At 32.7% G+C, this 72,089-nt stretch overlaps 1 long non-coding RNA gene and 1 other non-coding gene across 4 annotated transcripts; both read left to right on the forward strand.

Annotated features, from left to right (window-relative positions):
- The first annotated feature begins 18,879 nt into the window (after positions 1-18,879).
- Positions 18,880-18,986, forward strand: LOC139865119 (small nucleolar RNA R71). The gene has a single exon (XR_011764645.1). It is a non-coding gene; the product is annotated as a small nucleolar RNA R71 (small nucleolar RNA).
- Positions 18,987-30,800: 11,814 nt separating this feature from the next.
- On the forward strand, positions 30,801-33,977 carry LOC139861816 (uncharacterized). Of its 3 annotated transcripts, none has more exons than XR_011763976.1 (6): positions 30,801-30,939; positions 31,704-31,978; positions 32,061-32,233; positions 32,352-33,005; positions 33,123-33,294; positions 33,387-33,977. It is a non-coding gene; the product is annotated as an uncharacterized lncRNA (long non-coding RNA). The 3 variants fall into 3 exon arrangements; XR_011763977.1 differs by having other exon boundaries at positions 31,704-31,756; positions 31,897-32,233; XR_011763975.1 differs by having other exon boundaries at positions 31,704-32,233.
- Positions 33,978-72,089: the final 38,112 nt, after the last annotated feature.

Below are 72,089 nucleotides of genomic sequence, written 5' to 3' on the forward strand. Positions count from 1 at the left end.
TGAAAAACTGATTATAATAATATATCACATACAAATATTCTTCAAACTTACAACTTCGTATATTACATATAATATGAAATATAGTACACTATGATACAGGACAGTTTTGAAGATAAATCTAGTTAATACGCAAGTTGTTCAGCAAAGGAAAAAGAGACACATAATTCATAAGTCCAGAAACAAGTCATGCATTCTGGTTTTACTAAGACGACTTCCCATCCTTGGTCTTATGGAAAATAACCGTTATGACCATTGGCTAGGCAGCATGTTGTAATGTCGTCAAAAGGACGAGGGTTTCGTAATGTCCAACAGCCCCGTAATAATCTAAAAACCTTGTTTCTCTCCCCAACTACTGAATCCGTCACTTGTGAGAAAGTTTTATTTAAAAGCTGCAATCCGATGTTCTTTTTCTCACTTTGGTAAGAAGCGAACATCACTAACCCGTAAGCATAACATGCTTCTTCATGTTGCATGTTAGAAGCTCTTTCTAATTCACGAAATCCTATGTTGGGATATGTTGAGTCAAAATAGGTTCTTAACCCATAGCGTAAAATTGCATTTGGGTTCCCCGCATTTAATGCTTTAAAGAAAACACGGCGTAACTTAAAGTCTCCCTAATGTGATATACCCCACCTATCAAAGGAAAGCCTTTTATAAACTAAGGTATTTCTGGAAAGTCTTTCAAATGTTTGACAAGTTAATTTCGCCATAACTAAATATGCTGATGAATTCTGACCGACTCTAGACAAGATTTCCTCAATCATATCCTCTGGTAGGTCTTCTAAAATATTCGGTTGTCTACCCTTAACGTCCATTTTGTTTTTATACTGTAAAATAGACAAGGATTAGATTCGTAATAACAAACAATACAAGCAATTTTTACATAGAACATAGAAGTACAAGCATACTACAATACATTTATTACACAACATGCTCACACCCCTCTAATCTGAATCACTGATTTCTTCTTCTTAGGACTTGGTTCTTTTTCCTAATTTTCTAGGGATATATGATGTTCCTCTAATACGAGCCATCATTTTCCACATTGGTTTAGAAAAACCTGGTGGTTTAGAGGTTCCCGGGTTATTGTCACGATATTGAAAATACGGGTGTTGACGGTACATATAAAGTTCATCGGGGTCGGAATCAGATTTCTCTATTTTGATGCCTTTTCCCTTATTATTTTCTTTTTCCTCATTAAATTGGGTCGGGGTAATTTCTATAACATCATCGGAATCCTCATCAGGATCCGATTCATCGGAAAATTACCATTCTCAATATTTTGCTTCCTTAGCGGAAACACCATTGACCATTATTAACTTTGGTCCATTGGTTGAGGATTTTCTTTTATTTGATCGGTTTTTTGTGGTTCCTACTATTCCCCCCTCCGGAACCTCTTCTTCTTCTGGTTCCTCTTCTTCTGGTTCCTCTTCTTCCGGTTCCGTTTCCTCTTCTTCCGGTTCTTCGGGAACTTGTGAATCTTGCCAATATATATTCAACTCTTCGTTATTATTAGGTGAGTCAATGGGATTTGTGCTAGAGGTAGACATCTATCACACAATATCAAACATGTTAAGAGATTAATATATCACATAATATTTACATGTTAATAATATATAGTTTCCAACAAAAATGTTAAGCAATCATTTTTAAAGAAAACACGGTCGAAGTCCAGACTCACTAATGCATCCTAACAAACTCGATAAGACACACTAATGCAAATTTTCTGGTTCTCTAAGATCAATGCTCGGATACCAACTGAAATGTCCCGTTCATATTAATTATAAACGTTCCATATTAATTGATTTCGTTGCGAGGTTTTGACCTCTATATGAGACGTTTTTCAAAGACTGCATTCATTTTTAAAACAACCATAACCTTTATTTTATCAATAAAGGTTTTAAAAGCATTACGTAGATTATCAAATAATGATAATCTAAAATATACTGTTTACACATGACCATTACATAATGGTTTACAATAGAAATATATTACATCGACATATGTTTCTTGAATGCAGTTGTTACACAATATCATACAAACATGGACTCCAAATCTTGTCCTTATTTTAGTATGCAACAGCGGAAGCTCTTAGTATTCACCTGAGAATAAACATGCTTTAAACGTCAACAAAAATGTTGGTGAGTTATAGTTTTAACCTATATATATCAAATCGTAACAATAGACCACAAGATTTCATATTTCAATACACATCCCATACATAGAGATAAAAATCATTCATATGGTGAACACCTGGTAACCGACATTAACAAGATGCATATATAAGAATATCCCCATCATTCTGGGACACCCTTCGGATAGGATATAAATTTCGAAGTACTAAAGCATCCGGTACTTTTGATGGGGTTTGTTAGGCCCAATAGATCTATCTTTAGGATTCGTGTCAATTAGGGTGTCTGTTCCCTAATTCTTAGATTACCAGACTTAATAAAAAGGGGCATATTCGATTTCGATAATTCAACCATAGAATGTAGTTTCACGTACTTGTGTCTATTTTGTAAATCATTTATAAAACCTGCATGTATTCTCATCCCAAAAATATTAGATTTTAAAAGTGGGACTATAACTCACTTTCACAGATATTTCCTTCCTCGAAAATAAGACTTGGCCACGGATCGATTCACAAACCTATACAAATATGTACATATATATCAAAGTATGCTCAAAATATAATTACAACCATTTTTATTATGTTTTAAAGATTTGAGTGTATTAAGTCAGATGTCCTCTTTAATAACCTACAACTAGTTGTCCACAGTTAGATGTACAGAAATAAATTGATATAAATTATCTTGAATCAATCTACAACCCAGTGTATACACGTCTCAGGATAGATCACAACTCAAAGTATATATATTTTTGGAATCAACCTCAATCCTGTATAGCTAACTCCAACATTACTGCATATAAAGTGTCTATGGTTGTTCCAAATAATATATATACATGGGTTGATATGATATGTCAAAACATTTGTATACGTGTCTATGGTATCCCAAGATTACATAATATATTAGAATACATGTATAATACAATATAAATTAGCTAGGATATGATTTGTATAGATTTGTTAAACATTTCCCGTAGCTAAAAAGATCAAAAAATATCCAATCTTGTTTTACCCATAACTTCTTCATTTTAAATCCGTTTTGAGTGAATCAAATTGCTTTGGTTTCATATTGAACTCTAATTTAAGAATCCAAACAGAAAAAGTATAGGTTTATAGTCGGAAATTTAAGTTACATGTCAATTACTAAAGAGGTAGTCATTTCCGTCGAAAGAAAGAAATCTTGATGACCATTTTGAAAAACATACTTTCACTTTGAGTTTAACCAAGATTTTTGGATATAGTTTCATGTTCATATGAAAAATCATTTCCCAGAAGAACAACTTTTAAATCAAAGTTTATCATAGTTTTTAATTATCCAAACCAAAACAGCCCCCGGTTTCACTACGACGGCGTATATCCGATTTTATGGTGTTCATCGTGTTTCCAGGTTTTAAATCATTAAGTTAGCATATCATATAGATATAGAACATGTGTTTAGTTGATTTTAAAAGTCAAGTTAGAAGGATTAACTTTTGTTTGCGAACAAGTTTAGAATTAACTAAACTATGTTCTAGTGATTACAAGTTTAAACCTTCGAATAATATAGCTTTATATGTATGAATCGAATGATGTTATGAACATCATTACTACCTCAAGTTTTCTGGCTAAAACTACTGGAAATGAGAAAAATGGATCTAGCTTCAAAGGATCCTTGGATGGCTTGAAAGTTCTTGAAGCAGAATCATGACACGAAAACAGTTCAAGTAAGATTTTCACTCGAAATAAGATTGTTATAGTTGTAGAAATTGAATCAAAGTTTGAATATGAATATTACCTTGAATTAGAAAGATAACCTACTATAAATAACAAAGGTTCCTTGATCTTAGATGATTACTTGGAATGCATTAGAAAGCTTGGAAGTAGACTTGCAAACTTGGAAGTATTCTTGATTTTTATGAAACTATACTTATGGAATTTATGAAGAACACTTAGAACTTGAAGATGGAACTTGAGAGAGATTAATTAGATGAATAAAATTGAAGAATGAAAGTTTTTATAGGTGTTTTTGGTTGTTGGTATATGGATTAGATATAAAGGATATGTAATTTTGTTTTCGTGTAAATAAGTCATGAATGATTACTATTATTTTTGTAATTTTATGAGATATTTCATGCTAGTTTCCAAATGATGGTTCACACATGTGTTAGTGACTCACATGGGCTGCTAAGAGCTGATCATTAAAGTGTATATACCAATAGTACATACATCTAAAAGCTGTGTATTGTACGAGTACGAATACGGGTACATACGAGTAGAATTGTTGATGAAACTGAACGAGGATGTAATTGTAAGCATTTTTGTTAAGTAGAAGTACTTTGATATGTGTCTTGAAGTCTTTCAAAAGTGTAAGAATACATATCAAAACACAACATGTATATACATTCTAATGGAGTCGTTAAGTCTTCGTTAGTCGTTACATGTAAGTGTTGTTTTGAAACCTTTAAGTTAACGATTTCAATTAATGTTGTTAACCCAATGTTTATTATATCAAATGAGATGTTAAATTATTATGTTATCATGATATTATGATGTATGAATATCTCTTAATATGATATATACATTAAAATATCGTTACAACAATAATCGTTACATATAAGTCTCGTTTCGTAATTCTTGAGTTAGTAGTCTTGTTTTTACATATGTAGTTCATTGTTAACACACTTAATGATATATTTAAATATAATTTTATCATGTTATATATAGTGTATCAATATCTTAATATGATACATATGTATTTAGTAGACGTTATCATAACGATAAGCGTTATATATATCATTTCGAGTTTCTTAACTTATTAATCTCATTTCTTATGTATATCACACATTGTTAATATACTTAGTGAGATACTTACTCATCATAATCTCATTTCAACCATATATATATGTCTATATATACCACAACATGTAGTTTTTACAAATTTGTAACGTTCGTGAATCGCCGGTCAACTTGGGTGATCAATTATCTATATGAAACTTATTTCATTTAATCAAGTCTTAACAAGTTTGATTGCTTAACACGTTGGAAACATTTAGTCATGTAAATATCAATCTCAATTAATATATATAAACATGAAAAAGTTCGGGTCACTACATCGATCATATAACTTGCGTGGAATATCTATCTGCTATTAAGGTGAACTTCATAGCCCCAATTTTTAACTTTCTCTATTACTTATTTTATAACTTTGGGGTGAGACACATGCTTGCTTTTAAACTGTTTTACGCTTAGACACAAGTACCTGAAAACTGTTTAACTGTGCTGACATGCTTTGATTCATGCTAAATCCCTACCATGATATCGTTAATTACTGGAATTTTGGTAGCTTAGTTATTGTGAATAGCGTTATTGAGAGTGACGTCTCTAACCATTTGACCGTTGGTCTTTGGTTACATAATAATGATTAAACGACACTGACAGTTCAAGTTATCCAGGGGTAACTTTGTTTATGTCTCGATATCATAACTTCAGCATTTACTTTTGATAACTAAATCTTGTGGTCTAAAACTATATATATTAAACCTATGTTGTTCACTCAACCTTTTTGGTTGACACTTTAAGCATGTTTTGTCTCAGGTACTTAGATATATTGCTTCCGCTGTAGAACTCTGTTGTTACTTAGAAGTCAAGCCGAGCACTTGGACCAGAGTTAACATCCGCGTCAATGGCGATTTTGGCGAGGTGTTACACCCGTTTTTGGCCAACGGTTTCGGCCCCGGTTTTGGCACCCTGTTTCAGCGCCCAGTTTGGACCCCCGTTTTTGACCCCGTTTTCGACGCCCGGTTTCGGCCCCCGTTTTTGGACCCCGTTTTCGGCGCTCGGTTTCGGCAACCCGTTTTCGGCGCCCGTTTTCAGCGACCGTTTTCGGCCCCCGGTTTCGGCACCTGGTATCGGCACCCGGTTTCGGCCCCCATTTTCGCCCCGGTTTCGGCACCCCATTTTTGGCACCCGTTTTGGGACCCTATTTTCGGCCCTCGGTTTTTGCCCCCGGTTTCGGCACCCTGTTTCGGCGCCCGTTTTTGGCGTCCGGTTTTGGCCTCCGTTTTCGGACCCCATTTTCGACGCCCGGTTTCGGCCCCCCGTTTTCGACGCCCGTTCTCAGCGCCCGGTTTCGGCGCCCAGTTTCGGCTCCGGTTTCAGGCGCCCGGTTTCGAGGCGCGTTTTCGGCCTGCGATTTGGGCGTGCGTTTTTTGGCGCCTGATGTGCGTAGAGGTGTATATGAAATAGCTTATATTTTACTAGGAAAAACTACTAAATACGATACAATTTTACACAAGATATTTATTTATTTATAGAATGGATATACATAAACCTTGCTACAACACTTATAGGCAGTGTACCTAATCGTACAGTAGTGTAGTTTTTAGTAAGTCCGGTTCGTTCCACAGGGAATCTTTTAAACAAAGCTTAACGCTATATTAGTTTTAATTTATAAAAATACAAATATATATATATATATATATATATATATATATATATATATATATATATATATATATATATATATATAAGTAATGTTATTATTATAAAGGGGGGTTTTTACCGTTTAATGACCGGTTTGTCGATTTTAAAAACTTTAGTCGTAGTTAAAACCTAATGTAAAATATTAAATAAATAAAAGACTTAGCGTAAAATAAATAACGATAATGAAATTGCGATAAATAAAAGTGCGATAAAATAAAATTACGATAATTAAAGAGTACGAAAATTAAAAGTGCAATTAAATATGAAAATAAAGAAATTATGCCTATTTAAACTTCCATAATCATGATGTTTGACGCGTTGATTTTAGTTTTATGCCCATGGGTTAATTGTCCTTTGTCCTGGATTATTTAATATGTCCGTCTGGTTTTTTTCCATAACAGTCCATCAGTCATAAATATAAAGTGCGAGTGTCCTCGTCAAATTATCCTTATACCCGAAGTCAAATATTCCAACTAATTGGGGACTTAAACTGTAACAAGGTTTTATTACTTTGTTTAATAATTACACCAGGATATCGACTGCGTGTAACCCAAGGTTTTAATACTTTGTTATCAATTATGCCAAGTGTCCTTGTACATAATTTCACCCTTGTTTTAATAATTTCATAGACTATTAATCCATTCCCGTGTCCGGTTAAATGAACGATTATTCGTACATATAAATACCCCGCCCATTGTGTCCGATCGAGTATATATGGTTATTTATAGGGACGTCCAATTGTAAATCTTTATATTAAAATAACAAACTATCATTTAGTTAAACAAATATAAAGCCCATTAATAGCCCATAGTCTAATTTCCACAAGTGTCGTTCTTTTGTCCAAACCCCAATTATGGTACAAAGCCCAATTACCCAATTTTAATATTTTTAGCCCAACATCATGATTACTTCGGCTTAAATAAGCATAATAATAACTTAGCTACGAGACATTAAATTAAAAAGGTTGAACATAACTTACAATGATTAAAAATAGCGTAGCGTTACACGGACAGAATTTCGACTTACACCCTTACAACATTCGCTAACATACCCTTATTATTAGGATTTAAAATTAAAATTAAAATTAAAATTATAATATATATATATATTTTACGTATGATGAAAAATGAAAAAGGTGTAAAAAATTCGGCCGAATGCTCGGCCTTTTATAGGTGGATTTCTGACTTTCAGGGCTCCGTGAGTGCGGTGGATTTTGCTCTTCAGAGCTCCGCGAGTGCGGAGCTGTGGAATCCAGCTCACACAAGCTTGGCTCCTAGCTTGCCGATGGTTTATATAATATAATATAATATATATATTAATTTCAAGAATTAAATATATATTATATTATATTCATGTGCATAGTTGACTTGTAATTTTTAGTCCGTTGCGTCGAGCGTTGAGAGTTGACTCTGGTCCCGGTTCCGGATTTTCGAACGTCCTTACGTATAATTTAATATCTTGTACTTTGCGTTTCACGTTTTGTACTCTTGTAATTTTGAGACGTTTCTTATCAATAATTGGAACCTCTTTGATTGTACTTTGTACTTTTTAGCTTTTTGGTCATTTGCGTCTTCAATTTGTCGAATCTGTCTTTTGTCTTCACCTTTTATTATTTAAACGAATATCACTTGTAAATAGAACAATTGCAACTAAAAGCTTGTCTTTCTTGAGGGATAATGCTATGAAATATATGTTCGTTTTTAGCATTATCAAATATTCTCACACTTGAGCGTTGCTTGTCCTCAAGCAATATAGTCTTGAAATATACTAGAATCACTTCTTTATTCTTCACACTTTGTACATCAGTGATTTCTATACGGCGGTATGAACAATGGTAGTAACGATGTGGTTTACAGTCCCACATGACTATGAAAATTTAGATCCTTTAAGGAAATTGGATCTTTATGAAAACATTTGATCTTTTGAAAATTAAATCTAGCTTTTACCCTAGATAAGTTTTCCGGAATAACCCTTCACCGATGTTTGCAAAATATTTTTGTGGGTTTGGTGGGTTTCAGATTTGAAAAATTTTAGCTCAAAACTTGTGGTTTTGTGTCACCCACTTGCTAACCTTGTATTGGGAAAGCAACACGTCCAGTATATACTTGCTCTGAATATTACCTTTCGGTAAACTACCGTCCGGTTGTAAAGGAAAGCGTTGAACAAGCAACTGTTAAGGCAATGTCCCCTGACATGCTTTTAATTATGGTCTATAACGTATCGGATGCAATTACTATCCTTGGTAGGAGCAATAGTAAAGCTCACCCTTATAATTTTTCGGTCTGGCACAAGGTCCTGTCTTTGACCATGCTATGCAACCACCGTTCTTACGGTTGACACCCGATTTGGTTCAGGTGACCTAATGAATTCCAGGTGAATTCCTAGGATTTTACGTTTAATGGTAATGAACGCATTGAAAATGGGTTTTCAGAAAACAAATCGGTTTGTAATTTTGATCAAAATATTTTCTCGTTCAAGCTCGAGTTTAGATATCATTGAATTCCATGAGTTTGTAATTCTCAATCTTTAAGGTCAATCTCTAGGATTGAGTAATATCAGTCTTAAAAGCTGATTTTTGATCTTTAAGGAGATTATCCTTTCTGGGGGTCTGATTCATTAGTTTTATCCAGCTAATTTGCACGGCGTCCTCCCCATTTTACAAGACAGATCCTCTCATGGTTAGGATAAGTCTGACCACTTGGCGACCCTGTTTTATGCTGAGGTCCGTGGATTTCCTGCTGATTTTAGTGATGACTTTTCTAGATTTTTCGTCAACCTACAGCTGGTCTGGACGACAACTTCATGACCTAAATCAAGAAGCGCGTTTCTTTTTCGGAAGACTTTACTTCCTTTAAGTGATGGAATTGATTCATCGTGTAGATCCATCTTTCTTACAGTAAATCGGGTAAAAATGTTTAGTTTAGTCCAAAGCAAAAGTATCTTCAACTATTTGTTACAGAAATATGTGACATATGTTTAAGATAACTTGGTAAATTTTCCCACACTTGGCTTTTATTTTCTTTTATTTGCCTTTTTATTGTCCTCTATTCCATTTTAAATGAATTCTAACATTTTGGTTTTTTTCTCAATTTATGTCCTTTCCGAGGTAACAATAATTTCGGTGTTAACACCTAGTTTTATCGTTCATAAATATGTATAAACATGATTTTGAGTTTATTTAATTGAAAATTTTGAAAAATTTTACTAGAAGTGGGTAGTCAGTATATAAGACTAGGGCTGTTCTTTGTTATCAGAGAGCACTAGATTCTAATACAACTACTACGTTACTAGTATTTTCAATGGTAACCAAGTGTTTAAGTTAAAAATTTTAAAAATTCGAAAGAATTTAACCCCTTCCCACACTTAAGATCTTGCAATGCCCTCATTTGCAAGAAATCAGTAACAATTTAAATTATTGAGGGTGATTAGCGTAGAAAAATGATTAAATTTTACCAAAGTTTCCAAACATATTGGCGTTTGTTTGCTGAATAATAAATGGTGCACATCATTGGTTCATTCCGTCTGTTGGTACATCACATTTGTTTTTCGTTTTGTCGCCAAAATTAATAGCTTTTGCTGAACTTAATGCCAGTCTTTGAAAATGCGCTGTTTTACCCTGTTTTGTACATGTGATAAACTACAAACACATATATACATATTTTTGAAGTTGGGTTTTCACACCACATTCAAAAATTATTAAAATCTAATAAAGTTAGAAAATTATAAAAGCTATTATAATAATAAAATAAGAAATAAGAAATAAGAAAATTAAGAATTAGTAACATTACAATAAAATAAACAAAAATAGAAAATTACGGATGAGGAGGATGGTTCCAGTATGGGTTCCAAGCGTATCCATAGATGCTGTAAAATGCTTGGGCCGGGTCATATGTAGGATATGTTGGTCGGCTCTCTATAGTCCAAGGAGCAAATTCGGGCATAACGGTAGGAATGTATTCTCTACCTACGTGTGTACAATGACTTATGATTTGGCTTTGATGATACTGCCAATCTTGAAATGCTTTTTGTCTAGCCATTTCATACTCGTGTCGAGCCATAAAAATTTGCATTTCCGTCATTGGATTACCCCCTCCCGGTTGACCTTGCTGTTGATCTCTCTCAACCTGTGGATGCCTGCCATCATAACGTGCTGCCGCGTTGTTTCGTTTCTTTAAGACCTTAGCACCATGATAAACACGCAAATCTATTCTATCGCGGGGTTCTGGTTCTGGTTCTGCCATTAATAATCCCCCTCGACTTCTATCCACACCGAGATATTCATCAATCAAAGAAATAAATATACCACCTCCTATTATGCTACCACGGCTCATACCCCTAACCATAGTCAATAAATAATAACCCACACAAAAAGGTATACTTACAGCGCTGTGTGGGTCTCGAATACACATGTGGTAAAACAAATCCTGTTCATTTACCTTTTCCTTATTCTTACCTCGTTGTGTAATCGAATTGGCTAAAAACCTATGGATTACTCTTAATTCAGCTCTATCAATATCAAGATAAGAGTATAATCCCCCCTGGAATCAGCGATGGCTAGTCATCCTACTCCATACGTCATTCGTATCAAAATTCTCATCCACCCTCCTACCATAAACTATTAACCTCTGGCAATCATAAGATGCTAGCTCCTATGGCGTATATATACCTAAAGCCCGAGCCATGTCTAGTAAGGACATATGGCGCATCTCCCCTCCTAATAAAAATCTAATAAAACTACGATCGGTTAAAGTATCTACCCGATCATTTATTTCAATAGTACACAATAACTCTATACACCATTCTCTATATACAGGTCTACGCATGTTGAATAAACGTACCCAATCACTAAAAGTAGAATTACCATACCTTTGAGTAAGTAATTCCCTGATTGGCTCGGCCAATTCCACTACCTCTAATGGTGCCCAATCTATAATTCTGGGTACCTCAACATTATTAGACACAAGGTTGTGCAGGTTCTTTTGATATTTTGGATAGTCTATCCAATATCTATCAAATCTCAAATTCGGATGTAAATCTGCCTCATGAATGTTTGAATATGAAACAATTGGGTGAGGCATATCTTGTCGGTATTGGTTATTAATTTCCTGTTGATTTGCATCTTCCGGAGGAGCATTGCGAGCCTAGGATGAAGATTCACCCCTTTCAGTCTGCAAAATATATCAAACACAATTTTTGTGCATCCAAATATACATTAGTTTTAGCAAAATCATAAATATAAACAATTACAATGACATGTTTAATCCATATTAAATTCTATACACATTTTCAAAATATTAACAATTCTACACTTTTACAAATATACTTTTACAAAAATGTATACAAAGTTTCTTCGCATTTAACTTCTAAAACATGTCAAAAATAATCATTATAACAATTAAACAAGTTCCTCATGGCATTCATATCATTTAAATCAAGTTCATGCAATTTTGGTTCAAAAAATCCACTTTAATCTTCATAAATCATGTTTAGGATCAAAGTTTTGATCATTTAGCAACCTAAACATGTTACACTACTCAATTTAGTATAAACTAACAACAAAATTCGGCCACAACCTGTTTATATCAAAAAGCCCTAATTTTGCTCAAGAACACAAACCCTAGATTATTCAAAAATTGAAGTTCAAAGCTTCTAATCATGTTAAATAGCATTAATCTAGGTTATACAAGCATAATATACAAACAATTGAAGCATTATTACACTAGAAAGCATCAAAATCGAATTATGTATGAAATTGTTCAAGAATAATAAAAATTCAGATTAAATGGTGTTTAGGTGTAGAAATTTACCGATTTCCTTGAGTAATTCCTTGATAATAGTCTTCTCATTGTGATTTTATGAAAGATTTGATGAAAAATGATGAAAAATGGCGAATTTGGGCTATTTTTGTGTGTGTTTTTTCGCAGAAAATTGGGTGTGGTGATGAACAAACTGGTCTGTTCGACCAGTTTTATTTTTTTTCTGGGTTTTTTGACCTCCGCGAGTGCGGTGGTGTGAACCCACAAATCACCGCGAGTCGCGGCCCCTTTTTTTTATATTTATTTATAAAACCTTATAACTTTATAAAACATAAAATTAATTAAATTCTAAAAATTTTGTTTTCCTTTAGGAGCGAGGTCGTTTCGGATCGTTATCCTAGTCCGTCCCTCGACAAAAATTTAAAATTTGTCAATTTAAAGCGCGGTTTTAAAAGCAAAGATTTTTGGGTTTTTTTTTAATGTTTTTGGCATACTTTAATTCAATAAGATTAAAAATAATGATAATAAAAGTTCTCGTCCCTCCCTTGGGTAAAGCAATTTCGGTTCAACGACCTAGTCTTCAACTCACGACGAATTTTAAAAATCAAATTTTTAATTTAACGAAATAAAGTAATTTTTTTTTGTTTTTAAATTCACACCAAACTTAAATTTAAAATGCATAAAATTGAAAATTCACACCAAACTTATATTATATTTTTGTTTTCATACATTTATATTAAAAATATTAATTTTTCAAATATTTACAATTTTAAATATATATTAATTTAAAAAGTTTACAATATTATTTTAATATTAATTTTAAAAACAAAGTAAAAATAAAATTAAAAATCTTTTTGGTCTTTTATCCCACTTTAATCAATCAAATATTATCAAAAATATACGCCCCTCTTTTCGGTAAAGTAATTTCGGTTCCATGACCTAATTTAACTCATGACGAATTTTTGAAATATTTTGGGTTGATTGATTAAAGATATTTATACCTTAAGAATAAACGTTAAATTTCGCAGTGATGTAATAAATTTTTGTATGATACCAATAATTTCGGTCGCAAGACCTAATTTTATCGAATACCAATTTAATACTTTATAGCGAACAAATTATCGTTTATTATCAAAAGGTTAAAAATAAAAATAAAAATAAAAACTGTACAGACTTACCTGTGAGATAGTATTCTTAGTGATATGCTCTAGCCCACTCATAAGATAGTCGGACTAATTGGTTTTCCATGGCTACATAGGCGTAACCTCGAGCATTTAACGTTTTTTCTTCTAAACATATGAACGGTCCGTCTCTGCATAAAGTAACAAATTCGGTGTTTGAATAGGTTTGATTATTTGAACATTTACCTTCGTGTGACCATTTTCCGCATTTGTGACATCTTTCAAGGTGTTGTGCTCTTCTTTTCACTGCGGATTTTGATTTTCCTTTACCAAATTGTAACTTATTATTTTCGCATCTGGATTCTTTTCTTACTCCGTCCAATTTACCTCTGATTAATGATACCAATTCACTTGGAAGTGTGTCATTATTACGTTTAGTGATCAAAGCGTGTAGCATTAGACCATGGTTTAATTCACAGGAAGTCTTTATCTCGTAAAACCTAAAAAAAATAAAAATTCAGAATGGGGGAGAAGACTAGTTCTTTAGGGTCTGCTAGGGAAAGACCATTTGGGTTCCATTTTCGAGAACTACCCGAAAACAGAAAATATAACTCTAACATAAATACATATTATCTTTTAAAGACTTGATTCTCCCCACACTTAATTAGCTGTGGTATCGAAATTGTGATTAACTTCGTTGTCAACTTCCATCGGACTATCTATGTAATGTTTAACTCTGTGACCATTAACCTTAAATTCAATCCCATTTGAATTTATTAATTCTACTGTTCCGTATGGTAAAACTCTTTTGAATATGAATGGTCCAGACCATCTTGATTTCAATTTTCCAGGAAATAGCTTGAATCGTGAATTGAAAAGAAGAACTCTGTCTCCTTCTTTAAATTCTTTTGAACTTCTGATTCTTTTATCATGCCATTTCTTCGTTCTTTCTTTATAGATCAACGAATTTTCGTATGCTTCATGTCTCAATTCTTCTAATTCGTTTAGTTGACTTAACCGTAGACGTCCAGCTTCATGTAAATCAAGATTACATGTCTTCAAAGCCCAAAATGCTTTGTGTTCAATTTCTACTGGAAGATGACATGCTTTTTCGTAAACGAGTTTAAAAGGTGTGGTTCCAATTGGAGTTTTATAGGCTGTTCTAAAAGCCCAGAGTGCATCCTCCAATTTAATGGACCATTCCTTCGGATTTGATCCTAAGGTTTTCTCTAGAATACGTTTTAAAGCTCGGTTGGTATTTTCAACTTGTCCACTTGTTTGTGGATGATAAGCAGTGGAGATTTTATGAGTTACTCCATATCTTTTGAGAACTTTCTCAAGTTGATTATTACAGAAATGAGTTCCCCGATCACTTATTAAAGCTTTCGGTGTTCCAAACCTTGCAAAAAGAAGTTTTAAAAAGTTGACTACAACTCGTGCATCGTTAGTTGGGAGAGCTTGTGCTTCCGCCCATTTAGATACATAATCAATGGCTACGAGAATGTAGAGATTATTATGAGATTTTGGAAATGGACCCATAAAGTCAATACCCCAAATGTCAAATACTTCACATACTTGAATGACATTTTGTGGCATTTCATCACGTTGACTTATTTTTCCGGCCCTTTGACAAGCATCACAGGATTTGCAAAGAAGGTGTGCGTCTTTGTAAATTGTAGGCCAATAGAATCCAGCATCATAAACTTTTCTTGCTATTAGTTGAGGCCCATAATGCTCTCCTGTTGGTCCTGTGTGACAATCGCGTATTATTCCATCGGGACAACTTTTAAACAAATGTGGATCTTCCCAGAAATAGTGTTTTATATCACTAAAGAATTTCTTTCGTTTTTGGTATGACAATCCTTTTTCAAGGAATCCACATACTAAATAGTTTGCATAGTCTGCAAACCATGGAATTTCATTATAATCTATCTTCAATAGATATTCATCAGGAAAGTTGTCTTGTATGGCCGATTCATTTAGAACTTCTAATTCGGGATTTTCAAGACGAGAAAGATGATCAGCTGCGAGATTTTCTGCTCCTCTTTTAGCTTGGATTTCAATATCGAACTCTTGTAAGAGTAAGATCAAATGGATTAATCTTGGTTTAGCATCTTGTTTCAAAAATAGGTATCTAAGAGCAGAATAGTCAGTATAGACCACCGTTTTAGCTAGAACGAGATATGAACGAAATTTGTCAAAAGCAAAGACAGTAGCAAGGAGTTCTTTTTCAGTAGTTGTGTAATTCGTTTGTGCTCCTTGTAACGTCTTACTAGCATAATATATAGGTTGAAATTGTTTTTCAATCCTTTGTCCTAAAACGGCTCCCATTGCAAAATCACTTGCATCGCACATAAGTTCAAATGGTAGATTCCAATTTAGTGTTATCATAATCGGCGCATTAGTGAGTTTTTCTTTAAGAATATTAAAAGATTTGATACATTCATCTGAAAAGATGAATGGAGCATCCTTTTCTAGGAGTTTATTCATAGGAGTGGCAATTTTAGAAAAATCTTTTATGAAACGTCGGTAAAACCCGGCATGCCCTAGAAAACTCCTAACTCCTCTAACATTGGTGGGATGTGGAAGTTTAGCAATTACATCTACTTTAGCTCTATCCACTTCAATTCCTTCCTTTGAAATTTTATGACCAAGAACGTTGCCTTCTTTAACCATGAAATGGCATTTCTCCCAATTAAGTACTAGATTTGATTGTTCGCATCTAATAAGCATTCGTTCAAGATTAACTAGACATGTTTCAAAAGTATCCCCGAAGACTGAAAAGTCATCCATGAAAACTTCCATGCATTCTTCTATCATGTCGTGAAAAATCGCCATCATGCACCTTTGAAAGGTTGCAGGGGCGTTGCAAAGTCCAAATGGCATGCGTTTGTAAGCAAAAGTACCATAAGGGCACGTGAATGTGGTTTTCTCTTGATCCTCGGGTGCTATTGGAATTTGAAAATATCCGAAAAAACCATCAAGAAAACAATAGTAACTATTTTCGGCTAATCTTTCCAACATTTGATCAATAAAAGGTAAGGGAAAGTGATCTTTTCTGGTGGCGTCATTTAATTTTCTATAATCAATACATACACGCCATCCTGTTACAGTCCTAGTAGGAATAAGCTCATTTTTCTCATTTGTAATGACAGTCATGCCACCCTTCTTAGGAATGCATTGAACTGGGCTTACCCATGGACTATCAGAAATTGGATAAATTAAACTTGCATCTAGCAGTTTAATAATTTCTTTTTTAACAACATCTTGCATATTAGGATTTAGTGTTCGTTGGCGTTGCACATATGTTTTATGACCTTCTTCCATAAGGATTTTATGTGTGCAATACGAAGGACTTATTCCTTTAATATCATGAATTTTCCATGCAATAGCTGGTTTATGAGCTTTTAGCATAGAAATGAGTTGAGATTTTTCATTTTCAGTAAGAGAAGACGATATTATTACAGGTAATTCTGATTTACCATGTAAATAAGCGTATTCCAAATGGTTTGGAAGTGGCTTTAACTCTAATGTCGGTGGTTCTTCTATCGATGATTTATATCGATATCTGTCTTCTTCTTTTAGCATTTGAATTTCTTCTGTTGTTGGTTCGTATCCATTAGCCATAAGTGTAGCTAACATTTCAGTTTCATCAATTGGTTCAGTACCTTCTCCTAAAGAACATTCTCCTGTTCCTTATAATTCTAGAAATTCTTCTAACAATTCTGCATGTGATTCTATAGTTTGAATATAATAACATGTATCATCTGCAGATTGCGGTTGTTACATTGCTCTATCAACTGAAAAGGTAACACTCTCGTCTTCTATACTTAGGGTCAATTTCTTACCGAACACGTCTATCATTGCTTTAGCCGTGTTTAAGAATGGTCTTCCTAATATGAGAGGAACTTGAGAATCTTATTCCATGTCCAGAACAACAAAATCTACTGGAAATACTAAAGTACCAACTTTAACTAGCATGTTCTCCATTATCCCTCTAGGATATTTTACTGATCGATCGGCTAGTTGTATGCTTATTCGTGTTGGTTTCAATTCTCCAAGGTCTAGTTTAGTGTATAGTGAATACGGCATTAAATTTATACTAGCACCTAAGTCTGCCAATGCTTCTATTGAACTAAGACTACCCAAAAAACATGGAATTGTGAAACTTCCTGGATCTGATAATTTTTCTGGTATCTTATTCAACAGCACTGCTGAACAATTAGCATTCATATTAACGGCCGAGAGTTCTTCCATTTTCTTTCTATTTGAGATTAGATCTTTCAGAAATTTAGCATATCTAGGTATTCCTGAAATTACATCAATGAAAGAAAGATTTACATTTATTTGTTTAAACATATCCAAGAATTTGGATTGCTTGGCTTCAAGTCTCTCTTTTCTCATTTTACTTAGGTAAGGAAGTGGTGGTTGGTATGGTTTAACATAAGGTTTTGCCTTCACTGTGTTATCTTCATTAACCTTTTCAACTACCGGTTCTTTTCCCTTATCTTGTTCAGGTTGTGGTTCTTGTGGAGTAGGAATAGCTTCATCAGAAATTACAGGTATTTCAGGTGGTTTAAGTGTTGTACCACTTCTTGTGGTAATAGCTTTAGCTGTTTCATTCCGGGGGTTAGCATTTGTATCACTAGGTAGACTTCCCGGTTTTCTTTCACCTATTAACCTTGCTATGTTGCTCACTTCTTGTTCCAGATTTTGAATAGAAGCTTGTTGATTTCTAAATGCTTGAGCATTTTGTTCATTGGTTTGTTTCTGAGATGTGAAAAACTGTGTTTGAGATTCAACTAGCTTCGTCATCATATCTTCTAAATTCAGCTTTTTATCATCGGTTTGTGGTGGTTTATTTTGAAAATTAGGTCTGTGCTGATTGTAAGTATTATTAGATACTTGTTGATTGTTAGGACCTTGTTGGTTGTTGTATGGAACATTGCGATTATAATTCTAGTTTTGATTGTAAATCGGTCTTGGCGGTTGATAATTATTCTGATAATTATTTCCAGGCCTTTGGTTTAGATATGAAACATTCTCTCTTTGTTTCATTGTTAATTCAATACTGAGACAATCTTTTGTCAAATGTTGTCCTCCACACTGCTCACAACTAATTCGTATTGAGTGTATATCCTTAGTCATCTTTTCCATTCGTCTCTCGACAGCATCTATCTTTGCGGAAATGGAATCTAAGTCATGGCTAGAATCGGCTGTAGCTGCTTTAGATGATCTAACGATATCTTTTTCTTGATGCCACTCATGTGAGTGGGAAGCAGTGTTATCAATAATTTTGTAAGCATCAGTTTCGATTTTCTTCATAATGGAACCACCAGCTGCTATATCAATGTCTTTCCTTGTAGTGATGTCGCATCCTTGGTAGAATATTTGTACTATTTGACAAGTGTCTAAACCATGTTGCGGACATCCTCTCAATAACTTTTCAAATCTTGTCCACGCCTCATATAGAGTTTCATTTGGCTTCTGTGTGAACGTAACAATTTCTCCTTGAAGTCTTACGGCTTTAGATGCCGGAAAGAATTGTTTAAGAAAATTTTCAACTAAAACGTCCCATGTATCAATCGCCCCTTCAGGTAACGATTCCAACCAATCTTTGGCTTCTCCCTTTAAAGTCCAGGGAAATAACATGAGATATATCTGTTCATCCTCCACTTCTCTTATTTTAAATAGAGTGCAGATCCTATTAAAGGTACGAAGATGTTCATTTGGATCTTCCTTCGGGCACCACTAAATTGGCATTGATTAGTTACCATGTGTAGAATTTGTCCTTTGATTTCATAATCTGGCGCATTAATGTCAGGATGAGTAATTGCGTAACCTTGGCCAGTGCGTTTAGCTCTCATTCGGTCTTCCATACTTAAAGGTTCCAGATTCTCCATGATTGAATTTGTTGAATCTAAATCACTAGAGGATTCTGATTTAATGGTTCGTTCCTCAACAATCTCTGTTTGAATGATTGGTGGTTCCGGAAGAAAGATTAGTGGTTCAGGATCTCGAAATCGTCCCTGAATATTCTCCGGATTCTCAATTGTGAGGTCGGGTTCAAAAAATGGATTATCGGAAATTTGAATTGGAGTACTTGGTCGACTGGATGACGATTCTAAAGAAAAATCAACGGCGGTAATTTTTGCTAGATGTCTTGATCGAGTTACAGGTGGTGAACGTACAAAAGGTGGTGAACGTTTTGCTCGGTGCATTCACTGAATATCCTATTAGTTTTTAAAAAGAAAGAAAAATTATATAAGTTATCCAATTAATAGACTTTTCTGATTTTGCCCACGTTTCAAATAGCCAAAAGATGCAGTAGAGGGGCAGGATTCGTTTGGTCTCAATATAATTGAGTACTATTTAGCTCCAATAACCCGGTCCACGTACAAATCCAACTATTACTACGAACCAGAAAATTTTGATGTCTATCAATTTAACCGTTTAAAATAATTTTTCGTAATTTAAAGAAATTTAGAGAAGAAGTAGAAAATTCTATGTCCTAAAAACTAGAATGGCGAGAAATAAGAAAGAAAAAGAGCGCGTCGGTATTAAAATTGGAGAAATAAGAAAGAAAAAGAGTGACTTATAAAACTTTAAAACACTCGACTAACCCAACCTTATTATTATCACTAACTTAAAATTAAAATTTCAAATTGAGATTACTAATTGGAGTGATAATTGATACATAAAAATAAGAAAGTAGTGCGTCGAAATTTAAAAAGGAACTAAAAACTTAAAAATTAAAAGTTGTGTCTAAAAATATTAAAGCTTAAAAGAAATACTATATCCCAAATGGCAATAACTTAAAAAGGTACTAAAACTTAAAAAGGCGTCGCAAAATTTTAAAGCACCTAAATCTTAGTCTAAAGAAAAAGCACTTAGGGGATTTCACGGCAAAACCTAAAAAAATCTAAAAATAAAAATAACTATGGCAAAAACTATGGATTAAAACTAAAAACGAGCGAAAAATATAAATATTACGCTAAAATGAATAAAAAAAACAAAATATAAAAATATACTAAAAGTTGTAAAAAGTACAATTTTTATAAAAATATTATTTTTATATTATTTATTTAATAAAACTATTAATTTTATAAATTATTTAAACTAAATAATACTTAAATTACAAATTAAATAATAAAACTAAAATTAAAACTAATTAATAAAATATTTAACCCTAATTAAGATTTAATAATAATAATAAAATTTAATACTCCGTAATTAATACGAATTAGGGTTCTGGTCAGACGTGTCAGAAGACCTCCGCGAGTGCGGATGAACCCAGTTCAATTACTCCGCGAGTCGCGGAGGGTTCTTTTTCAGTTGAGAAAGGTTCGATTTTTTTATTCAGGTTCAGTTTTTTTTATGTTTTTCTGTTTTATCAAATATATATAAAATATAAATATAACTAAATTATTTTATAAAATAATAAAATACTTATTTTTAAACTCAAAAGTAAAAATTCTTTTTTTTAAACTTTATATATATATATATATATATATATATATATATATATATATATATATATATATATATATATATATATATATATATATATATATATATATATATATATATATATATATTTATATCATTAACGTTGCGCTTTCGGCGTTTAAGTTCCCCGGCAGCGGCGCCAAAAATACTTGATGTGCGTAGAGGTGTATATGAAATAGCTTATATTTTACTAGGAAAAACTATTAAATACGATACAATTTTACACAAGATATTTATTTATTTATAGAATGGATATACTTAAACCTTGCTACAACACTTATAGGCAGTGTACCTAATCGTACAGTAGTGTAGTTTTTAGTAAGTCCGGTTCGTTCCACAGGGAATCTGTTAAACAAAGCTTAACGCTATATTAGTTTTAATTTATAAAAATACAATATATATATATATATATATATATATATATATATATATATATATATATATATATATATATATATATATATATATATATATATATATATATATATATATATATAAGTAATATTATTATTATAAAGGGGGTTTTTACCGTTTAATGACCGATTTGTCGATTTTAAAAACTTTAGTTGCAGTTAAAACCTAATGTAAAATATTAAATAAATTAAAGACTTAGCGTAAAATAAATAACAATAATGAAATTGCGATAAATAAAAGTGCGATAAAATAAAATTACGATAATTAAAGAGTACGAAAATTAAAAGTGCAATTAAATATGAAAATAAAGAAATTATGCTTATTTAAACTTCCGTAATCATGATGTTTGACGCGTTGATTTTAGTTTTATGCCCATGGGTTAATTGTCCTTTGTCCTGGATTATTTAATATGTCCGTCTAGTTTTTGTCCATAACAGTCCATCAGTCATAAATATAAAGTGCGAGTGTCCTCGTCAAATTATCCTTATACCCGAAGTCAAATATTCCAACTAATTGGGGACTTAAACTGTAACAAGGTTTTATTACTTTGTTTAATAATTACACCAGGATATCGACTGCGTGTAACCCAAGGTTTTAATACTTTGTTATCAATTATGCCAAGTGTCCTTGTACATAATTTCACCCTTGTTTTAATAATTCCATAGACTATTAATCCATTCCCGTGTCCGGTTAAATGAACGATTATTCGTACATATAAATACCCCGCCCATCGTGTCCGATCGAGTATATATGGTTATTTATAGGGACGTCGAATTGTAAATCTTTATATTAAAATTAACAAACTATCATTTAGTTAAACAAATATAAAGCCCATTAATAGCCCATAGTCTAATTTCCACAAGTGTCGTTCTTTTGTCCAAACCCCAATTATGGTACAAAGCCCAATTACCCAATTTTAATATTTTTAGCCCAACATCATGATTACTTCGGCTTAAAAAAACATAATAATAACTTAGCTACGAGACATTAAATTAAAAAGGTTGAACATAACTTACAATGATTAAAAATAGCGTAGTGTTACACGGACATAATTTCGACTTACACCCTTACAACATTCGCTAACATACCCTTATTATTAGGATTTAAAATTAAAATTAAAATTATAATATATATATATATTTTTTACGTATGATGAAAAATGAAAAAGGTGTAAAAAATTCGGCCGAATGCTTGGCCTTTTATAGGTGGATTTCTGACTTTCAGGGCTCCGCGAGTGCGGTGGATTTTGCTCTTCAGAGCTCCACGAGTGCGGAGCTGTGGAATCCAGCTCACACAAGCTTGGCTCCTAGCTTGCCGACGGTTTATATAATATAATATAATATATATATTAATTTTAAGAATTAATTATATATTATATTATATTCATGTGCATAGTTGACTTGTAATTTTTAGTCCGTTGCGTCGAGCGTTGAGAGTTGACTCTGGTCCCGGTTCCGGATTTTCGAAAGTCCTTGCGTATAATTTAATATCTTGTACTTTGCGTTTCGCGTTTTGTACTCTTGTAATTTTGAGACGTTTCTTATCAATAATTGGAACCTCTTTGATTGAACTTTGTACTTTTTAGCTTTTTGGTCGTTTGTGTCTTCAATTCGTCGAATCTGTCTTTTGTCTTCACCTTTTATTATTTAAACGAATATCACTTGTAAATAGAACAATTGCAACTAAAAGCTTGTCTTTCTTGAGGGATAATGCTATGAAATATATGTTCGTTTTTAGCATTATCAGCGCCCGTTCTTTACGTGTGTTTTCGATGCACTTTTTTCGGGGCGCGTTTTCGGTGCGTGTTTTCGTTACAAAAATGGGGTCAAAAAACGAGGTCCAAAAAATACATAAAAAACGGGGTCCTAAAAAGGCGCGTGTTCGAAAGAGACACATCAAAAAATACAATTAAGAACAATTTTACTAGCCCGACCCAACCGACTCGGGTCTTGACCCAACCCGACCCGGGTCTCGACCCAACCTGTTCAACCCATTTTAATTCTGACCCATTTCGACCCATGACCCGTTTTGACCCAAACCCATTTGATCTTTGACCCAACCCGACCCATCTCGACCCGTTTGCTAGGTATAATTTCAAGTAAACAATTACTTGAATCCTATTGCTTGATTCAAAATGGGAATAAAACTAGGGAGCTTCGATGTAATAATTGGTATGGATTGGTTAGCCAAAATGAAATCTCACATCCTTTGTGATCTTAAAGCGATTCAAATTCCTATCGAGAATGGTGAACCCTTGATTGTCTATGGCGATAAGAGTTGCACCGGACTCAATCTCGTCTCGTGGCTAAAAGTTGAAAAATACCTTCGTAAAGGTTGTTTCGCGATTCTAGCCCACGTTAAGAAAGTCGAGACCGATGAGAAGCATATCGATGATGTGCCAATTGTTAGTGACTTTTCCGATGTATTTCTCGAAGAATTACCGGGTCTTCCACCTCATCGACCGGTAGAATTCCAAATCGATCTTATTCCGGGAGCCGCACCCGTAGCACGTGCACCGTATAGACTTGCTCCATCCAAAATGCAAGAATTGCAAAGTCAAATTCAAGAACTACTTGACCGTGGTTTTATCCAACCTAGCCATTCACCATGGGGCGCTCCGATTTTATTCGTTAAGAAGAAAGATGGATCCTACGAATGTGCATCTACTATCGTGAACTAAACAAATTGACGGTTAAGAACCGATATCCTCTTCCACGCATCGATGACCTCTTTGATCAACTACAAGGATCTTGTGTATATTCAAAAATCGATCTCCGCTCGGGTTATCATCAACTAAGGGTTAGGGGGGGGGGGGATGTCTCCAAAACCTCTTTTCGGACTCGCTATGGTAGTTACGAATTCCTTGTCATGCCATTTGGTCTAACTAATGCACCGGCGGTGTTCATGGATCTTATGAACCGCATGTGCAAACAGTATCTCGACAAGTTCGTTATTGTATTCATCGATGACATCTTGGTCTATTCTAAAAGTGAAGAAGAGCACGAACAACACATTCGACTTGTGCTCGAACTCTTGAGACAAGAACGACTTTATGCCAAATTCTCCAAGTGTGAATTTTGGTTGAAGGAAGTTCAATTTCTCGCTCATGTCGTAAGCGATCAAGGTATTAAAGTCGATCCCGCAAAAATCGAAGCCATTAGCAAATGGGAAACCCCTACTACTCCTACTCACATTCGTCAATTCTTGGGTCTCGCCGGATACTATCGTAGATTCATCAAGTATTTCTCTTTGGTTGCACGTCCTCTAACCGCGTTAACTCACAAGGGAAAGAAATTCGTTTGGGCAACCGAACAAGAGTCCGCATTTCAAATCTTGAAGACAAAGCTAACCACCGCTCCTATCTTGTCACTTCCCGAAGGCAATGATGATTTTGTTGTATATTACGATGCCTCAAAACATGGTTTTGGGTGCGTATTGATGCAACGAAAGAAAGTCATTGGTTATGCATCCCGACAATTGAAAATCCACGAACGGAACTACACGACACATGATCTCGAACTCAGAGCCGTTGTCTTTGCACTTAAAATGTGGAGACACTATCTTTATGGAACCAAAAGTACTATCTTCACCGATCACAAAAACCTCCAACACATCTTTGACCAAAAGCAACTAAACATGAGACAACGATGGTGGATTGAAACTTTGAATGATTACGATTGTGAGCTTCGTTATCACCCCGGGAAGGCTAATGTAGTAGACGATGCCTTAAGTCTAAAAGAAAGAGCGGTGCCTCTTCGCGTCCGAGCTTTAAACATCACCATCCACACCAATATTAATAACCAAATTCGTGTAGCCCAAGACGAGGCTCTCAAGGATGAAAACATCTCTCTCGAAAGCTTGAACGTCCTCGCCTCTCGATTCGAAGTTAAGGAGACCGGACTCCGATATTTCGCCGGAAGAATTTGGGTGCCTAGTTATGGGGACTTGCGAAGCCTTATTCTAGACGAAGCCCATAAGTCATGATATTCGATTCACTCCGGTGCCAATAAGATGTACCACGACCTCAAAGAACAATATCGGTGGCTGAACATTAAAAGGGACGTCGCTACTTATGTTGGAAAGTGCCTGACTTGCTCCAAAGTCAAAGCCGAACAACAAACACCATCCGGATTACTTCAACAACCCGAAATCCCGCAATGGAAGTGGGAAAGAATAACGATGGATTTTATCACGAAACTACCCAAGACAATAGGCGGTTATGATACCATTTGGGTTATTGTTGACCGTCTCACCAAATCCGCTCACTTCCTAGCCATGAAGGAAACCGACAAAATGGAGAAACTTGCACAACTTTACATTAAAGAGATCGTAGCCCGTCACGGTGTACCATTATCGATTATTTCCGACCGAGATGGCCGTTTTGTTTCTAGATTTTGGCGTACTTTACAAGAAGCGTTGGGGACACGATTAGACATGAGCACCGCATACCATCCACAAAACGACGGACAAAGCGAACGCACAATTCAAACCTTGGAAGACATGTTACGAGCTTGCGTTATCGATTTTCGAAAAGCTTGGGACAAGCACTTACCTCTCGCCGAATTCTCTTACAACAATAGTTATCACGCGAGTGTTAACGCCGCACCATTCGAAGCATTATATGGTCGCAAGTGTCGTTCACCTCTTTGTTGGGCCGAAGTAGGCCACACAAAAATCACCGGACCCGAACTCATTCATGAAACAACCGAGGAGATTGTTCAAATCCGAGATAGGCTTAGGACGGTCCGTAGTCGTCAAAAGAGCTATACCGACGTTAGACGCAACGACCTCGAATTCCAAGTCGGTGACCGCGTAATGTTAAAAGTCGTACCTTGGAAATGTGTAATTCATTTCGGGAAATGTGGGAAGCTAAATCCGCGGTATATTGGTCCTTTCGAAATCTTGGAGCATGTTGGAACCGTTGCTTATCGTTTAGATCTTCCGCCTCAACTGAGCTCCGTTCATCCTACTTTCCATGTATCAAATTTGAAGAAGTGTTTTGCCGAACCCGAACTCGTCATCCCACTCGAGGAGCTTACTATTGATGACAAACTTCATTTTGTGGAAGAACTGGTTGAAATTGTGGACCACTCCATCAAAACGTTAAAACAAAGCCGAATTTCGATTGTCAAAGTCCGTTGGAACGCCAAGAGAGGACCCGAGTTTACTAGGGAAAGGTAAGATCAAATGAAAAAGAAGTACCCTCATTTATTCGCGGATTTGGAAACGCAAGATCCCGAGGAAGAAACAACGACTACTACGCCTACTTAAATTTCGGGACGAAATTTCTTTTAAGGAGTAGGTAATGTAACATCCCGTCTTTTTCCGTTTACTTTCCGTTTAATTGTCTTAAAGTCCGTTATATAATTATAACATCTTCCATTAATACACGTTTTTGAAATATCTCGTTTAGGTAATTCACGCACCCGCTTTTAAACTTGACGGACTAAACTTGCCAAATGACCAAAGATGTGACTAGGTCAAATGGTCAACTTCTTCCTCATCCATTCATTCACCTCCTCTAAATCTAATACTTCAACTTTTTCTCTCAAACACCCAATACACAAATTCATCATCTAATTTCGATCTAGCAAGTGTTCATCAAAACAAATTACATATTTGGAATCCTTGAAACTTCATCTTCGAATCCATACCAACTTCATATCATTTGGGTAACTTTTTAAAAACACTAGATTTTATGTTCTTGATGTTTTTGACTTATAAAAGTGTTAGTTAGTGTCTATGGCTCGAGTCTAACATGAATATATGATTTGTATGCTCGATCTTGTTGTTTTAGCGTAACTGGCATGAATTTGAAAAGTGTGTGTTTAATCTTGAGTTTTGGATGATTAAATGTTGTTGTTATGATAAAGTTCATGTATTAAATGTGCCACTAGCATCACTAACTTCATTTTGATGTGTAAGTTGATTAAGAAAACACCACTAACATGATTTATGAGTTTGTGATTTTTGGTTAGGGTTTGGTAGTCTTCAATGTGAATTTTATAAATGCATTGGCAAAGTTGTTTGTGAATGTTTAGTTGCAATGTATGTTCAAGTACCTTCGAAACGGCATATCTATACATCTAAATTGGTTGCCCGAATCATGAAACGCATTTAATGAACTTGAATGTAATAAATGATGAGCATTAATGTGGTTTTGATTGTTGTAAAAACTAGAACTGATTGATGATGTGTGTTTAGTTGCATTCCTCGTCAAAATACCTTTCCGGTGATATAAGATGCATGTTTTGAATGTTTTCAGAACATAAAATGTGTTTGATTAAAGTTTGGTTCGTGCACTTGTGAAAATTCAGCAACTGCAACTGATCAGGTGTTTGGACGCCGTCCAAACATTTGGGACGCCGTCTAGCCCTTCACATCTGGACGCCGTCCCTGGACGCCGTCCAAATGAAGTATCAGATTCTGCTTTGCTTGGTCAATTACCGTTTAATTCTAACTATGCTATGCACCTCCGATTAACATGTAACTTGTTCTAACATGCTCATATATGATTATAAAACTCAGAATAATTGTCCGAGACCCGAGCCGAACGTTTTGACTTTTTCGTTGACTTTGACTTGACCAAAGTTGACTTTCATCCAAACTTAACCAAATATTTATGCAATCGTTCTAGTGTACTATTATACTTGTATCTTGCATGAAACTTGACAACGTGATTCACATGCTACGAAATTGAGTCGCAATGAGCCATAGGACTAATTGAACACTTTGACCGACCGTGTTTATCAATATTGATAAAACCTATTTGTTTAGGTCAAGACTAGCATTCGTTCTTGCAAACGTTACTTTGTGAAGTACATTTATATTCGTGCACTCGAGGTGAGATCATAGTCCCACTTTTACTCTTTTAAACTTACATTTGGGATGAGAAAACATAAACGTTTCGTTTTACAAAGTGAATACAAGTACGGAAACAAACATTCTACGTACGAGTTAGAACAAAAATTCTCAATTCGATTATCATTAGTTACAGTTGCCGGGTGTAAGCGAGAACTTATGTTGTATGGCCATATGGGTTTGACAAACCCTCATTCGGACGGTTCGCTACCGTTATGCGGATGAAATATATTTTCGAGAATAAGTGTATGTTCTAACACTATGTGATGGGGTAACATTAGTTAAGCCTTGATAATTGTGTGCTCGTGATAACCATTTTTAGAATGATCATACTATTACTCCAACGTTATAAATCTTGTTGTTCAATTTACTTGCTTACGTACTCACTTACTAAACCTATGATTTCACCAACGTTTTTCGTTGACAGTTTTTCTATATGTTTTTCTCAGGTCCTTGAACGATATGTGTTACATGCTTTCGCACTCTATATTTGATACTTGCTTGGATGTCGATTATACATGCATACATGGAGCGTCTTTTGACTTTACTCAGAAATTGTGTCGCATAGGTTTCATTTGTACTTAAAAGCCTTGTATCGTATTAGTCGTCGAGCTACTTTGTAAACTTTGAAACATCTTTACATATGAAATGAATGCGACATATTTTGGTCAAACGTTGTTTTAAAGACTTATGACCACGTAACGGGATCTAAGTATACGGCGCCGTCAATGACGATTTTGTCGGGTCGCTACAATATACTTGATCTATATATAGCATATAATATAACATAATGATATAGGTTTCAACCTACAACTACAGCAATGCATCACATTAAGAATCTCTCTGTAGAGTATGGCGAGCTACTAATTTTTTGAACAGATTTATATTTTGACTAAACGTTTGAAGTCCATCTCTTTCAAGCCTTATAGATGATTGGGCATGAACTTGAACCGCTACGTAAAACTGATTTTCATCAATAAGCATATTAATACGAATTTAAACCTGAAACATATGAACAGTTTCAGTTCAACTCCACAACTTGCAGCAAAAAATGCCGGTGGCATATATAAGCATTACATATGGCCTGTCTTTATTGAAACAAAGGAATTTATGTATAAAACAGTTATCAAATCATTTTAAAATTTTTGCATTACCTAATTGATTAAACTAACAATGGCATATTTGATAACATGAACCGATAGATTAAACTAATAATCGATTAAATTAACATAAGAACTGAATACCTGATTTTATAGAGAATAGGTTTCGAATAAACAACGCAACATCGTCAATAATTGATCTTGGATTCCTATCGGTCCAGTGATAGACGATGAATAACCATGAACTTCGATTCATCACCTTGATCGACAATAATGGTGATGCAAAACCTTTAGAATTGTCTCGAAGTAGCGTTCAAAAAAGTAGCAGCAAAACCTTAGGGTTGTCAACAATTTTAGTCGACAATTTGGTGTTTAGGGTTTTTTTTTTCTGAATGTCGTAACTAATTGGGTTTTTTTGTTGTTGAATTCTTTAATTTTGAATAATAATGAATAATATGTAATAATTTGAATGGGTTATATATAGATTTTCAAGTGATTGATGTTGCTCTATTTGAGACAGCTGTTGGGGCTCTTTGAAAAGAGAAAATTACACTAGACCCTGAAGATCCTACTACAGTTGACCAGTATGCCAAAGTCATGAAGACTGTAAAGGGGAAAGTAAGTTCTTAAGAGTTATTGAAATTACAAAAATCTCAAAAATAATTTTTGTGGAACCATATTTACCGATCTAAGTGTCAAAGGTAATTTAATTGGATATGTTGTTGCTAGGGATGGCAATGGATCGGATATGGATCGGGTGAGGCCGTATCCATATCCATTTATTTTTTTTAGTTTTCATCCATCCATATCCATATCCGTCGGATGAAGCGGGTTAATGGATAATTATCCATATCCGTTTAGATTTATCTTATTTTTAACAATTATAAGCGGTGGTTCATTATATACGATCAAAAGTAATATTTTTTAATAGTTTATGCGACCGAAAGTCACATTTTTACTAATCTATATAACAAATATTCAATAAATAGCTTATTAAATGTGTAAAGATATCGACATTTAAGTTGCTTACTTTTAATTACATGAAATCACATTTAAACCACCAAAGTACGATAAATACATTTAAATTAAACAAAACAAAATATAAGAATAAAGTTATATTTTTAGAGAAAATATAACGAAAGATGAATATGAATATAATTAATGAAATATCACTACATAAATGATACTAATTTGAGTGATAAATTTATATATTTAGTTATTTCGAGTGGAAGCGGGTTCATCCATGGATGAATTTTTTTGTCCATATCCATATCCATATCCATTTAGATCGTCCATATCTACGAATAATCGGGTAGATCGGATGGATATCCACTGAATCGGGTATTCATTGCCATGCTAGTTGTTGCCCATTTTGAATATTATTTTGCAATATTTTATTAGTGCAGCACACATTTCCCTGGTCATTATTTTAATTATTTTTGTGGTGTTAATTGCATTATTCAATTCTATGCTTACATGGCTGATCTGTTCTTTGACTCTCAGAGAATCCAATTTAGCATCAAGCAATGAACCGATGGAATCCAAGATGCTCGGCCTTATATGTTGGCCTTGAAGGATATACTTCTCAAGTATGTAACTTTTTTTTAATTAATGACTAACAACCCTATATGCACTCACCTTTCATTTGAAATATGGGAGGGTTTTTTTTTGTTTGTTGATTTTTTATTATTGTTTTTAGAAAGCTGTATATTCGTGAACAAAAGTGAGAAGCTTCTTTTGTTTTAACTCTTCAAATTAGTTTCATTTATGATATATAGGTGTATGCGCGTGTTAATTTTATTTGATCAGCAATGATTTCTGTAATAAATTTTGTTAGATAGGCTGATATTTGATGGTGCTTTGTGTAGGTTTGACTATTCTAAGTCAAACCTGGAATGAGATTACAGATGAAATGGGTTTGAAAATGAAATGAGTGTGGTCAGTTTTGATATGTACAGCAGGTGTCTCAAGAGGATGTTTAGTGCTGTTTTGTCATGGAAGTGCAGAGGGTCAAAATCGAATATTGTTTTGATACGCATATAAATGTGACGTTATAAGCCTAAAGTTATTATGCCTCTATTAGCTTATGCCTCTATTAGCCACAGTAATCACCAAGTATAAATTCTGGCATTGGGCTCATTTTTAATGGTGTTCATGTAAGTAGATATCGAATTACATGATCTTGCATAAATTGTGCCATATCATTCGACATTCAGATACCCCAAATATGGTTCATTACTGGTGGTTCTTATGCCCCTATTAGATACCCCATAATGCAAATTCTTACGTGTTTGTTTTACTAACGAAAATTACTAGTAAGGTTACTAATGAATTTTATTTTATTTTCAACCAGGTGTAGATTATGCAACCATATTTCCACTGCTAGCGGTTTTTGCACGACCAAGCGTGAGTTATCTGTGTCTAATGAAATTTTGACATCAAGTACTTTTTGGCAATCTGCATGTTTATATGAGTGATCGTCTATACGGTTAAACTTACATATGTTTTAATCTAATCGGATACTGGTGTTACTGATTGTTTACAAGTATTTCCGTTACTGTACATTAAGGATCCGGTCTCAAAACCAAACGGTAATGGGTGTAGATAACCCATGATGTGGAATTTCAGGTAGAAGAAGCGAATCTATTGCGATATTATTAATATGACTTATGTTTATCAATATTACTCTCATTATTTTTTATTTTTTCAGTTATCTTTTTGTGTTGCCAAGGATGAGGTCATAAAATTCATAAAATTATATTCAGGAGACGGATGGTTCTTCTATGGTTGTGTTGGGAATAACGGTAACGAGCTTGTCTTGTAGGGTGATGACACAGTTCATGAGTGTGACTAATGTGACAGAGTTAAAGATGTGTACTACATGTATATTCAGTTTTTAGTTCTCAAAACTTACAAACTTATCCTTCCATTGATTTGTACTGTTTTGTGTTTTATATTTTTTTTTATATATTTCCTTTTATATTTTGTTTTATTATTTCAGAGTTAAAACCACCATTCATGTGAAGGATATTACTGGGACAACATCTTTTGTTCTCTTTGAAACTCGGCTTGCTAAAGTGTTGAATATCAGTGTGACCCGGTTGAACACGAAGATGGCGATGGTATGACTTTGAACGCGAAGTTTGACTTTTTTTTTGGATCAAACAGGAAATTCAAAGTTTGATTATTATTATCGGAAGATGTGAAGGGCAATGGTTGTGAAGTTGTATGCAATTAGTTTGGGAAAAAGTCAAATCACTTTGCCAAAAAAAGTCAAATCGATCTTGGGTTGTGATTGTTAGTTGTTTTAATTCATCGCGAAATTGGTTTGTGTGGTTTGTGTGCCTTTGTGGTATTGTTGCAGACTTGCTATTATTCGAATTCCATGTTACTGGTTACCAGATGTTGTTTGACTACTTCAAGAGGTAGACTTCATAGAACCTAAGTTCAAATAATAATAATCACCGAAACTGCATGAAGTGTTCTAGGTCAATTCAACTCGATACGTTTGGACCCATACAAGCTTTGTGACCAGTTATACCTTATAAATCCCATTTTGTCACCAAGACGTTTGAAGGCAGTTTCAATGAACAAGACACCACGATTTTGTTGCATAATCAATTTAATGATATGTCTTTGGCATTTGACATTGGAGGTAATTCTTAGTTACTTAATTAAAGTTTTGATTGTATTTGTTGCATCATGAAAAATACATTTTTATTAAGATGGTCTTTTGACCATTTTTTTGATAGATTTTTGTTAAATTTAATAGGATCTCTTCTCAAGTTAATTTATATATCAAATCACGATGATCATGTGGTTAATGACAAGAGGGAGAACTCTCAAAGTGAGAGACTTGTAGTTAATAACGGTTGCATTTTATGAAAAAACAACCAAAACTAATGAGTACTTAGGTTTCATTCAATTGAAACTTCACCAAGGGGGTATGATTACTTCATTACTCTTTTCTTTTTCTTATTTTATTTAAACCAATTTTTCTGATACCGATATTGGTGTTGCCATCCTCTAATTGCAGATAATGTCAATGTAGTAATCAAGGTATGTTGTACCATGTTATACATTGAGAAGACTTGGTGGTGGGGTGGTGGGGCATACAAGTTTGCCGATAAGAAGAAACTGGAATTTGCATAGACATAGAAGATAAGATAGACCATCTTTTAGCCAGTTCAAATTTCCTAGACAGAATCCCTTCTGCCTTCAGAGAGTCGAATATATGCAAGTTCAAAATCTTTTGAATCAGGGACCAATTCAGAATCACTTTTGTTCCTTGAAAAGAGAAATAGACCAAGTATAGGACTATATGCAGAGTGTGATAAAGAAACAAGATGCTGACGGTTCTGGAATGTGATTGTGTTATATTATCAGATAAAACGTGTGGTAGTAGCTTAGTCGAAGGCATTAGGTGAACCTGTAGTTTTAGTTGAAGATCAAGATCTTCAATCTCATGGATGGTTCATGGTAATTGATCACAAATTTACAATGCTCTAGCTATCAGCTGTTATTGTCGGGTATTATTTAGGTTTCTCTAATTGTGTAATGACAAGTTGCAAGTTCAAGTACATGACTTCCTAAGTGATACGTTTTAAATAGTGTTTCACTGTTAACAATAAGGTTTCTTACTTTTTTACCCTTTTTACCCGTGAACATGGTTTTACAACAACTTAAAATATCGCCTCTGCATGTTTTAGGTTAGTAGAACTCAACCAAATATGCGTGGGACTACTATTATAATTATAATGTTTAGATAAAACTCTACCAGTTACCATATACTCACTTTAGATAAAGTTTAAATCTACGTAATAATTGAACATCATACCAACTATTATACGTGTTACTCTAATAAGAATATTTGTGAAGTCATACCCCTATCATAAGCAAAATCTGAAAAATATTCATACCTCTTTTTATATTATGATTTTCAACTTTGTGTTATTTGATTTTTTTTTTCCTCATTATAATTTGCTTGCATTATTATGAATAATTGAACAATATTACTGAAACTATTTCAATTTCTCAACAACCTAACGAATACTATATAAAAAATAATTATTCTGACAAATCAACTTTTGATTCGTCCCTAAAAAAACCCGCGAATTCGCGGGTCTTAAGCTAGTTAGTATTTATAATTAAAAAAAAATATTACATTACACAAGAAACGTCACGTAGCTAGGGGTGTGCATTAAACAGTTTCGACCATGAAACCGACCAATCCAAATTGATTTGGTTAAAGTGAGTTGGCTTATTTGGTTTTCATTTGGTTTATTGGTTTCACCCGAAAATATTTACGGTTTTCAGTTTGAATTTGGTTTGTAATATTAACATTTGGTTTCAAACCAAAAAACCGAAATACTTTTATTTATGGTATATATATTAAATATTTAACTTCATTTATTTTGAATTTTAAGTATGAATTATCTTTTAATTGTTCTTGTTTGAGTTTAATGTTATTATTGGTTTGATTTCACTTTAACAATTGAATTTGTTTATTAGTTATTCCGTATTATGAATTTTTTATACATGGAAACTTAGTTGCTGTTGGTTCGTTTTTATTTTGTGCTACTCGGTTCATTGATATAGTTAAGATTGTAAATATAGGTTTTATACACTTGGGCTGCTTCTCATACTGCAAGTTTGACAAGAAATATTGTATCAATTGTATACTTTTTGTTTAATCAATAAAATATGTTTTCTTTTTTACAAAAAAAAAAAAAAAAAAAAAAAAAAAAACTGCACACTTTTCATCTAAAAGTTTTAATTTGGTTTACCAAAACCAATCCATGTAAACAGAATTCTTATTTGGTTGGATTGTTTTGGTTTTGTCAAATTTTGTTCAGTTATTGGTTCTCAAAATATTTTAGAAAACCGAATAAATCACATAAACCATAAACCGACCGAACAAACACTCTTATACGTAGCTTAATGTATACGAAAAATTCATTTAATTAAATCAAAAACAAAATAACAATGCCTAAATAATAGGTAAGTTTTAATTTACAATTTAAATTTTTTAATTAAAACTAATTTAAATACACTAATCATGTTGGATTAAATACGCTTATAAAAGTGCCAATTTAGTCACTAGTGCCAAAATAAAATAAAGTAAAAATATAAATACTCAATTTTTAAGTATACTTTATTATTATTATTATTATTATTATTATTATTATTATTATTATTATTATTATTATTATTATTATTATTATTATTATTATTATTATTATTATTATTATTATTATTTATGGTTCTCTTTACGGGATTAATCACATTACATATGTATGCGAAATACATGTCTCGATAAAAGGTTGTAATGTAGGTTTTTATGACAAGAAAAATAGTACAGTAATTGTGATGAAAATTGGAAGAGGGGTGGTAGGAGAATGAATGTAGTTCATTTATTCTAACCAATTTAAATACATCAATATGTTTGTAAAAATAACGACAAGTTTCTTAGTCGGAATTCGTGGTTCTATGGGTCATTAAACTAAATGGCTTTAACATTTACATTCACTTAATACCTAAAACATATCATTAAACTATTTTGTTAAACAAACCCCGTAATTTCACGGGTCCTTTTAGTAGTAAGGACTCATGAAGCTACATCATTTATCTACTCATACTCATAGAAGAACCCGTCAAGTAGTAGATTGAGATTATCTTGCCTCCATAATAAAATTCATGGGTTTTAGGTCTAAGTGGATTAAATGGATACAAGCTTGGTTAACCTCGACCTCTATCTCCGTCCTTATAAATGGCTCCCAAACTAAATAATTTTTTCCTAAAAGAGGAGTAAGGCATGAAGATCCTCTCTCCCCTTTCCTCTTTATTTTAAGCTGGGGAAGTTTTACACCATCTTTTAAAATTAGCCAAAAATAAAAAGTTAATTAGAGGAGTAGAGGTAGGTGAAAACAAGGTCATTGTGTCTCATCTTCAATATGCACATGACACGATTATTTTCGGGAAACGGAATAAGGTGGAGGTTAGGAACACCTCAAAAATACTCAAATGTTTTGATGATCTTTCCGGATTAAAAATCAACCTTAGTAAAAGTTGTGTGTATGGTATTGGAACCTCTCATATTGAACTTAATAATCTTGTTTCTTGTTTGGTCTATCGATTGGTGCTAACCTAAGACTTTACTAAAATTGGACACCTATTTTTGAAAAATTCAAAAAACGGTTAGCTGATTGAAAAGCCAAATCTATCTCCTTCAGAGGTAGACTTACCCTAATTAAATCGGTCTTATCTAGTCTCCCACTTTATTATTTCTTACTATTCAAAGCACCTTCTGGAGTCATAAAAGAACTTGAAGGTATGTGTAGTGACCCGAACTTTTCCATGTTTATATATATTAATTGAGATTGATATTTACATGATTAAATGTTTCCAACATGTTAAGAAATCAAACTTGTTAAGACTTGATTAATTGAAATATGTTTCATATAGACAATTGACCACCCAAGTTGACCGGTGATTCACGAACGTTAAAACTTGTAAAAACTATACGATGACATATATATGGTTATATATATAGTTAACATGTTTTTATTTTAAGTATGTATCTCATTAGGTATTTTAACAATGAGTTATATGCATAAAAATGAGACTATTAATTTAAGAAACTCGAAAACGATATATATAACGATTATCGTTATAACAACGTCTTACTAGGTACATATGAATCATATTAAGATATTGATACACTTGGTTAATTATGTTAAATGATAAGTAAATATATTATTAAGTGTATTAACAATGAAATACATATGTAAAAATAAGACTACTAACTTAATGATTTCGAAACGAGACATATATGTAACGATTATCGTTGTAACGACATTTAACTGTATATACATCATACTGAGATATATTATATATCATAATATCATGATAATATAACAATTTAACATCTCATTTGTTATAATAAACAATGGGTTAACAACATTCAACAAGATCATTAACCTAAAGGTTTCAAAACAACATTTACATGTAACGACTAACGATGATTTAACGACTCAGTTAAAATGTATATACATGTAGTGTTTTAATATGTATTCATACACTTTTGAAATAATTTAAGACACTTATCAAAATACTTCTACTTAACAAAAATGCTTACAATTACATCCTCGTTCAGTTTCATCAACAATTCTACTCGTATGCACCCGTATTTGTACTCGTACAATACACAGCTTTTAGATGTATGTACTATTGGTATATACACTCCAATGATCAGCTCTTAGCAGCCCATGTGAGTCACCTAACACATGTGGGAACCATCATTTGGCAACTAGCATGAAATATCTCATAAAATTACAAAAATATGAGTAATCATTCATGACTTATTTACATGAAAACAAAATTACATATCCTTTATATCTAATCCATACACCAACGACCAAAAACACCTACAAACACTTTCATTCTTCAATTTTCTTCATCTAATTGATCTCTCTCAAGTTCTATCTTCAAGTTCTAAGTGTTCTTCATATATTTTACAAGTTCTAGTTACATAAAATCAAGAATACTTTCAAGTTTGCTAGCTCACTTCCAATCTTGTAAGGTGATCATCCAACCTCAAGAAATCTTTGTTTCTTACAGTAGGTTATCATTCTAATACAAGGTAATAATCATATTCAAACTTTGGTTCAATTTCTATAACTATAACAATCTTATTTCAAGTGATGATCTTACTTGAACTTGTTTTCGTGTCATGATTCTGCTTCAAGAACTTCGAGCCATCCAAGGATCCGTTGAAGCTAGATCCATTTTTCTCTTTTCCAGTAGGTTTATCCAAGGAACTTAAGGTAGTAATGATGTTCATAACATCATTCGATTCATACATATAAAGCTATCTTATTCGAAGGTTTAAACTCGTAATCACTAGAACATAGTTTAGTTAATTCTAAACTTGTTCGCAAACAAAAGTTAATCCTTCTAACTTGACTTTTAAAATTAAATACACACATGTTCTATATATATATGATATGCTAACTTAATGATTTAAAACCTGGAAACACGAAAAACACCGTAAAACCGGATTTACGCCGTCGTAGTAACACCGCGGGCTGTTTTGGGTTAGTTAATTAAAAACTATGATAAAATTTGATTTTAAAGTTGTTATTCTGAGAAAATGATTTTTATTATGAACATGAAACTATATCCAAAAATTATGATTAAACTCAAAGTGGAAGTATATTTTCTAAAATGGTCATCTAGACGTCGTTCTTTCGACTGAAATGACTACCTTTACAAAAACGACTTGTAACTTATTTTTCCGACTATAAACCTATACTTTTCTGTTTAGATTCATAAAATAGAGTTCAATATGAAACCATAGCAATTTGATTCACTCAAAACGGATTTAAAATGAAGAAATTATGGGTAAAACAAGATTGGATAATTTTTCTCATTTTAGCTACGTGAAAATTGGTAACAAATCTATTCCAACCATAACTTAATCAAATTGTATTGTATATTATGTAATCTTGAGATACCATAGACACGTATACAATGTTTTGACCTATCATGTCGACACATCTATATATATTTCGGAACAACCATAGACACTCTATATGTGAATGTTGGAGTTAGCTATACAGGGTTGAGGTTGATTCCAAAATATATATAGTTTGAGTTGTGATCAATACTGAGATACGTATACACTGGGTCGTGGATTGATTCAAGATAATATTTATCGATTTATTTCTGTACATCTAACTGTGGACAACTAGTTGTAGGTTACTAACGAGGACAGCTGACTTAATAAACTTAAAACATCAAAATATATTAAAAGTGTTGTAAATATATTTTGAACATACTTTGATATATATGTATATATTGTTATAGGTTCGTGAATCAACCAGTGGCCAAGTCTTACTTCCCGACGAAGTAAAAATCTGTGAAAGTGAGTTATAGTCCCACTTTTAAAATCTAATATTTTTGGGATGAGAATACATGCAGGTTTTATAAATGATTTACAAAGTAGACACAAGTACGTGAAACTACATTCTATGGTTGAATTATCGAAATCGAATATGCCCCTTTTTATTAAGTCTGGTAATCTAAGAATTAGGGAACAGACACCCTAATTGACGCGAATCCTAAAGATAGATCTATTGGGCCTAACAAACCCCATCCAAAGAACCGGATGCTTTAGTACTTCAAAATTTATATCATATCCGAAGGGTGTCCCGGAATGATGGGGATATTCTTATATATGCATCTTGTTAATGTCGGTTACCAGGTGTTCACCATATGAATGATTTTTATCTCTATGTATGGGATGTGTATTGAAATATGAAATCTTGTGGTCTATTATTATGATTTGATATATATAGGTTAAACCTATAACTCACCAATATTTTTGTTGACGTTTTAAGCATGTTTATTCTCAGGTGATTATTAAGAGCTTCCGCTATCGCATACTTAAATAAGGACGAGATTTGGAGTCCATACTTGTATGATATTGTGTAAAAACTGCATTCAAGAAACTTATTTTGTTGTAACATATTTGTATTGTAAACCATTATGTAATGGTCGTGTGTAAACAGGATATTTTAGATTATCATTATTTGATAATCTACGTAAAGCTTTTTAAAACCTTTATCTATGAAATAAAGGTTATGGTTTGTTTTAAAAATGAATGCAGTTTTTGAAAAACGTCTCATATAGAGGTCAAAACCTCGCAACGAAATCAATTAATATGGAACGTTTTTAATCAATAAGAACGGGACATTTCAGTTGGTATCCGAGCGTTGGTCTTAGAGAACCAGAAAATTTGCATTAGTGTGTCTTATCGAGTTTGTTAGGATGCATTAGTGATTCTGGACTTCGACCGTGTTTTCTTTAAAAATGATTGCTTAACATTTTTGTTGGAAACTATATATTTTTAACATATGAATATTATGTGATATATTAATCTCTTAACGTGTTTGATATTACGTGATAGATGTCTACCTCTAGAACAAGTCCTATTGACTCACCTAATAATAATGAAGAGTCAAATGTAAATTGGAATGATTCGTGGACTGATTCACAAGTTCCCGAAGAGGAACCGGAAGAAGAGTCGGAACCGGAAGAAGAATCGGAACCGGACGAAGAATCGGAACCGGAAGAAGAATCGGAACCGGTGGGGGAAATAATAAAACGGTTAAGTAAAAGAGAATCCTCAACCAACCGACCAAGGTTAATTATGGTCAATGGTGTTTCCGCCAAGGAAGCAAAATATTGGGAGGATTACCAATTCTCCGATGAATCGGATTCCGACGAGAATTCCAATGATGTTATAGAAATTACCCCAACTGAATTTAAAAAGGCAAAAGAAAATAATAAGGGAAAGGGCATAAAAATAGAGAAATCTAATTCCAACTCCGATGAACTTTATATGTATCGTCAACCCCCGAAGTTCTTAAGTTGTAACAATGACCCGGGAACCTCTAAACCACCAGGTTTTTCTAAACCAATGTGGACAACGACGGCTCGTATTAGGGGAACATCATATATCCCTAGAAACTTGGCAAAACGAACCAAAACCGAAGAAGAAGAAACGAGCGAGTCGGAATAAGATAGTTGTATTCGTGTGGTGTAATATATGTAATATAGTGTTCTTATGCTTTATGATATATGTAAAAATTGCTTGTATTAATAAGTATTTTTTTATGAATCTAACTCTTGTCTATTTTACAGTTTAAAAACACAAAATGGATAGACAACCCAATATTTTAAGAGACCTACCCGGAGACATGATTGATGAAATCTTGTCTAGAGTCGGCCAGAATTCCTCGGCACAACTATTTAAGGCGAGATCAGTTTGTAAGACATTCGAAGAACGTTCCAAGAATGTCTTGGTGTATAAGAGACTTTCGTTTGAAAGATGGGGGATATCACATTGGGAAACTCATAAGTTACGATGTGTTTACTTTGACGCATATATTGCGGGGAACCCAAATGCTATTTTACGCAACGGGTTAAGAAATTATTTTGACTCAATATATCCGAATATTGGACTTCGTGATTTAGAAAAAGCGGCTAACATGCAACATAAAGAAGCATGTTATGCTTACGGATTAGTAATGTTCGCTTCTCACCAAAGTGAGAACAAGAACATCGGGCTACAACTATTAAACAAAACGTTTCCACAAGTGACGGAGTCGGTAATTGGGGTAAGAAATGAGGTTTTTAGATTATTACGGGACTGTTGGACATTACGTAACCCTCGTCCCTTTGACGACGTTACAACACGCTATCTTATAAACGGCCATAACGGTTATGTTGCACAAGACCAAGGATGGGAAGTAGTCCTAGTAAAACCAGAATGCATGACTTGTTTCTGGACGTATGAATTACGTGTCTTTATTGCCTTTGCTGAACGACTTGTGTACTAGCTAGAATTATCTTCACAACTATCTTGTATCAAAGTTATTGTGTGCTATATTTCATGCTTTATGTAAAATAAGCGGTATTGTAAGTTTGTAAAATATTGTATAAAAGTTTGAACGCGAAATATTATTATAATCAGTTTTTCATATAGAATTGTAGTAGTTGAATTGTATATTAGCTACTAAGTATGAACTGAACGGGTAGGTACTACCCGAATTTAAACTTATAAAATGCTAATATGAAGAAAAAGCTTTTATAAATGAGTTCATATTATGCTACGAAATACTATTAACTACTCTTAATATTCTGTATTATTAACTTGTTCCATTTGACTATTTTGAAGGAAATGGCACCGAATACTCGACACACCGTGAATATGAATGAAGAGGAATTCCGTACTTTTCTAGCTTCAAACATAGCCACAGTACAGGCTGCACTACATACCAACAATAACCTTGGATCTAGCAGTACAGGAAATCGTGTAGGATGCACCTACAAAGAATTCACTGCCTGCAAACCTTTGGAATTTGATGGAACCGAAGGACCGATCGGATTGAAACGGTGGACCGAGAAGGTCGAATCGGTGTTTTCCATAAGTAAGTGTACTGAAGAGGACAAAGTGAAGTACGCTACGCATACCTTCACAGGTTCTGCGTTAACATGGTGGAATACCTATCTAGAGCAAGTGGGACAAGACGATGCGTACGCACTACCGTGGTCAGCATTCAAGCACTTGATGAACGAGAAGTACCGTCCCAGAACCGAGGTCAATAAGCTCAAGACAGAAGTTAGAGGGTTACGAACCCAAGGATTTGATATTACCACGTACGAAAGACGATTCACAGAATTGTGCCTATTGTGTCCGGGAGCATTCGAAGATGAGGAAGAGAAGATCGACGCATTTGTGAAAGGATTACCGGAAAGAATCCAAGAAGATATAAGTTCACACGAGCCCGCCTCTATACAACAGGCATGTAGAATGGCTCACAAACTAGTGAACCAGATTGAAGAAAGAATTAAAGAACAGACTGCTGAAGAGGCCAATGTGAAGCAAGTCAAAAGAAAGTGGGAGGAAAACGGTGATAAGAATCACCAATACAACAACAGCAGCAATTACAACAATAATCGCAACAATTATCCCAACAATCGCAACATCAATCGCAACTACAACAAACGGCCCAACAATAACAACAACAACAACAACAACAACAGCAACATCAACTACAACAATCATCCCAACAACAATAATAACCGCAACAACAACAACAATCAGAAGCAGCTATGCCAAAGGTGTGAAAAGTATCACTCGGGGTTCTGCACCAAATTTTGCAACAAGTGTAAAAGAAATGGTCATAGCGCGGCGAAGTGTGAGGTCTACGGACCAGGGGTTAATAGAACGAAAGGAACAAATGGTGTCGGAACGAGTAATGGCGGAGCAAGTAGTGTCGGAGCAAGTTATGCCAATGTAGTTTGTTATAAATGTGGAAAATCGGGCCACATTATTAGAAATTGCCCGAACCAGGAGAACACGAATGGACAAGGCCGCGGAAGAGTTTTCAATATTAATGCGGCAGAGGCACAGGAAGACCCGAAACTTGTTACGGGTACGTTTCTTATTGACAATAAATCTGCTTACGTTTTATTTGATTCGGGTGCGGATAGAAGCTATATGAGTAGAGATTTTTGTGCTAAATTAAGTTGTCCATTGACGCCTTTGGATAGTAAATTTTTACTCGAATTAGCAAATGGTAAATTAATTTCAGCAGATAATATATGTCGGAATCGAGAAATTAAACTGGTTAGCGAAACATTTAAGATTGATTTGATACCAGTAGAGTTAGGGAGTTTTGATGTGATAATCGGTATGGACTGGTTGAAAGAAGTGAAAGCAGAGATCGTCTGTTACAAAAATGCAATTCGCATTATACGAGAAAAAGGAAAACCCTTAATGGTGTACGGAGAAAAGGGCAACACGAAGCTACATCTTATTAGTAATTTGAAGGCACAAAAACTAATAAGAAAAGGTTGCTATGCTGTTCTAGCACACGTCAAGAAAGTACAAACTGAAGAAAAGAGCATCAATGATGTTCCCATTGCAAAAGAATTTCCCGATGTATTTATGAAAGAATTACCGGGATTACCCCCACATCGATCCGTTGACTTTCAAATAGATCTTGTACAAAAAAGAGCATCATGGACCTTATGAACCGAGTGTGTGGACCATACCTTGACAAGTTTGTCATTGTTTTCATTGATGACATACTTATTTACTCAAAGAATGACCAAGAACACGGTGAACATTTGAGAAAGGTGTTAGAAGTATTGAGGAAAGAAGAATTGTACGCTAAGTTTTCAAAGTGTGCATTTTAGTTGGAAGAAGTTCAATTCCTCGGTCACATAGTGAACAAAGAAGGTATTAAGGTGGATCCGGCAAAGATAGAAACTGTTGAAAAGTGGGAAACCCCGAAAACTCCGAAACACATACGCCAGTTTTTAGGACTAGCTGGTTACTACAGAAGGTTCATCCAAGACTTTTCCAGAATAGCAAAACCCTTGACTGCATTAACGCATAAAGGGAAGAAATTTGAATGGAATGATGAACAAGAGAAAGCATTTCAGTTATTGAAGAAAAAGCTAACTACGGCACCTATATTGTCATTGCCTGAAGGGAATGATGATTTTGTGATTTATTGTGACGCATCAAAGCAAGGTCTCGGTTGTGTATTAATGCAACGAACGAAGGTGATTGCTTATGCGTCTAGGCAATTGAAGATTCACGAACAAAATTATACGACGCATGATTTTTGGAATTAGGCGCGGTTGTTTTTGCATTAAAGACTTGGAGGCACTACTTATATGGGGTCAAAAGTATTATATATACCGACCACAAAAGTCTTCAACACATATTTAATCAGAAACAACTGAATATGAGGCAGCGTAGGTGGATTGAATTGTTGAATGATTACGACTTTGAGATTCGTTACCACCCGGGAAAGGCAAATGTGGTAGCTGATGCCTTGAGCAGGAAGGACAGAGAACCCATTCGAGTAAAATCTATGAATATAATGATTCATAATAACCTTACTACTCAAATAAAGGAGGCGCAACAAGGAGTTTTAAAAGAGGGAAATTTAAAGGATGAAATACCCAAAGGATCGGAGAAGCATCTTAATATTCGGGAAGACGGAACCCGGTATAGGGCTGAAAGGATTTGGGTACCAAAATTTGGAGATATGAGAGAAATGGTACTTAGAGAAGCTCATAAAACCAGATACTCAATACATCCTGGAACGGGGAAGATGTACAAGGATCTCAGGAAATATTTTTAGTGGCTGGGTATGAAAGCCGATATTGCTAAATACGTAGGAGAATGTTTGACGTGTTCTAAGGTCAAAGCTGAGCATCAGAAACCATCAGGTCTACTTCAACAACCCGAAATCCCGGAATGGAAATGGGAAAACATTACCATGGATTTCATCACTAAATTGCCAAGGACTGCAAGTGGTTTTGATACTATTTGGGTAATAGTTGATCGTCTCACCAAATCAGCACACTTCCTGCCAATAAGAGAAGATGACAAGATGGAGAAGTTAGCACGACTGTATTTGAAGGAAGTTGTATCCAGACATGGAATACTAATCTCTATTATCTCTGATAGGGATGGCAGATTTATTTCAAGATTCTGGCAGACATTACAGCAAGCATTAGGAACTCGTCTAGACATGCGTACTGCCTATCATCCACAAACTGATGGGCAGAGCGAAAGGACGATACAAACGCTTGAAGACATGCTACGAGCATGTGTTATTGATTTCGGAAACAGTTGGGATCGACATCTACCGTTAGCAGAATTTTCCTACAACAACAGCTACCATTCAAGCATTGAGATGGCGCCGTTTGAAGCACTTTATGGTAGAAAGTGCAGGTCTCCGATTTGTTGGAGTGAAGTGGGGGATAGACAGATTACGGGTCCGGAGATTATACAAGAAACTACCGAGAAGATCATCCAAATTCAACAACGGTTGAAAACCGCCCAAAGTCGACAAAAGAGCTACGCTGACATTAAAAGAAAAGATATAGAATTTGAAATTGGAGAGATGGTCATGCTTAAAGTTGCACCTTGGAAAGGCGTTGTTCGATTTGGTAAACGAGGGAAATTAAATCCAAGGTATATTGGACCATTCAAGATTATTGATCGTGTCGGACCAGTAGCTTACCGACTTGAGTTACCTCAAAAACTCGTGGCTGTACATAACACTTTCCACGTCTCGAATTTGAAGAAATGTTTTGCTAAAGAAGATCTCACTATTCCGTTAGATGAAATCCAAATCAACGAAAAACTTCAATTCATCGAAGAACCCGTCGAAATAATGGATCGTGAGGTTAAAAGACTTAAGCAAAACAAGATACCAACTGTTAAGGTTTGATGGAATGCTCGTAGAGGACCCGAGTTCACCTGGGAGTGTGAAGATCAGATGAAGAAGAAATACCCGCATCTATTTCCAGAAGATTCGTCAACACCTTCAACAGCTTAAAATTTCGGAACGAAATTTATTTAACGGGTAGGTACTGTAGTGACCCGAACTTTTCCATGTTTATATATATTAATTGAGATTGATATTTACATGATTAAATGTTTCCAACATGTTAAGCAATCAAACTTTTTAAGACTTGATTAATTGAAATATGTTTCATATAGACAATTGACCACCCAAGTTGACCGGTGATTCACGAACGTTAAAACTTGTAAAAACTATACGATGACATATATATGGTTATATATATAGTTAACATTTTTTTATTATAAGTATGTATCTCATTAGGTATTTTAACAATGAGTTATATACATAAAAATGAGACTATTAATTTAAGAAACTCGAAAACGATATATATAACGATTATCGTTATAACAACGTCTTACTAGGTACATATGAATCATATTAAGATATTGATACACTTGGTTAATTATGTTAAATGATAAGTAAATATATTATTAAGCGTATTAACAATGAAATACATATGTAAAAATAAGACTACTAACTTAATGATTTCGAAACGAGACATATATGTAACGATTATCGTTGTAACGACATTTAACTGTATATACATCATACTGAGATATATTATATATCATAATATCATGATAATATAACAATTTAACATCTCATTTGTTATAATAAACAATGGGTTAACAACATTCAACAAGATCATTAACCTAAAGGTTTCAAAACAACATTTACATGTAACGACTAACGATGACTTAACGACTCAGTTAAAATGTATATACATGTAGTGTTTTAATATGTATTCATACACTTTTGAAAGAATTTAAGACACTTATCAAAATACTTCTACTTAACAAAAATGCTTACAATTACATCCTCGTTCAGTTTCATCAACAATTCTACTCGTATGCACCCGTATTTGTACTCGTACAATACACAGCTTTTAGATGTATGTACTATTGGTATATACACTCCAATGATCAGCTCTTAGCAGCCCATGTGAGTCACCTAACACATGTGGGAACCATCATTTGGCAACTAGCATGAAATATCTCATAAAATTACAAAAATATGAGTAATCATTCATGACTTATTTACATGAAAACAAAATTACATATCCTTTATATCTAATCCATACACCAACGACCAAAAATACCTACAAACACTTTCATTCTTCAATTTTCTTTATCTAATTGATCTCTCTCAAGTTCTATCTTCAAGTTCTAAGTGTTCTTCATATATTTTACAAGTTCTAGTTACATAAAATCAAGAATACTTTCAAGTTTGCTAGCTCACTTCCAATCTTGTAAGGTGATCATCCAACCTCAAGAAATCTTTGTTTCTTACAGTAGTTTATCATTCTAATACAAGGTAATAATCATATTCAAACTTTGGTTCAATTTCTGTAACTATAACAATCTTATTTCAAGTGATGATCTTACTTGAACTTGTTTTCGTGTCATGATTCTGCTTCAAGAACTTCGAGCCATCCAAGGATCCGTTGAAGCTAGATCCATTTTTCTCTTTTCTAGTAGGTTTATCCAAGGAACTTAAGGTAGTAATGATGTTCATAACATCATTCGATTCATACATATAAAGCTATCTTATTCGAAGGTTTAAACTCGTAATCACTAGAACATAGTTTAGTTAATTCTAAACTTGTTCGCAAACAAAAGTTAATCCTTCTAACTTGACTTTTAAAATTAACTACACACATGTTCTATATCTTTATGATATGCTAACTTAATGATTTAAAACCTGGAAACACGAAAAATACCGTAAAACCGGATTTACGCCGTCGTAGTAACACCTCGGGCTGTTTTGGGTTAGTTAATTAAAAACTATGATAAACTTTGATTTTAAAGTTGTTATTCTGAGAAAATGATTTTTATTATGAACATGAAACTATATCCAAAAATTATGATTAAAATCAAAGTGGAAGTATGTTTTCTAAAATGGTCATCTAGACGTCGTTCTTTCGACTGAAATGACTACCTTTACAAAAACGACTTGTAACTTATTTTTCCGACTATAAACCTATACTTTTCTGTTTAGATTCATAAAATAGAGTTCAATATGAAACCATAGCAATTTGATTCACTCAAAACGGATTTAAAATGAAGAAATTATGGGTAAAACAAGATTGGATAATTTTTCTCATTTTAGCTACGTGAAAATTGGTAACAAATCTATTCCAACCATAACTTAATCAACTTGTATTGTATATTATGTAATCTTGAGATACCATAGACACGTATACAATGTTTCGACCTATCATGTCGACACATCTATATATATTTCGGAACAACCATAGACACTCTATATGTGAATGTTGGAGTTAGCTATACAGGGTTGAGGTTGATTCCAAAATATATATAGTTTGAGTTGTGATCAATACTGAGATACGTATACACTGGGTCGTGGATTGATTCAAGATAATATTTATCGATTTATTTCTGTACATCTAACTGTGGACAACTAGTTGTAGGTTACTAACGAGGACAGCTGACTTAATAAACTTAAAACATCAAAATATATTAAAAGTGTTGTAAATATATTTTGAACATACTTTGATATATATGTATATATTGTTATAGGTTCGTGAATCAACCAGTGGCCAAGTCTTACTTCCCGACGAAGTAAAAATCTGTGAAAGTGAGTTATAGTCCCACTTTTAAAATCTAATATTTTTGGGATGAGAATACATGCAGGTTTTATAAATGATTTACAAAGTAGACACAAGTACGTGAAACTACATTCTATGGTTGAATTATCGAAATCGAATATGCCCCTTTTTATTAAGTCTGGTAATCTAAGAATTAGGGAACAGACACCCTAATTGACGCGAATCCTAAAGATAGATCTATTGGGCCTAACAAACCCCATCTAAAGAACCGGATGCTTTAGTACTTCGAAATTTATATCATATCCGAAGGGTGTCCCGGAATGATGGGGATATTCTTATATATGCATCTTGTTAATGTCGGTTACCAGGTGTTCACCATATGAATGATTTTTATCTCTATGTATGGGATGTGTATTGAAATATGAAATCTTGTGGTCTATTATTATGATTTGTTATATATAGGTTAAACCTATAACTCACAAATATTTTTGTTGACGTTTTAAGCATGTTTATTCTCAGGTGATTATTAAGAGCTTCCGCTGTCGCATACTTAAATAAGGACGAGATTTGGAGTCCATACTTGTTTGATATTGTGTAAAAACTGCATTCAAGAAACTTATTTTGTTGTAACATATTTGTATTGTAAACCATTATGTAATGGTCGTGTGTAAACAGGATATTTTAGATTATCATTATTTGATAATCTACGTAAAGCTTTTTAAAACCTTTATCTATGAAATAAAGTTTATGGTTTGTTTTAAAAATGAATGCAGTTTTTGAAAAATGTCTCATATAGAGGTCAAAACCTCGCAACGAAATCAATTAATATGGAACGTTTTTAATCAATAAGAACGGGACATTTCAGTATGCGTCATGATTTTTTTTTGGGAGGGTCTCATGATGAGAAAAAAATGGCTTGGGTAAATCGAAATAAAATCTCTTTACCTTATGAATTAGGAGGTTTAAATGTTAGCTCACTAAAATTTCAAAAACCTTACTCTTTTAACAAAATGGTGGTGAAAATTTTTCTCAAATAATAATTCACTTTGGTCTCGAGTAATTAAAAGCATTTACGGGGAAAATGGGGGTTTGGGATGCTCATCTTTACTAATCGAAAACTTACATAGAAAACTCTAGGGTAGAAGTTGGTTTAATATCTGTTGGTCCCTTGTGTAGTGACCCAAACTTTTTCATATTTATATATATTAAATGAAATTGTTATTTACATGCTTAAGTGTTTCCAACATGTTAAGCAATCAAACTTGTTAAGACTTGATTAATTGAAATAGGTTTCATATAGACAATTGACCACCCAAGTTGACCGGTGATTCACGAACGTTAAAACTTGTAAAAACTATATGATGACATATATATATATATATATATATATATATATATATATATATATATATATATATATATATATATATATATATATATATATATATATATATATATATATATATAGTTATCATGTTATTATGATAGGTATGTATCTCATTAAGTATTTTAACAATGAGTTATATACATAAAAATGAGACTATTGAATTAAGAAACTCGAAAACTATATATATAACGATTATCGTTATAACAACGTCTTACTAAGTACATATGAATCATATTAAGATATTGATAGACTTTGTTAAACATGTTAAATGATAAGTAAATATATCATTAAGTGTATTAACAATGAACTACATATGTAAAAACAAGACTACTAACTTAAGAATTTCGAAACGAGACATATATGTAACGATTATCGTTGTAACAACATTTAACTGTATATATATCATACTAAGATATATTAATATATCATAATATCATGATAATATAATAATTTAACATCTCTTTATATATAATAAACAATGGGTTAACAACATTTAACAAGATCGTTAACCTAAAGGTTTCAAAACAACATTTACATGTAACGACTAACGATGACTTAACGACTCAGTTAAAATGTATATACATGTAGTGTTTTAATATGTATTCATACACTTTTGAAAGACTTCAAGACACTTATCAAAATACTTCTACTTAACAAAAATGCTTACAATTACATCCTCGTTCAGTTTCATCAACAATTCTACTTGTATGCACCCGTATTCGTACTCGTACAATACACAGTTTTTAGATGTATGTACTATTGGTATATACACTCCAATGATCAGATCTTAGCAGCCCATGTGAGTCACCTAACACATGTGGGAACCATCATTTGGCAACTAGCATGAAATATCTCATAAAATTACAAAAATATTAGTAATCATTCATGACTTATTTACATGTAAACAAAATTACACATCCTTTATATCTAATCCATATACCAACGACCAAAAACACCTACAAACACTTTCATTCTTCAATTTTATTCATCAAATTGATCTCCCTCAAGTTCTATCTTCAAGTTCTAAGTGTTCTTCATAAATTCTATAAGTTCTAGTTTCATAAAATCAAGAATACTTCCAAGTTTGCTAGCTTACTTCCAATCTTGTAAAGTGATCATCCAACCTCAAGAAATCTTTCTTATTTACATTAAGATATCTTTCTAATACAAGGTAATACTCATATTCAAACTTTGATTCAATTTCTATAACTATAACAATCTTATTTCGAGTGGAAATCTTACTTGAACTTGTTTTCGTGTCATGATTCTGCTTCAAGAACTTTCAAGCCATCCAAGGATCCTTTGAAGCTAGATATATTTTTCTCATTTCCAGTAGGTTTATCTACAAAACCCGAGGTAGTAATGATGTTCATAACATCATTCGATTCATATATATAAAACTACCTTATTCGAAGGTTTAAACTTGAAATCACTAGAACATAGTTTAGTTAATTTTAAACTTGTTCGCAAACAAAAGTTATTCCTTCTAACTTTACTTTAAAAATTAACTAGACACATGTTCTATATATATATATGATATGCTAACTTAATGATTTAAAACCTGAAAACACGAAAAACACGAAAAACACCGTAAAACTGGATATACGCCGTCGTAGTAACACCGCGGGCTGTTTTGGGTTTGTTAATTAAAAACTATGATAAACTTTGATTTAAAAGTTGTTCTTCTGGGAAAATGATTTTTCTTATGAACATGAAACTATATTCAAAAATCATTATTAAACTCAAAGTGGAAGTATGTTTTCTAAAATGGTCATCTAGACGTCGTTCTTTCGACTGAAATGACTACCTTTACAAAAACGACTTGTAACCTGTATTTCTGACTATAAACTTGAAGGTATTTCATATGCCCGAGAGACATATTAAATTAATGTGGCTAATGTGTTATGATCCAAGTCGGGTCATACCAAATAACAAGCTTACCGACACCTTATACGTATTTAATCTTAACGATTGGATCATTGATTAAATACGCGACACTTGAACTTTAAGAAAAATGGTTTTCTGAAATATTACTTGATGTGTACATATATATATATAAATTATGGAATAATTTATATAATATGGATTTAATTATTTATAGGTTAAATAATTAATAATGTTATGTTACATTTTTTATAATTGGTTTTATATAAAATGTACATAATTAATATGCAAGTTTATAAAATGTATTTTATAAAAACAAGTTTTATAAAATCTAGTTTTATAAAAACCATTTTATAAAATATAATGGGAGTGGCATGGGAGTTGAAGCTCACATGCTCTTAGATTCCTTCTTGGTCAAATACAATTCCCATTTCCATATACATGCAAGACTTGACTCTTTGGAACACACACTTGCCTTCAAACACATCAAATTAGCAAAAAATTCTGCCCATTTACTTGCTGCTGGCCGTGGGGTTTGAGTGAGCAAAAGAGGGTTCATTTTATTTTTGCAAGCTTATTTACAAGTGTTATTAAATCCTAACCAAAGGCTAGGGTGTTGGTGCACAAGTTTGGGGTATAACAACTTGAGGTTTCATTCTTTTGGAGCTCCATTCATCATCATCATCTTCATCACTTATCAACAAGCTTGAAGTAGGTATAATCTCTTTTCTTGCTTGTAGTTTGTAAGTATATTTCATAACTTGATCCTAATTGGGATTTAACTTTAATTGATTAAAGATATACAATGTTCTAAAATGGTAATTACATGCTTCCGCTTTATTTGATTCTTAAAATGTTTTAAGTATAATGGAACTTGTTAAATCCCAACAATGGTATCTAGAGCCGAAGTTGTTAATATATGCTTCGAGATGGTTATTAAAACCCACTATATCTTTGCATTTTATGTACATGCATGATAGTAAAATGCAAAAATTATATGTTTGGGTGGGTTAGTTGGCTTGGCCAAATTTTAGGAGGTTCCAAATGGGTTTGGAACTTGCCATTTGGTCAATTTTTGTTGTATGTTAAAGTTCACAATCAAGCCTTGACCTTGTGTTTGAATGGTTGCATGTTTGGTTGATTTATTATTCATTTGATATGGTTGTAATATTCATTCATTTTGGTTTGTAATATTAATTATTCAATTGGTTTGTAATATTATTCATTTAGTCATGTAATTTATTTTATATTTGGCATGTAAAATAGATTAGGTTGTATTTTCATTTTTTAGAGAAAAATGTATTAGGATATATTTTGTAAAAGTGAAGATACAAGAAGGTGACAATGAAGAACACAAGAAAGGATGCAAGATTATGTGGGAGATTTTGAAATCTCCTAATTTGTGTTATAACCCTTTACCGGTGGCATTTATTTTCAGCTAAACAAATGTCTACCAAATTGGCTTGATTGTGAACATATTTGTTTTGCATGCATGGTTGTTTATTGTGTTTTATGTTTCATTGCTACAAGTAAATCACTAGTTAACAACAAGCAAAATGACAATTTAATTGGTTAAATTAGACTTATTAACGACATGCAAAATGACAATTTAATTGGTTAAATTAAAAGTGGCAAAAGGACATTGATAAACGGTTATTAGGAACATGAAAAGGATTTAATAATTGGTTATTAAGACATAATAAAATGGTTTATTTTCAAAGTAATAAAATTGGCTTTATTACATAATATGAAAAATGGACTTTCACATGAACCACACACTAAATGCATGTTAGTGTATGGTACAATAGTTTTCTTAAACTAGAAATAATGAAAACTTAAAATCCCTTATTAACAAGGCAAACAAGTTAAACGCCGTCCTTTTGTGTGACACTTAAAAATATTAGGGAACTCATAATGGGATAAAGGTCACCTAACCATTATGAGCAAACTAATATGATTAAGGTGAATTTCGCACACTTGTGGGATAAAGGTCACCTAACCACTTGTATGTTGAATTTACACGTTTACACAAGTAGGACAACTTGATTTGGGAATCATGAACTTAGGGTCACCGAAGCATGAGGAACAAATAGGCATTGATGGGATAAATATGCCATGCAAAAGGATTGCATGATCCCATAACTTAGAAGTTGCAAAAGGATTGCAATTGTCATATAATGACTACCTAGCTAAATCAAATGACGGGATAAAGGTCACCTAACCGAAATTTGGTTTTCCGTTGGATTCTAAAATTTAATAAATATCAATTGGATTTATAGGGTATTGATTGTTAAATTAAAATTGATACTTAAACAACTTTGTTAAATTTTGTAGATGGCCGCCAATAACAACAACATTCCAAACGCACCAATCAACTTTAACAACCTATCGTTGAGGACAATCCTCGAGAAGGAAAAACTCAACCATACGAACTTTATGGATTAGTTTTGCAATCTAAGAATTGTCCTCAAAATAGAGGATATGGCGTATGTGTTAGAAGTCCCCATTCTCGATCAACCGGACGAGGATGATACGGAAGGCATGGCTTATTGGGAGAAATATTGCACTGATTCGGTGCAAGTTTCTTGCCTCATGCTTGGGACTATGATACCAGAACTCCAAAAGGATTTCGAGCATCATAGTGCATATGACATGATCACACAATTGAAGGAGATGTTCCTTCAACAAGCTCGTGTCGAGCTCTTCGAAACGGTTCGAGCGCTTCATGCATGTCAGATGGACGACTCCCAATCCATTTCATCTTATGTCCTTAAGATGAAAAGCCTAATTGATCGAGCGAACCGTCTAAACTGCAACGTGTCTAATGAATTAGCCACAGACCTTATCCTTAATTCCTTGTCAAAGAGGTTTGACACATTTGTAATGAATTACAATATGAATGGTTGGGATAAGAGCATTGGCGAATTACATGCCATGCTTAAGACGGCCGAAGCAAGCATGGGTAAAAGGTCTTCACCCATGTTTATGATCAATGAAGGCGGGTCCAAAACTAATAACATTTCTAAGCCAAAGGTGGCCAAGAGGAAAGGACCCGCCTACCAAGGCAAGGGAAAGGGAAAGGGGAAGATGGTTACCCCAACCAACAATAACAAGAAGTAAAAGGTTGCCGGTAAAGCTAACCCCAAGGAAGATCCGTGCTTTGGTTACGGTGAAATGGGTCACTGGAAACGCAACTACCTGGTCTACCTAAAGGAGTTGAAAGAATAGAGTGATGCAGGGAAAACCTCAGGTAATGTATATATGGTATACATTGAGCTTAGTATTACTTCTTCTAACACATGGGTATTAGACACAGGATGTGGAACTCATATTTGCAATTCTTTGCAGGGGTTCAAAAGAAGTAATCAAGATGCGGGAACAACAAGTCTCTTCATGGGTAATGGAGCAAGGGTACAAGTGAAAGCTCAAGGAGACTTTGTTTTAAAGCTTCCAAGTGGTTTGGAGCTTATTTTGAAAAATGTTTTGTATGAACCCGATTTATCTCGAAACATTATTTCTATTTCCCGTTTAAGACAATGTGGTTTTGATTTCAATTTTATTGATGATGATATCCATGTTTCTTTAGATAATGTGTTCTATTTTAAGGCTTCGCCTTTGAATGGTATTTATGAATTGGTTTATGATAACACATCATACAATAGCTCAATGTTCCATGCAAACACCAAGAGACTCAAGAGGGATTTGAGTGATTCCTACTTATGGCATTGTCACCTTAGTCACATAAACAAGAATCGAATGCATACACTTCAAAAGAATGGACTTATGAAATCAAATGAACTAGACTCGTTTGATGTATGTGAATCTTGTTTATAAGGTAAAATGACTAAAGCACCTTTCAAAGGGACCTATGAAAGGGCTAAAGACTTATTAGGATTAATACATTCGGATGTATATGGACCTTTTAAGCCCATGACTAAGAAAGGTGAAAGATACTTCGTCACTTTCATTGATGACTTCGGTCATTTCGGATATGTCTATTTATTAAAGCACAAGGACGAAACTCTTGAAGCATTCAAAGAATATCAAAACGAAGTACAAAATCAACTCTACAAGACAATCAAGGTACTTCGTACCGACAGAGGAGGTGAATACCTAAGCGATGCTTTCCAAGATCATCTTAAAGGTTGTGGGATTATCTCGCAACTCACTCCTCCTGGAACACCCCAACTTAAAGGAGTTTCCAAAAGGAGGAACCGAACCCTAATGGATATGGTTCGATCTATGATGGCAAGAAGCTCGTTACCTCTATCATTGTGGGGTTATTGTCTATGCTCCGCGGCTCGTATTTTAAATATGGCCCCAACCAAGAAAGTGGAACGAACTCCTCATGAGATGTGGTGTGGAAAACCTCCATCTCTGTCATACTTAAAGGTATGGGGATGTGAAGCTTATCCTAAGCATTACGTCCCTAATAAGTTGAATGCTCAATCCACGAAGTGTATCTTCATAGGATATCCCAAGGATGATATGGGATACTATTTCTATGATCCGACCAGCAAAATGTATTTGTTGCTCGAAAGACTGAATTCCTTGAAACTAAGTTCTTAATGGAAGGAAATAGTGAGAGGAAAATAGATCTTGAAGAGGTTCAAAATCAAGTAGATGATACACAATTGGTTAACACTAGCACTCAACATGAAAATGTTGAGAGTGATCAAATGGATGATCAAAATACATAAGACGTTCGTAGATCTGGTAGGATTAGTAATCCTCCTGAGAGATATGGGTTTCTCATGGATGGTTACTATGTGGTTGATTTGGATGAACCAACAAACTACAAAGATGCTTTATTAAGGATTGATAAGGATAAATGGCAGGAAGCTACGAACGCTGAGATGCAATCCATGAATGACAACCAAGTTTGGGAACTTGTTGCACAACCTACTGGCTCAAGGCTAGTTGATTGTAAATGGCTTTTCAAAATGAAAACCGACATACATGGAAACTTGAATACATATAAAGCTAGACTTGTAGCAAAAGGTTTCACTCAAACTCAAGGGGTTGACTATGATGAAACTTTTTTGCCTGTGGCAATGCTAAAGTCTATTAGGATATTACTTGCCATTGCTGCTCATTATGATTATGAAATATGGAAAATGGATGTCAAGACCGCTTTCCTAAATGGACATCTTGAGAAAGATGTCTATATGGTTCAGCCTGAAGGTTTTGTTGATCCGAAATATCCTAAAAAGGTATGCAAGTTAAACAAGTCAATCTACGGATTGAAACAAGCATCTAGAATGTGGAATCATCGTTTTAGTGAGGAGGCCAAGAAATTTGGCTTCATTAAAAATAGTGATGAAGCTTGTGTATACAAGAAAGCTAGTGGGAGCACAATCATGTTCCTTGTACTATATGTGGATGATATATTATTATTTGGAAATGATATTCCGACAATGCAAGGTGTTAAAACTTGGCTAAGTAAATGCTTCTCCATTAAGGATCTTGGAGAAGCACAATACGTTTTGGGGATTGGGATCTACAGGGATAGATCCAAGAAACTGATAGGTTTGAATCAAAGTGCATATATTGAAAAGCTCTTGAAAAGGTTCAAGATGGACAACTCTAAGAAAGGTTTGGTAGCTATTCAAAGAGGAACGCTTCTTAGTTCATCTCAGTGCCCTACCACGAAAGATGAACAAGAGAGAATGAAGAAAGTTCCATACGCATCTGCTATTGGGTCAATCATGTATGCAATGATATGCACTAGACCGGATGTGTCATGCGCTCTTAGCTTGACAAGTAGATACCAGAATAACCCAGGAAATAGTCATTGGATTGCGTTTAAAAGTATATTGAAATACCTTAGGAGGACTAAGGATATGTTTCTAATATATGGGTCTGGTGAGGAGGAACTCGCTGTAAAAGGTTACGTGGAAGCGAGTTTCCAAACTGATCGAGATGATTCTCGATCACAGTCCGGTTATGTCTTCACGTTAAATGGAGGTGCGGTCTCTTGGAAGAGTTCAAAATAGGATGTTGTTGCATTATTCACTACAGAGTCAAAGTACGTTGCCGCCTCATTGGCAGCTCAGGAAGCTGCATGGATGAAGAAATTCATCGACGACTTAGGAGTTGTCCCTTCCATTCATGACCCTCTTGAGATCTTTTGTGACAACGAGGGTGTGATTGCTCAAATCAAAGAACCTCGTGCTCACCAAAAGATCCATCACATTGAGCGGAGATTCAACTACATAAGGGATGAAGTTGGAAAGGGAAAGATATGTATTCGCAAAGTTCACATAGATCTTAATATAGCGGATCCACTCACGAAGCTCTTACATGGTGCAAAACATCAAGGGCATGTTAGTGCATTAGGGCTTCAATATTCTAGTGATTGGTTGTGATCTATTTTAAGTATTATAACGGAACGAAATTGTTCAAACTCATTAATATAATTACGGTATTAATTTATTTTGAGTCAATTTCCTATTTTGCATATTTTATCCATGAATAAGTAATTATTCTAAACTCCGTAGTCGATTACATTTGTAGGAACAAGTGTGAGGTTTAGACTATTATGAACTTGGATTGGTATACATTCACGGGATGAATGTGGGGCAAGGTTGCAACTAAGGTTCATAGATATTTGTGGGATACAAATATTGGAAGACCTGCCCTCAAGATTTACTAAATGGAGCCTTTGTGGTTGATCACATGTAATCTTGAGTAAAGGCGAATATCATTGTATCCTCTGACCTGAGATACATATTGGGTTCGGATATTTACTAAGTATTGTGCCTTGATTCTTTCCTTCGCTATTCTGAAATATGGTAGTTCATAAGGAAGAGCTCAGGTGTGATACAAAGTGTATATCTAGGACGTATGTAGTCAAGATGGGATTTGTCCCTCTTATTCGTTGATAGTCAGATGTCTAAGGCCTGACAAAGTTAAATCTAAAAGAGAGTGATCACTCTGTATCTCTTGGATTTAACATGACATCTAGGACGAAAGGATGTGATGAAAGATTCACCTATTCACATTCGAGAGGGGAACTCGAAAGGGATGATGTTACTGAATGGCACTAAGTCATAACATATTAGGGGTGATGGACGGTCGTTAGGTGGTATCCATCACTTGCATTAATTTCTTATGGTTTCTCGTGCAAGTAGGAGATTGAAGGTATTTCATATGCCCGAGTGACATATGAAATTAATGTGGCTAATGTGTTATGATCCAAGTCGGGTCATACCCAATAACAAGCTTACCGACACCTTATACGTATTTAATCTTAACGATTGGATCATTGATTAAATACGCGACACTTGAACTTTAAGAAAAATGGTTTTCTGAAATATTACTTGATGTGTACATATATATATAAATTATGGAATAATTTATATAATATGGATTTAATTATTTATAGGTTAAATAATTAATAATGTTATGTTGCATTTTTTATAATTGGTTTTATATAAAATGTACATAATTAATATGTAATTTTATAAAATGTATTTTATAAAAACTAGTTTTATAAAATCTAGTTTTATAAAAACCATTTTATAAAATATAATGGGAGTGGCATGGGAGTTGAAGCTCACATGCTCTTAGATTCTTTCTTGGTCAAATAGAATTCCCATTTTCATATACATGCAAGACTTGACTCTTTGGAATACACACTTGCATTCAAACACATCAAATTAGCAAAAAATTCTGCCCATTTACTTGTTGCTGGCTGTGGGGTTTGAGTGAGCAAAAGAGGGTTCATTTTATTTTTGCAAGCTTATTTACAAGTGTTATTAAATCCTAACCAAAGGCTAGGGTGTTGGTGCACAAGTTTGGGGTATAACAACTTGAGGTTTCATTCTTTTGGAGCTCCATTCATCATCATCATCTTCATCACTTATCAACAAGCTTGGAGTAGGTATATCTCTTTTCTTGCTTGTAGTTTGTAAGTATATTTCATAACTTGATCCTAATTGGGATTTAACTTTAATTGGTTAAAGATATACAATGTTCTAAAATGGTAATTACATGCTTCCGCTTTATTTGATTCTTAAAATGTTTTAAGTATAATGGAACTTGTTAAATCCCAACAAAAATTATACTTTTTCTGTATAGATTCATAAACTTAAGTTCAATATGAAACCATAGCAATTAGATTCACTCAAAACGAATTTAAAACGAAGAAGTTATGGGTAAAACAAGATTGGATATTTTTACTTGTTGTAGCTACGTGAAAATTGGTAACAAATCTATATTAATCATATCCTAGCTAACTTATATTGTATAATACATATATTCTAATATATTATGTAATCTTGGGATACCTTAGACACGTATGCAAATGTTTTTGTGATGACCCGGGAATTTCCGACCAAATTTAAACTTAATCTTTATATGTTTCCGACACAATAAGCAAAGTCTGTAATGTTGAGTCTTTAGAACTTTGGAATGGATTACATTAATGCATTTACTATTTTACCATCCCCGACGATTCACAAACAATTGTTATAAATAAAGATGTATACATATAATCAAGTATATATGTAAATAATTATATATTATTAATTAAATTATTATGTGATTTAGTATTATGACAGATAACTTAAGATAATTTAAAACTTGATATATAAAAACATAATTTATATATATATATATATATATATATATATATATATATATATATATATATATATATATATATATATATATATATATATAAATATATATAAAATATTATAACATGTGATATTAATATATTAAATAGCAAGATAAAAATATAAGTTGTTGTAGTAACATTAATATTATTAATATTACTTTCATTATTATCAATATTAGAATTATTAGTATTATTATAAGTGGTATTATTGATATTAATAAAATTTTGTTATACAATTTATAGTAAAAGTCATCATTATCATTAGTAATAATATTATTATCATTACTATTATATTGATATAACTATTAATTAAGATATTAAGAGTATTATTATCATAATTAATAAAATTAACTATAATCTCTAAAAAAAACTATCGTATGAATAATTAAATGTATAACTTAGTTATAACTTAATTGTCATAGTTGTTATTATAGGTAATATTATTATTAGTATTTTTATTATTATTATTTTATTATTTATTATTAAGAGAATTATTATTATTATTTATATAATTACTAATACTTATTATATATAATATAAGTACAGATATATATCAAATATATTAGGGATTCAGTTTTGCATCACTATCACACTTTACCAAATTTGTTTCTGTCTGAATTAAAATACACAGCAAATCAATTCGTACTATTTAGGGGATTAAAGTAGTTTTTTTTTTTGTATTATCTATATGTTCTTGTCAATCTTTATATGCTATAAACTAGATGCCTTATATCTCTTACGTAATGCCAATCAATTAACATTATCAATAGTCAATCACAATTACCCTTTACAGCCTTTATTCAACGAAATTTAAACAGAAAAATAGAAGAACACCACGTCGACTCTGTTTATGTCCAATTTATTTGATTCTTCAAAATTTTAACAATTTTAAAAATCTATTAATGTAGTTATGTTAGAAATACTTTGTTTAAACTATCTGGAAAGATTCATGATCCAATTTCTTAAATTGATTTAGAATTTTGGAGTCAAAGTTTTTTTAAAAAAAGTCAACAGTCGAGTTCTTTAGCAAAATTCGAGTTCAATTCAACATATTGGATCAAATTGAGGATACATAAAGGTTATACGTTTGATCTAAAACTATTTTTATGTAGAAACTTTTGGCTAAAACATCCTACAAATCGAAATTGCTATTTGAGTTTAAGAGGTTCGGTCGACTGTTTTTATTCTCTGTTTGATTTTCTTTTATTTATTTTGTGTCCATTAATTCCAAATACAAGTCTATATATCTATGTATCAAAGCCTAATTTAAGTTGATTATTGGAATTTTGATGGAGATATGGTCACTGGTCGAACTAGTTGCTGTAAAGAAGAAGATAAGGCATAATAATAGTAGTTGGTTAAATATAATTAATTTGTAACAATAATCAGAAAAACTGAGGCAGATGGATGGTTTGGGTGAGTTCGAGATGTCGAGGGTTCGAGTCCCGGCTCTAGCAGCTTTATTCCTTTTATGCTTTTAAAGGTAGTTTTTTTTTTTCATATTTATTATTATTATTATTATTATTATTATTATTATTATTATCATCATCATTATTATTATTATTATTATTGTTATTAGTATTAATATTACAATTGTTGTCATTATCCTGATTAATGTTGTTATTATTAGTATTAATTATTAATATAGGTATCATAAATGTTATTATATGTATTATCATATTTATAGGTATTATAACGAATAAAAGTAGTTTTATAAGTATTATTAATATAGTTATTATTATTATTATTATTATTACTAATAAAAGTATTAGTTACCATTTATTATTAGTATTACAATTATAGTCACCAATATGGATGATAATATTATTATTAGGATTACTAAATTATCATTTTTATAATTGTTAGTATTATTGTTAGTATTATTAACCCAAGTAGCATTTTAAAAAAAAATATCATTACTATTATTAGTATTATCATTATCGATAAAATTATTATTATTATGATGAGTAAATCAATGTTATCAGAACTATCATTTTTAAGAAATAAATATTTTATACATAAAATATACTCTTTTCATATACTAAAATTACATTAATATTCCATATATAATATATCAAACATATTAATAGTATTTATATAAATACTTACATATAACCAACGAATGATTTTAAATATAATACTGATCATGTAATATATATATAGATATATTGATACAAATAAATATATAAATATTTATCATTTTAAATATATATACAAAATAAATAAATATAACATATAAATTAAATATATCAAATATATCTAAATAACATAATATAACAAGTGTGTTATTAATAACAAATATTATATATATATATATATATATATACATATATATATATATATATATATATATATATATATATATATATATATATATATATATATATATATATATTGTTCAATTACAAATATGTGTGTTAATAAAGATATACAAATGATATAGGTTCGTGAATTCGAGGCCAACCCTGCATGGTTCAGTTGTTCAATATAGTCATATGTATTTTTACTACAAAATACATTAGGTGAGTTTCATTTGCCTTTTTTTACCCTTTATATTTTTGGGCTGAGAATACATGCGTTGCTTTTATAAATGTTTTACGAAATAGACACAAGTAATCGAAACTACATTCTATGGTTGGATTATCGAATCGAATATCACGCTTTTTAGTCTGGTAATCTAAGAATTAGGGAACAGACACCCTAATTGACGCGAATCCTAAAGATAGATCTATCGGGCCCAACAAGCCCCATCCAACGTACCGGATGCTTTAGTACTTCGAAATTTATATCATGTCTGATGGAGGATCCCGGAATGATGGGGATATTCTTATATGCATATTGTGAATGTCGGTTACCAGGTGTTTAATCCATACGAATGATATTTTTGTCTCTATGCATGGGGCGTATGTTTATGAGAAATGGAAATATGAAAACTTGTGGTCTATTAAAATTATGAAATGATTATTTATGTTAAACTAATGAACTCACCAACCTTTTGGTTGACACTTTAAAGCATGTTTATTCTCAGGTACGAAAGAAATCTTCCACTGTGCAATTGCTCATCTTAGAGATATTACTTGGAGTCATTCATGACATATTTCAAAAGACGTTGCATTCGAGTCGTTGAGTTCATCAAGATTATTATTAATTAAATTATAGTAAGATATATTACGAAATGGTATGCATGTTGTCAACTTTAGATGTAATGAACGATTGTCTTTTCAAAAACGAATGCAATGTTTGTAAAATATTTCATATAGAGGTTAAGTACCTCGTAATGTAATCAACTGTTGTGAATCGTTTATAATCGATATGGACTTCGTCCGGATGGATTAGGACGGGTCTTCACAGTTGGTATCAGAGCGGTGGTCTTAGCGAACCAGGTCTTGCATTAGTGTATCTAACTAATAGTCGTTAGGATGCATTAGTGAGTCTGGACTTCGACCGTGTCTGGATATCAAAAGTTTTGCTTATCATTTTTGTCGAAAATCATCTGTTTATCATCCTTTGGAAATTACCTGCTTATCATTATTAGTCTAGACACATCTTACTGCAATGATTGCATGAATAGTGTAAAGACAAAATTTGTATCTTAGCGTATCTGCTAATTCATATCTTAGCATATATGTTACTGTAGACTTTGCCTGACAACTTCCGTAGATTCCTCCGTAACTTATGGGATTTTAGTATTATATATGCATATGTAAATTATGTATTACAGGGTACTAATCTACATATTATAATCTATTTCTTATCGAAAATCCTTCATCTAATCGTACGAGATAAATCCCTCAACCAGTTCGAGTCCCTCAGATTTCGATAGCTATTCCGATAGTTTTTCCGACAGCTATTCCGACATGGATATTCACCTAAGCTCCGAAAACAGCGTCACCATAATGAATAAACTAATCATCCATCCTCAATTCATCTGATGGGTTCATAGTCGACTTAATCAATGGAGACAAGTAGAAAGCGATTCTTTCCACCCACCAACCTGCACTATTGACAAAGAATCTGAAGCACTTACCGACAAACCAATCCGAACACCATTTTCACCATCATTTCCTGAATATCTCGCTATGATTATGTACTATCTAAAATTCTAAACCTTTTTCATCCGCTCGTTCCGACCGACAATCATCTCGGAATAATAGAAGAAGTTAGCGAACTTCGCGCTCGAGTAATCAATTTGGAAAACGTGGTGCAAAATCTACCAGCTTCAACAAAAGCACCGGCAACATTAGTACCACCAACAACCCAAGTTTCAACATCACATGCCTCAACATCTCATTCTGTACCTCGAGTATAATCATCTTTCTACGTGACGTTCTACATTATTTATCTTCGTTCGACATGGCGATTATGTAATCTTTAATGTTTTAGAGAATGTATATTCTCGTTCTATCGGTAAATCAAATGAGTTTAATATCATATTGACTCATTAAATCCATGATTACATCTGAAGAAAATATATATGTATATATGTTTTCATAAAGATTGTAATTAAAAATTCTTTTTGTACAAACTGTTAATGGTGAAAATATTTTAACGGGTAGGTAATACTCGAGGAATATTTAGATTTCACATTAATAAGTTACATTGTACATTCTTCGAATTTGATTCAACAGTCGTTTACTATCCTACTTACATCCACAGATATACGAATCCGTACACCACAGAATAACCATTTTCATTCAAATTTCATATTTGGATTTTGATTTATCAGAATCCAACAAGTGGCATAATGAAGAAAACATTGGACAAAATAAAATTTGTTAGAAACAAATAAATTAACCATGAGAAATTTTGTTAAGAATCCACGCTAACTGTTCCTAGCTAACTGATAATTCCGTATCGCAATTTATTTATCGCAATTTATTTATCACATTTTTTTATCGCAATTTTTATTCTCGCAATTTTATTTATTGTCATTTAATTTCTGTTATTTATTTTACGCACTTTATTTATCGTCATTTAATTTCTGTAATTATTTTACGCACTTTAAATATCGAGACACGTATACAAAGTTTTGACTTATCATATCGACGCATATATATATATATATATATATATATATATATATATATATATATATATATATATATATATATATATATATATATATATATATATATATATATATATATATATATATATATATATATATTATTTGGAATAACCATAGACACTCTATATGCAGTAATGATCGAGTTCTCTATACAGGGTTGAGGTTGATTCTACAATAATATATATAGTTTGAGTTGTGATCGAGTCTGAGACGAATACGGGTCACGATACGTATTAATTAATTCTAATATTATATATTAAACTGTATATGAATTATTGAATTGCTAACTGTGGACTATCAACTGTGGACTACCAACATTGGACAATTAAAATAAATTAAAATATTGGCTATAACATATGAAACTAAACAATTCTTCAAGTTTGCCACTTGATTTCATCTTAAACCTCATTTGTATCTTGACGATTACAATCTGCGTTCAAATCTTTCATGATTCTTGAAACCTCTCAATTAAGAAACAACTGAGAAGATGAACCAACCGCACTTCATCTATGAAAGAAAAGATTGACGCATATAATTATGCACCTGAAAACTCCTGGACCCTAAGTAAAAGTTTAACACGTGTCTGTGTTAGCTCCTTTGGCATTGTTATTACCAAAATAAAATTGCAACTCTTTTTCAAATTAGCCAATTTTATCACAACTTCAGCAAATCAACTTCAACTTCCATTCGAATTAGCCTTATTATAACCTCGATATATAAGTTTGCCTGTCGTCATCGTTACCTGAGAACCGTTTATATTTCACCACATTAGTAGTAAAATTACCAGCAACTTCAATGAATTTGGACTTTCCGAAAAATCATTATATTCATTGAAACCCCATCTTGTATTCATCTATACCCTGTAACAATAATTGCCATACCAATTACCGGGAATCAGCAATCAGTATTTTGAATGTCGTAGCATTTCTACATCAATAGTTATATGTATACATATAACAATTATCTTCTAGGATTACAATCTTCAATTCTGAAATTTTGAAAACGCACCCAGTTTACGAATCGATACTCTGAATGTTGGAAAAGCTCAGAAACGTTGGAGCTGGAAAACGGATAAAGTTAACCATAAAGGAGACCAAGGACAAATACAAGGATCATAGTCTATATTCAAAGAATCTAGATAATTCTGGATCCGTTGAAGTCTTTAGTGAATATCTTGCTCCTTACTCTAAACCCTTGCAGACAATAGTTTCTATCATCCTCTGATCTTAGATATTCCGAGATATTATCGTATCTTTCATTATAAATATCCTCCATATTTCTGTAGATATTTTTATAACTATTCTTATCTGAAATCATTAATCTCTTCGTGCTATCAGTATTACATCATATAGAAACTGTTAGTTTCTATATTTTGTAAACTTTCGAGCTTAAAATATGAATGTTATTGAAGCAATGTTGGAAATTGATGCATGAGTTAGTATAATATAATGACACTTGATCAACGTGATTATATTACAGTAAGTCATGCCGAGTTTCTAATGGGATGTGATGATTCACAGATCATAACGTCATCATGTGCCATGTTACATAACTCTGTGATTCTGCTTAACTTCTGAACATATCAAGAAAGTATATTATTGATAGTTCTATTCTCAGTGAATCTGGTAATTTGACAAATCAAATCGTGCTATTATGTTCCTTCTTATTTAGAACATTAATAATGTTCATTCTGAAACTTATATCTGCGAATTCTGGACCATTACAAGAGATGCCAAATCGCCAGAAGAAGAAACGAAAGGACAAAGCTCTGAAATAGAAATTGAAGTATAAATCGCAGCAAATAAGAGGGAGTATTAACTGTGGATGACAATGATTATAGGAAACAGAAAGGGGGACATTGAAATATAAGGAGAGATATAAAGCCCGATAACAACGCATAAATTACAAACCGTGTATATCAATGTTTATCGCAACATAAAGACACGGGAGAATTAAAAGCACTATAACCCCAAGAGCAAAGTAGAAGTAAGCAGATTCCTCGGGTAGAAGTTGGAAAAGGAGAATGATTGTTACCATAGTAAAGATAAGGACAAGGATTAGAACTGGATTAAGCATTTCCATAATCTTTTGGATGTACGAACTAAGGAAGAGAGTATGGGAATAGTGAGAATAATGGAACGGAAGAGCTTAATTTATAATGGAAATATCAGATAGAGTAATCGAGGCAGATCACCGTATTTAATTATAGAGATCTTAATTTCCTTACTCGCCGAAGAATCAAATCTTTTAGATTTCGAAGATTTTCTCTAAATCCCTTGAATTCCGGAATTCAACCAAGACAACGTCAAAAGCTAAAATGAAACTTCATTTATTCATTTCACTCTTTTGTGTTAGCTTCATTCGTACTCTGCGAATAATCGAATTATTTTATCCATATTACACAATGACAATAAACCTCTATTTATAAGCTCATATTCGTCAGGAAAACATATTTATTGTTAGCCATGACGACCTCACTCAAATTTCGGGACGAAATTTCTTTAACGGCTAGGTACTGTGATGACCTGGGAATTTCTGACCAAATTTAAACTTAATCTTTATATGTTTTCGACACAATAAGCAAAGTCTGTAATGTTGAGTCTTGAGAACTTTGGAATGGATTACATTAATGCATTTACCATTTTACCATCCCTGACGATTCACGAACAATTGTTATAAATAAAGATGTATACATATAATCAAGTATATATGTAAATAATTATATATTATTAATTAAATTTTTATGTGATTTAGTATTATAACAGATAACTTAAGATAATTTAAAACTTGATATATAAAAACATAATTTATATATATATATATATATATATATATATATATATATATATATATATATATATATATATATATATATATATATATATATATATATATATATATATATATATATATATATATATATATATATATATATATATATATATATATGAATTATATATATGATATAATTATAAAATATTATAACATGTGATATTAATATATTAAATAGCAAGATAAAAATATAAATTGTTGTAGTAACATTAATATTATTAATATTACTTTCATTATTATCAATATTAGAATTATTAGTATTATTATAAGTGGTATTATTGATATTAATAAAATTTTGTTATACAATTTATAGTAAAAGTCATCATTATCATTAGTAATAATATTATTATCATTACTATTATATTGATATAACTATTAATTAAGATATTAAGAGTATTATTATCATAATTAATAAAATTAACTATAATCTATAAAAAAGCTATTGTATGAATAATTAAATGTATAACTTAGTTATAACTTAATTGTCATAGTTGTTATTATAGGTAATATAATTATTAGTATTTTTATTATTATTATTTTATTATTTATTATTATGAGAATTATTATTATTATTTATGTAATTACTAATACTTATTATATATAATATATGTAGTGACCCGAACTTTTCCATGTTTATATATATTAATTGAGATTGATATTTACATGATTAAATGTTTCCAACATGTTAAGCAATCAAACTTGTTAAGACTTGATTAATTGAAATATGTTTCATATAGACAATTGACCACCCAAGTTGACCGGTGATTCACGAACGTTAAAACTTGTAAAAACTATATGATGATATATATATGGATATATATATAGTTAACATGATATTATGATAAGTAAACATATCATTAAGTATATTAACAATGAACTATTTATATAAAAACAAGACTATTAACTTAATGATTTTTAAACGAGACATATATGTAACGATTATCGTTGTAAAGACATTTAATGTATATATATCATATTAAGAGATATTCATACATGATAATATCATGATAATATAATAATTTAAAATCTCATTTGATATTATAAACATTGGGTTAACAACATTTAACAAGATCGTTAACCTAAAGGTTTCAAAACAACACTTACATGTAACGACTAACGATGACTTAACGACTCAGTTAAAATGTATATACATGTAGTGTTTTAATATGTATTTATACACTTTTGAAAGACTTCAATACACTTATCAAAATACTTCTACTTAACAAAAATGCTTACAATTACATCCTCGTTCAGTTTCATCAACAATTCTACTCGTATGCACCCGTATTCGTACTCGTACAATACACAGCTTTTAGATGTATGTACTATTGGTATATACACTCCAATGATCAGCTCTTAGCAGCCCATGTGAGTCACCTAACACATGTGGGAACCATCATTTGGCAACTAGCATGAAATATCTCATAAAATTACAAAAATATGAGTAATCATTCATGACTTATTTACATGAAAACAAAATTACATATCCTTTATATCTAATCCATACACCAACGACCAAAAACACCTACAAACACTTTCATTCTTCAATTTTCTTCATCTAATTGATCTCTCTCAAGTTCTATCTTCAAGTTCTAAGTGTTCTTCATAAATTCCAAAAGTTCTAGTTTCATAAAATCAAGAATACTTTCAAGTTTGCTAGCTCACTTCCAATCTTGTAAGGTGATCATCCAACCTTAAGAAATCTTTGTTTCTTACAGTAGGTTATCATTCTAATACAAGGTAATAATCATATTCAAACTTTGGTTCAATTTCTATAACTATAACAATCTTATTTCAAGTGATGATCTTACTTGAACTTGTTTTCGTGTCATGATTCTACTTCAAGAACTTCGATCCATCCAAGGATCCATTGAAGCTAGATCCATTTTTCTATTTTCTGGTAGGTTTATCCAAGGAACTTAAGGTAGTAATGATGTTCATAACATCATTCGATTCATACATATAAAGCTATCTTATTCGAAGGTTTAAACTTGTAATCACTAGAACATAGTTTAGTTAATTCTAAACTTGTTCGCAAACAAAAGTTAATCCTTCTAACTTGACTTTTAAAATCAACTAAACACATGTTCTATATCTATATGATATGCTAACTTAATGATTTAAAACCTGAAAACACGAAAAACACCGTAAAACCGGATTTACGCCGTCGTAGTAACACCGCGGGCTGTTTTGGGTTAGTTAATTAAAAACTATGATAAACTTTGATTTAAAAGTTGTTATTCTGAGAAAATGATTTTTATTATGAACATGAAACTATATCCAAAAATTATGGTTAAACTCAAAGTGGAAGTATGTTTTCTAAAATGGTCATCTAGACGTCGTTCTTTCGACTGAAATGACTACCTTTACAAAAACGACTTGTAACTTATTTTTCCGACTATAAACCTATACTTTTTCTGTTTAGATTCATAAAATAGAGTTCAATATGAAACCATAGCAATTTTATTTACTCAAAACGGATTTAAAATGAAGAAGTTATGGGTAAAACAAGATTGGATAATTTTTCTCATTTTAGCTACGTAAAAATTGGTAATAAATCTATTCCAACCATAACTTAATCAACTTGTATTGTATATTATGTAATCTTGAGATACCATAGACACGTATACAATGTTTCGACCTATCATGTCGACACATCTATATATATTTCGGAACAACCATAGACACTCTATATGTGAATGTTGGAGTTAGCTATACAGGGTTGAGGTTGATTCCAAAATATATATAGTTTGAGTTGTGATCAATACTGAGATACGTATACACTGGGTCGTGGATTGATTCAAGATAATATTTATCGATTTATTTCTGTACATCTAACTGTGGACAACTAGTTGTAGGTTACTAACGAGGACATCTGACTTAATAAACTTAAAACATCAAAATATATTAAAAGTGTTGTAAATATATTTTGAACATACTTTGATATATATGTATATATTGTTATAGGTTCGTGAATCAACCAGTGGCCAAGTCTTACTTCCCGACGAAGTAAAAATCTGTGAAAGTGAGTTATAGTCCCACTTTTAAAATCTAATATTTTTGGGATGAGAATACATGCAGGTTTTATAAATGATTTACAAAATAGACACAAGTACGTGAAACTACATTCTATGGTTGAATTATCGAAATCGAATATGCCCCTTTTTATTAAGTCTGGTAATCTAAGAATTAGGGAACAGACACCCTAATTGACGCGAATCCTAAAGATAGATCTATCGGGCCCAACAAGCCCCATCCAAATTACCGGATGCTTTAGTACTTCGAAATTTATATCATATCCGAAGGGTATCCCGGAATGATGGGGATATTCTTATATATGCATCTTGTTAATGTCGGTTACCAGGTGTTCACCATATGAATGATTTTTATCTCTATGTATGGGATGTGTATTGAA

The sequence above is a fragment of the Rutidosis leptorrhynchoides genome, chromosome 8, assembly GCF_046630445.1.
Source record: "Rutidosis leptorrhynchoides isolate AG116_Rl617_1_P2 chromosome 8, CSIRO_AGI_Rlap_v1, whole genome shotgun sequence".
Lineage (NCBI taxonomy): Eukaryota > Viridiplantae > Streptophyta > Magnoliopsida > Asterales > Asteraceae > Rutidosis > Rutidosis leptorrhynchoides.